The sequence below is a fragment of the Hippichthys cyanospilos genome, chromosome 13, assembly GCF_059441005.1.
Source record: "Hippichthys cyanospilos isolate Australia breed blue-spotted pipefish chromosome 13, RoL_Hcya_1.0, whole genome shotgun sequence".
Taxonomy (NCBI): Eukaryota; Metazoa; Chordata; class Actinopteri; order Syngnathiformes; family Syngnathidae; genus Hippichthys; species Hippichthys cyanospilos.
Window position 1 is genome coordinate 12290639 of NC_142381.1, and position 71687 is coordinate 12362325.

The window sequence follows — 71687 nt, forward strand, 5'->3', positions numbered from 1 at the left end:
AGTCGGGTGGGGGGGGCACAAAGGTTACAACTTGAAATACATCTCTGAATTTGAGATCACGTTACCTTTTGGTAAGGCCACTCGTACAAAGGCCACTCACAGGAATATATGATGGCTCTTCCGGTTCTGTTCAATGCTTTGGACATGTTCACATAGCCTGAAGAAAATCAGAGGAGAAGCAAAGTTAAAAGAGAACGCAAAAAAGTGTTCCCGTCTCATGGATTTAAATTAAAAAAATCGCTGATAAATCGGAAACCTTCTAAAAGGACCCCTGATATGTGTTCATGTAACCCCAAGTCTGCTTGTTTCCCAACAGTGAGGGCCTTCAAGGTCTTCTCTGAAGGCATAAACACCCTTTAAAACTTTGTATACATTTGTAAAATATTGTATGAATCTATTACCAACATAGTTTTCTCTTCACCTAATAGCAGTTGTCTGTGTGGCCTACTTATTTTAATAAGTATTTTGTCCAATCACATTTTGGCTTCTTTGTATGGCTATGACTAGCTTAAAATTCAATGGGTCCATTATTTTTTTTTTTATTTCGCCACTATTACAGCTGCCCAGAATAAAACAAAATTGACTAGCAACTATTTTTCTTCTTGTATTTGGCCCCACAAATGTACACAAGACCAAGGAAAATGATGCCGAAAATGGACAAAATGGTCATTTCAAGCGAATAGCAGGACAACATGTTTACTTACCTTCCTCAAGCAAAGCGGCATCCATGGAGCAGCCGTCAAACTTGAGCAGGTCGACTCGCCATTCAGCAAAAGTCTGGGCGTCCGTTTCGTAGTGGCCCAAGCTGCCAGGGTATCCGGCACAGGTGGTCGCACCAACATCTGCGTAAATTCCCAACTTCAAACCCTTGGAGTGCACCTGGAAACAAAGCTTTCATTTTCAGACTTAAGAGTCTCCAGGAGATGGCAGTGTTGCAATAACGATATACGTAGAGGTCTAGCTCTAGTTCATGGCTTTGTCTGAGAGTCTCATCACATCACAGGCCATATACAGTTACAAATGTAACCTACATATGTATGGCTAGAACAGATGCCACTGAACAATTTGAGTGATTGATGGAAAAAAAAAAACATTTATAAATAACTTTAATTGTTACACCTTGAAAAGCATTTACAAAATTAGGAACAACAATGCAATGTGTATAGTTTTCAAAAGGGTTAAAGAGCACTCACGTAGTCGGCCAATTTTTTTATTCCTCCCGGGAACCTGCGGGGGTCCGCTTGCAGGCGACCTTCGGCATCTCGACTCTGATCCATCCAGCAGTCGTCAATGCAGACATACTGGTAGCCGGCCTCCAGCCAACCTTCTGTTGCCATGACGTCTGCCATCTGCATATACAGACGTTCACTAGGAAACACAACGGATGTTTGACTTTAAGTACTGAATGTTCAAGGTTCTGTTTTTTGTTTGTTTGTTTGTTTGTTTGTTTTTTTGGGGGGGGGTCACGAGAGAGACGCTATCGAATCACATAAGTGACCCAAAAAATTAGTAACCACAAATCAAGTAGTCTTGTTTGCTTTGATTGGGATTAGATACCTACCGCAGATCCTTCATAGTCATATAGTTTGTCATGTAGAACCAGTTTCCGTGGTGTAGTGTTACCCCTGATTTCGCTAAATCTTACACACTGCGCATTTTATCAGTATGCAATAGACCCCTCACAGTCATCGATGAGAAAATCAACTTTATATACGTCACCAACCGTTTCCGTAGTGTAGTGGTTATCACGTTCGCCTCACACGCGAAAGGTCCCCGGTTCGAAACCGGGCGGAAACATTCCACTTTTTTTTTTTAGCCTACCACCCAGCACACTTTTTAAACGTGACTCATTTCGGAATTGTCCTTAATTAAATCCACAGATACACTGTTTCCGTAGTGTAGTGGTTATCACGTTCGCCTCACACGCGAAAGGTCCCCGGTTCGAAACCGGGCGGAAACAATTTTCCGTTTTCTTGCTATTACCTGAAGCGTTTAAAAACTTTACCCGACTGAAACAGCATTAGGTGTTTGCTATCTCATCGCCTCACTCTCGAAAATTCTCCGGTTTTAAACCGACCGGAAAGATCTTTAATTTTATGGTTATCGGATGCATTTGGGAAGTATAGGAGTATTAAATCACACGAGTCTAACCCATGTGTCCGAAACGTATACATCAGTTTCCGTAGTGTAGTGGTTATCACGTTCGCCTAACACGCGAAAGGTCCCCGGTTCGAAACCGGGCGGAAACATGTTTAGTTATTTTTTTTAAATTCAATTGTGGTTGCAGATTGTTTTAAATATCTATACATGGTGAGGAAAACACACACACACACACACACACACACACACACAACAAGATGACTTGTGGCTCATACTTCGAGGTGTGAGATTCTAGGTGCAAATGCTGCAGGAGTGCATTTTATTGGTCAAATCAATATTAAATACAAAGGGAGAACTTGTAGAGGTAAGCCGCATCTACTTGTGAACAAATTTCGCTTTTTGCAACTCCACCATCTACTTCAATAACATGCAAAATATAAAATTGGTCTATTAGATCAGACAGCGTAGTGAGAACACGATAAATTGCATCTTACATATTGCGCCTTTAATCACTACTTTATACACCAATAATAATATTAAAAATAAAACACCAAATCCAAACGTAAATTTTGTTGTAAAGTTAAAGATGATATAACAGTTTCCGTAGTGTAGTGGTTATCACGTTCGCCTCACACGCGAAAGGTCCCCGGTTCGAAACCGGGCGGAAACAACTTTTTATTTAGTCGTAGTTGCATGTTTATTTAAATAAACACATAAGTAACTATAAAGGGTGACAATCAATATTCATTTTCTTTGCTCTTTCCAACTGTTTTACCTTATGCAGTTATCCGGATCCGCGTCGCAGTCGATGTTACACATGAACCTCTCCCAGTGCAACCAGCCCATTATAGGAGTCCTTGCAAGGCCATTGTCGAGAGCTCTGGCGCGGCAATACAAACCCACGACAACCAACATCCACGCGCCGGCCGTCAGGGACATATTTAATTTTTATTTCTCCAACAGAGCGTTACATTCACCGACTGTTTCTGTTTTGTTTACTTTATGCTTGATACTTTTCCCGCCTTTCTCGCTTGATTGACATGAACCTTATCCAATGAAATTACTTCTTTTTTTTTTTTTAAATATCCAGTGACGTTTCAGCTACGGTTTCAACCAGGAAGTGTGTAGATCAGTGTTGAGTTCATGGCCCCGGAAATTACCCTCCCAATATTTCACAAACCTGTATTTAAAATGTTGAATGTAATTTCTTTCCATGACCAAGATTAAAATTCAATTCACTTAAACTCATGTATTTCAATGCAGTTATTTCGCGTACGTTTTCTCCATTTAAACGACTACCCCCAGACAAGGAAACGATGGTTTGGTTTATTTCCATTATTTCCATTATTTCCATTACCCGCAAACAAATGACTTTTTCATCACGGACGTTAAATGAAATACACATTGTTTTGTTAATTTGACACCATGCTATGAAAGCAAATGAATAGAAGGTGCTTTTTGTCTAGTGAAACTGCCTCCCCTTTCACAGACTCCCGCGGAGAGATAAACGAGTTATGCGAGTGCAACAGGACAGCTGCTGCTTTGATTATTTGCTAATTGTTGCTGGCGCGTCGGCGTAATTTATTAAACAAAAATGCAGGCTGCGTAAACACTGCCGCCAGGTCGACACTAATTCTCATTCGACATTAGGAAGGGAAAATATATTAAAAAAATAATAAATAAATAAAATCCATGAAGACTGTTCTACTGCAAGACAAGTCTATGAATATGAGTATAATATAATCTGACTGGTAAACTTCCCCACATAATGTTGGTGGAGGTGTTAAGTGAAGGCCCGCGTTCGAAAAGTATCCCTTCTACTTAAAGAAAAGAAAGTAATTGATTCCCCATAAAGGTGCATAAGGTTACCCCAAATTATTTTACACTTACATGGCATCCTTCCTGACTTTATGCAAAAAAAAAAGCACCAAATGTGACATTTCAGCAAAATGTCATGTGACCAGAGGCCTCAGCCAGGGACAGGCCTGATGCAAACAATTTGTCACTTGCCGTAGTTCACAAGAGATCCGGTGAGTGAAGGCGTCCAGGCTCTAAATGTCAGATTTCAATTTGACACACTGGCCTCTTCATGATGGATGGATGCGCCTTTTAGATGTGTTGTTTTGTAAAAAGCAAAACAAGAGTTTTGTTTGTTTTCCCTAACCACGCTGCACTGCTGTTAATTGAGAGCGGTGACAGATTGCTTTGCTTCGTCTGCCCTCAGGACTCCGACAGTCATCCATTGCCTTCCCTTTTCTTGGGCACCGTCCCATAATTGAAAAGGGACGTCACGGCTGGCTTGTCTCGGCAACTTTTACAGGAGGCTTTGCAATTTTGTGATCTATCGTGACAGACGTTAATGTAGCTTTTCTGTAAATACATCAGCCGACATGATAAAGCTTGCGAACCATCCATCCATCTCATTTCTAAACTGCTCTTTTTTCCTCATTAGGTTGGCAGAGTGAGCTGGAAGCCGTCCAGATTCCATTGGAGCAAAATGCTGGGTACACCCTGGAATAGTTGTCAACCAATCACATGTGTATATATATCAATTTTTGTAGATATGCATCTATTATTTCAATAATAACCTGTCAATTATGTTGTGTATGTTTTATAAACAAAGTTTTGATTTCCATCCCTTTATTCTAAATATGTTTTTTTTTTTTACAAATATAGTTCACAAAATGCTATATATATATATATATATATATATATATATATATATATATATATATATATATATATATATATATATATATATATATATATATATATATATGTATAGACTGCAATAGCTTTGGTCATGCAAAAGAACAATTTAGTTCTTTTATTCTCGCATATACAGTAGTATCCGGTTATTTTAGATTAGATTTTTTCTTCTTATTATTTCAGATTACAAGCAATAATGTCGTGCTGCTGCTCATTACTTCATAGCATACATCGTTTTATTGCCGTGTTCGGTGATGAAAATCATCAACGAGCCCAGAAGGGAGCACGTAATCCACTCAGGTTCTTCTCTGATGATGCACAAAGCAGTAAAAGCAAGGAAAACTTCACTTTTCACACCTTCCCCTTGTGGATTTTTAAACTGCAAATTCTCTGTGTTAATATTCGGTGACATCACGTTTGACCTTAATTGAAAAAAAAAAAAGCACACGTGTAAGCAATAAAATGGAACTTCTTTGTGAATTTCAAAAGGCTTCCACACACCCAAAAAAGAAGAAGAAAGCATTCTAAGATGCAGGATTTTATGAACTGCATCACCATGGTAACGAGGCATCTCATATCCCATGATAGCAATTCCATGTTGCTCCACACATACACCCGACTGTTTACAGACCTGAGGGCCCCTGTTCGTTACTCTGTTACATTTGAAGCCAGTGGCAAAGGAATAATTAGGTTGAAGCCATGAAAAGAATCTGGAATTTAGTGCAGCCCTGATTATGTTTTCAGCCCCAAATGAACAACAAATATATCACATCCTTTTTTTCTAAATATATGGTGTGTACACATACATATGTATATGCACAAGAATTAATTAATTCTATTTGTGGCCACATGGGAGCAGTGAAGCACATGCTGTATCCAAAGCTGGCACATTAGCAGTTGAAGTAATTGTGATGAATGTGTGAACAAATGATGCAAGTCAGAGGTATAAGTCATGTTTTGTTGAATACAATATTTGTAGAATTTTGTAGTTGCCAGCGTTTTAACTTTTTACTTCCAAACGTCATCTCCACTTCAAGAAAATTATTTAATATTATCGGCCTTTTAAAATTAATGTTAAGTACAACTAGTACAACTTTATGTAAAAAATACTACTATGATTATAGGGCAAAACGGTTGAAATCACTAACCTGTATGAGGGCTAATGTATGCTAAATATGTAATCACGTGCTGGCGTATTTGGTTAAATGTGTCTAAATTGTATTTGTAAAACAAATTGTTGCTGAGCTCGAACGTACTTAAAAAATGCTTTTAATTCGGGAATTTGAAAACTTCTATCTTGCATTTCCTGGCCAATAGAATCAGGGATAGCTTGTCCATTTACTGTGCACTCAAGAGTGCATGGAAATGCACCCCAGAATGCTTCATTCGCAAGCAATTTCATTACATAAATGATATTTAAAAACAAAAACAAAAACGGAAGAGTAAAATGACTCAGGCAGGATAGACACATTTACTGACGAGACATTTTATATTTCTTTTTTGAGTACTTGGGAGGGAGATAATTTTGAGTTGGTATTAGTAAAAGCTTAGTTACAACCCCCGTAGTGTGAAACTAGCCAGAATTATATAGCGTTTTTTGTTCATTATTTTGTTACGTGATGGAAGCTGAACCAGTGAGAGGGCGTTGGGATTTCAAGGTGGTGAGAGATGAATTTAAAATCTGATCTGATGAATGTTACATTCTGCCATTTTAGAGAGCTCGCATTCGCTCTGTTCTCGACGGTAGTTTACAGAACAGAAATTCCTGCCATCAAAGAAAAGGATGAGTTTGTCATCCTTGAGACTGTTTGCCTCTGGCTGTTTATTCACTCATCTCAGCACAAGAGGGTCAACAACAGGAAGATAAGAAAGTCAACCAAGTTACACATATTGGTCACGCTACAATTCGAGACAAGATTTTGTTTTATTGATGCACTGGTGTCTAAAGTGGAAAGCTGCAATGGGTCGATTCCTATTGATTTCTTTCCAACCTTCATGCAAATTTCAGCATGCTAATACATTAAACAAAAAGGCTGTGAGACAGGAGAGCCAGGGGTCCAAGGACTTCTTTTTAGCAGCTCTTGTATGTGAGAGGTGAAGCGGGTCATTCTGAAACTAATTTAGTGTGAGGAAAAAGCGGAGGAAGCGGACTGACAGGGTCTTGGAGGTTCGGCTTTGTTTTTAACCTGCCTACTACCCAGCATAAAAAAAAACAAAAAAAAACAAGCACCCTGAAGATGGAAAGCCTAACCTTAAGGAGCATCACAATTCATTTTCATGCTGTCTGGCATTCTCGGGAATACGTGGTATTTAAAGGAGTGGCTTTTTATTTATTCATTTTAAATGCAAACCCTGTTTAATTAGTGCCGACTGACCTTTTTGACTGTCACAGCTTGTGTCACCATTTCTTAATAGGAATCAACTCAGATATTTTTGTGCTGAATTAATAGCGTGTCCTCCAATATTGCGAGTTTGACCTCAAACTTTAATGCCTGAACTCCATAGAATGGTGATTCAAAATCGAAACATATATATATATATATATATATATATATATATATATATATATATATATATATATATATATATATATATATATATATATATATATATATATATATATATATATATAAATATATATATATATATATATATATACACAATTGGAAAAAAAGTACAGCAAAAATTAAGTTAGCTCCAAATGTATTTGTGGTTTGTTGGAAGCAGATTTTTCCTCGATATTGTTAATGATCTTTTAAGTATTGAAAATCAATTGAATTGTTTTTCAATGACATATAATATAATATATTTGTCTTCAGCTCAGTAAGCTGCAAAGTTCGATTACGTTAATGATAGCAAAATGTTTTGAACTGATTCATCTTTGTCTCATTATTTTTGCACCCTCCCAAAACTGCATTTTTACATGGAAGTGTCGATCTTTTATATCCACATTAGTTTTTAATCCAGCCATGATTTAAAAAAATTTTTTTGAACTATAAGCTACAACTCTGTGGTCAGAAAACAAAGACACTCCTGGGGTGAGAGGGAGAACAGTTTCCAAGTATCTTCGGAAGTCCTGTTGTGACTGATCCATTCCTCCTTGGTCAACCTGAGAATCAATCAAAAAATCTTTAGACTTTTCTGCAGATTTTGCTGTTTTTAACTCTAGCAAACTCAGCTGGGAGACATCTTGAAGTGTGAGGTGCGCATACACAAGCCAGGCAAGCTGTGCAGGAGGATGTTCTGGAAGTTTTAGCGGAGAATTAGTCATTGTTCAACATCCGGCACACATCGCGCATGCATGCGTACGTGCCGCCATAGTCTCCTGGGGGAACCCATTAATACCCTCTTGGCTCGTCTCTACCAGCCCAACCGCGGCGCTGAGTCGGAGCGTCAAGGCGAGAAGACAGCTCTCGTGGGCATTAGGCTCACTACAACTCGCGTGTGTGATGGACAGGGGAGACTGGCAGGTGGAGAAAAGCCTATGTTTACCGAAATAGCAGCAAGAGCTGATGCTTAGAAACTGGGAGAACAGTGTCAAGGATGTCAAGAAAGAAGCAACACTATGCCGTAATAATAATAATTCCTGATTTATGAATTAACCTGCAGACTTTTTACTTGGTAGCGAGCAAACAATGAGAAAAAAAAAGCATTAAAGTGGTGGCTTGTAACTTGAAAATCTCGAGTTATAGGTCTTGAGTAAAGGTACCACTATATTCATGGACCAGCCTAGGTACCTCTTGTGTTAGCATGAACATATTTATGCTAAATGTGTGTAATGTTTAAACCAATTTGCTACGGAAATACATATACAGTGTTACGATTAATCCGTTCCGCGTTTGGGCTCGTAAGACAAATTCACCGTATGGTGGGCAATTCAAACCTATGTTAAATAGTTAATGCGTTTAGAACCCCAGGTAAAAACAACATGGTACCGAAAATTGGTACCAAAATACTATAGTAAGTGCTACGTATATGTAATATGCATGTATACAATCAGAAAACATAAATAAATAAATCAAAATAAAAAATATAGAAAGGATTTATTCACCTTTGAGTGGCGCTTGTTATGCCCATATTCCCTCGTAAGGGTAGCCTAGGCTAGGCTAGCTTCATATTTCTTCATTATCTCCAGATTCATTTCCACATACATCATCTTCTTATTTCTCTCTTTGAGATCACTAGCAATATTGGCACCCATGGCTAACCCATTCAAGTTTGAATTAAGTACTAAAATGCACTATAAGAACGGTTTTGTAACCGTTCGCAAAAGAACAAAGCTTAGAATGAATATCTAACGAAATGAATGCCAATTCATACGTAGTAGCTACATATGGATTTTGAATCTTGTAATTTTTTGTTTCATCTGTTGGTGCATAGTCCAAAAAGCCTAACTGCGGCCTGACCAGCAATGTAGTGCTTCTCTCAGATGTCCAAATTAGAGAGAACGTTGTAGTACAGAAAGGGTTTAGTGAAAAGGAATCCATGTATGGATTACTTTCTCAATTTATTTAATGGTTGAAACAGGGAATTTGATCTGAAAGCTTTCAGTACATGTTTTTTGTTTGTTTTTTTATTTATTTGTATTTTTTATTTAATTAATTTTTTTGGAGGAGTCATTTAAGACATTATAATCAATGATGTTAATTCTCACTGTCATTTTATGTAACAAATTACAATTTGTGTCATTTTAATTGGTTTGACAATTGACAATGTCCACATTTACATTTGGTTTATCAATGAACTGTTTTTTTAACCATGGTTACAGTGTTTTTTGTGTCAATGGCGTGCTTATCTTGGGGAGGTCTCTTTGGTATTATTCCAGCAAGCGCTGACTAAAAACATACCTTGAATGCCAGGCCGCTGGTTGTTAATGTCTTTCTGCATGGTTGCTTTTCCTTGTGTGTCATAATTGACTTCAATTCCTTTCATTAGCCTAATGCGACTTTGTTGGACACAGTAGGGCTGAGTAGATGTTTCTTTTTAATTAAAAAGCATAATTCTTTTGAGGTTTTTTTTTTGCATTATACAAAACAACAGTTATTTTCTTTGTCTTTGAGATGAAAATAATATTTTTTTTTTAGTATTTGGGATGAAATAAATTATTTTTTTCAATGAAGTTTTGTCCTTCTCATACAGTTTCGATGCACAAATATCAACGTCACTCAAGATACACCAACGTTTAGAATACTAATGTAACCGTATTGTGTAATAAAATATACACCAGGGCATCTGTTATTGCCCTTTGTTAAAATAGCTGAGACATGTTTGCGTCTTCAAAAGGCCACAAAGGGACGAGAGGAGAAACCACAGGGGAGCGGAAATACGCAAGGGCTCTATCAAAGCATGTGACATTGCATTTGAAGATGCCACACGATGAGACAAACCTCGTAAACATGAGCGTGTGATTTTATGTGCTGATGTGCATGGAAGAGCAAGCGTTATTGATCGGGTGGTCTTTAAGGCGGCTTTGGGCTCTGGCACCACATTGATGTTTAGTCGGGAGTCGGAGGGAAGGGGGCTTATGTTGATTGCCCCCCAGGGACGTGAGAAGGACACAGTTTGGACACGATGACCCGCATGCATAAGAAACTCGGCTGAATCTTTTTTCCTTTTTGGACACTTTTTTTTTTTTACTACGAGCATTTATATGTAAAACATTTTTATGACATATCTCCCTGGTTTTTATTCGGTTTGAATATTGCAATGCAAATGACCTCACTGCTCATTAACTTTAGGCCCGAGTGATATATGTCGTCCACATCTGACTTGGGATGTGTCGCACAGGCCTGTTAATATCAAGACTCGGCACAATAATTATTTAATGTTCTCATTTGGTTCCATTGGGGGATCATGGATCAGATGGTATTTATTTAAGTCATCACAGTCTCAGGAGGTTGTGCGTAATTTAGCAAGTGGATGTCAAGGTCCCCGCGTTATTGGAATCCATCACTCAACCGGCAATATATAAGATCTGACAGGATACGCTGATTTCCGGCCAAGGCGATGGCTTGGAAATCAAGTTGCCTGCAAAAGCGGTCATGGTAGGCTGCTGGATTTGGAAAAGCTTCTTATGTTGTCACCAATCTGCTCTTATGGTCATCATGATTGAAGAAGCTCTCGACTCTGAAGGCAGTATGTGATTGTACGAAAGGGATGCTGCGCTCCAAAAACAGTTGGGTCAAAAGTAACCCAAATTGGGTCAAAACAGGAACCAACTCATGTTTTGAGGTATTTGTTTAACCCAAAACGTTGGGTTAAAGGAGTTAAAAAGGGATTGCTATGGGGGGGGGGGGGGGGGGGGTTGTTTTATGAGTTATTTATTTAACCCAAATATTTTAATATTTTTTTGGTCAACCAAAAAATTGGATCGTTCTTGGGGGGGGTTCATTTTAATTATTAATAGTAAATTCACTGATCATGGCCCTACTTATAAAAAAACATATTGCGCCATAAATTAAGCAGAAATTTGTTGAATATGACATCGATCCAATTACTAGTAACACATGACAAGAATGTATGTCTTGATAACTTTATTAATTGATTAATGACCAAAACTACCACAGATCAGCATTGACTTGAAAAAAAAAAAAAAGATCCAGCCCTAATTTTGCGCCAGCGTTAACAAAAAGAATAAGCTATAAGGTTGACAGTCTCTTTTTGACTCATTTTTGGTTATTCTTGACTCAACAGTTTTTAGAGTGTACTGCAGGTACATAAATAGATCAAACCCCATGCAACAAACTAAAAAAAAAAAAAAACAATCCACAAGCAATCAAACAATTGGGTTGTTATTCATTTCAACCAACATTTCATGTTCAAGGATAAAACCCAAAAGTTGTGCTGGGTTAAAATTAGTCAAATTTTGGGTCAGTCCTTTGTCAACCCATAATTGGGTTAGCATTTACCCAACTGTTTTTAGAGTGAGAAAGCCCATGTCCTACAGAGTTAAAAATGTTACCAAATGTAGCACATTTTGCATTTTCTCAGTGTTTGTCAAGTTTGGGAATTGTTCGTCAACATATTCAGGATTAGTCTTGGTTTTGCCATTGTCAAAGGACATTTTACACATGTTCAAAATTTGATTGCGAATCCATTTGTTCGCCATCATGCACATTCTTTGTGTAAACACACCCGGATGATCTTTCCTAGAACCTTCAGATCCTATGAGGTCCGAATGCATGTTTAACAGCGGAAGCTCAGCCGTGATGGGTAATGGTGCTAAGATGAAAATAATTGGTTGACGCTCATTGAAAGGTTATTGCACCCATCGAAGCTGCCAAGAGGAATATTGGACAAATTTACAGAGAAAATTGCATCAAGGTTGCCAATTCTTTTCACAGTAGCTTGGCTGAAATGGCGGGAAAGCTCAAGATGAGGTAGGGAAGGGCTGTGACAAAGGAGTGTTCCCGCAAAGGAACGACAAATGGCTTTTTTAATGGGAAATCAAGAATGTTGTTTTATCAACTAATGACTTTGAAATGGGCTAGACGTTCCCCAGCTAATGAAAATTAATTCAAAAGAGGCATCCTGGCTCCAGTGTCCTTCAATCCTGCACTTCCTCATGTTTGTTTGCATTTCCTTTTATAACCAGATGAAATCACTTTTTTTTTTTTTTTACTTTACTTTTACTTCTCTTAGATGTTGAGGACAAGCTGAAGCTCTAAAAGGATTATTTGCTGACATTATACCTCAAATTTATTACATGGGAAAAGGAAAAAAAAGCAGGAACTTACCTGTGTTCATTGCCAGTATTTACACTTAAAAAATGTAGTTACCGCTGCTAACCAAAACAGCAGCACCTACTGTATGGCAATTGGTATAAATGTACCCTGAGGATTGTTACCCTTGAAAATATGTCTGATGGGCAGTTAGGCGGAGACTTGCAATCAACACCTTTCTAAGGAGGATGTTATTGATCTTCTTATCTTCAAAGAGGCCTAAGAGAGTTGAAATGAACAAAGTAGTGACTTAATCACCGCAATCATCAAAAGTATCGGCGATTAGATCAGCTTATTTCGTTATGTTGTGCACTTTAGTCAATTTCAGGGTGCCTTTGCACAAACACTCCCTGTAAAAACCTGCATTTTTTTTCCCCACTGTTTTGCCTTGACTGTATTGTCTGTCAAGGACACTGACATGAGATTGGAGGACAACAGTGATGTCATGTCAATTACGCAGGTACAGTTCCAGTCAAAAGTTTTGAAACACCTTATACCACGACCCTTTTCTTCATTATTTAAAACAAATCTTGATTTATTTCTTGAGTCATAAGCGTTATGAAGAAATACTGAGGCAATTAAATGGAAAGTACATCAAAAGGGAATGTTTTATCATTGAGATTTTTCAAATAGGCACCTTTTGCCCTGATAACTTTTCTTCATTTTGTTATTTTCTCAGTCAGCTTCATGATGTAGATGTTTAATTTAGACTGACTGACTTTTAATTTTCAGCTGTCCATTATTAACTCCTTTGACCCTGCAATGTGTTTCGGAGCAGTAGAATTTGAAAGTCTTTTCCAATTTTTTGACGAGTACAGTACTGCATTTGAATTTGAAAATCTAGACCCACAAATGCATGGGAGGCTACAGTACATACTTGAAAGCACCCTGATTGTGATGCAGGTATTAATTTATTTGTGTTTTCAATCATCCTGACAGGAAAAAAAAAAACACTTAAAATGAAAACCTATTTGTGCTTTGAGCGGCTTCCTCAACGGCTTTCTTTTTTATTATTATACAATTTGTACACTGGCAACATCTCTACAGCATCTATAATCTCATTAAAAGTATCTAAAGTCACCACTTAACAGAAGACTTGTAAATATCAAAGACCCTTTTCAGACTCCCTTGCCCGTTGAACTAAAAGTGTAGAAAAAGCCATCATTGTTAGAATTTTGTTAAACATTCAGAGACGCAAAGTGTGGAAATTCAAGTCTCATCAGTCCTCACTAGATGACAACACCATCAAGGTTCCAATGGTAGGATCCAACTGGAGGCAAAAAATCCATCCTGAATCCACTTGGCTCATTTTTTATTTTTGGCTTTGAACACTCTCAAGAACTGGAAGATGCTCTCGAACGCAGAGTTCATTTGCACTTTCAAGAGGAACGCTCTTGCTCCTCGCCAAAACGGCGGAAAATCCTGGCAAAATCCATAAAAAGGTGGACGTGCTTTACAAATTGGCGTGGATGTCCTCGTGTCGCAGCACTTTGTAGGTCACCCAGTAGAAGATGTTGAAGATGAGGAAGCTCAATGGGAAGACCGCTCTGGAGATTGTGTCGATGCGCTTGGCCCGGTCCACGAAGCGTTTGTGGAGGAATTCTCCATCGTGTGGCGTCACGGGAGGCGACGGGCCGAAGACGGTTGGCCCCTCCACCACCGTGCCGTCTTTGGACTGCAGGCAGTGGCCCAAACCGTAACCCCGGAAATAGAACCCGCGGCTCTCCCGCAGCATCTCTTCATCCTGTGGAGTCGAGCAGAGAGATCACAGAGTTACACATGACTGCGAGAAAAAGTTCATTTAGATTAGCAAAAGCTACTAAAAACGAAGCTAAATTTTTTGCTAAGTACTTATTTGGATAAAGAGTTGCTGGAGTATGAAGGCGTTGCACAGCTATAGCAACTAAACTGCTAATTTGTAATCAGTGGGGAGAAGATGGTAAAATCATAGCTTTGCACAGCTCCTCTTTTGGGAATTGTGAGCTCTGTATTGTGACCAGACGCCATTTAGAGACTTTTAAACAATGAGTAATGGCGTGCATCAGGCTCTGTCTATAACATCAAATTTGACCTAATTCACATTTTCTCATCTAGCAAAGTGGAATAGGCAAATCCTAAATCAGTTTGGACAGAAACACCCAGGAGATAGTATAATTTGATGATTAATTTTAACAAGTAAAAGTTCAGGTTGTGCTACAAAAGCGCCGAATTTGATGCTTGAGGGCCAGCATACCAAATGAACAAAAACCAAACAGAACCTATGTGAGGATATTGAGTGCTATAATGCTAGCGTGTCCTTGAGTCAGTCTTATTTCTGAATTACAAACCCATATTTTGTACTCTATATACTGTATGTTGGCATATGAAATGTTAGCATGTTAGCATTCAGTTGATTTAATGTTGTTTTTTTTTTTTTTTTACCCTACAGTTAGTGTGTTGCATGTTATTGTTTAGGCAAATGTCATTTAAAATATAATACTTTTTTTTCTAGCACATCTGCCTCACAGTTTAGGGACCCGAGTTCAAATCCACGTGGCTCCAGCCTGCCTGTGTGGAGTTTACATATTCTCCCCGAGCCTGTGTGGGTTCTCACCGGGCACTCGGTCTTCCTCCCGCATTCCAAAAACATGCATGGCAGGTGAATTGGACACTCTAGATTGTCCTTAGGTGTGATTGGGTGCGTGAATGGATGTTTGTCTCTTGTGCGGCGGTGTCTCTCGCCTACTGCCCAAAGACAGCTGGGATAGGCACCAGCAGGCCTGCGACCCTAATAAGGATAAGCGGCTACAGGAAATGGATGAATGAATGAAAAAATAAAGGCCAAAAGTATGGGTGCATTCTATAAACGGTAACTTAAAGATTAGAATTTTCTTCATTCGACACCATTTGAGGAAGATTGACCTGTCTGCCACATAAGTGAATTTTTATTTGAATCTGAATTTTCGTCCGGATTCTTACTGACAATAATTACCATAACAGGATGAGTTAGAAGGCGGATGTCATCTGGCTGTTAGCAGCCAGTGCCTGTTGCAGCTAACAACAGCTCGTGTCAGTGGAGGTTGTAATGGCATTATTAAGAAAAAAAGAAGTGAGCACACTCAACCAATGTCTGAGTCCATCCTTGTTCACACACAGGAATATTACTAAAATAGAGAGGATGACGTAAAGGTTATGATGTTTCCATCTGATTCAATTAAAAGTGTTAGAGAACTCGGAAAGTTACTTCACTTGACTTGTTTAATAATTGTTGTCTTTTGGCATATACACACAATCATTCGCTTGGTGGAACACAGATTGCGCACAACCTCGGATATTTATGGCAAAATGAACTTGAGCTGCATCGCAGCGAAAAGGAAAAACTGCTTCGAGTGCATCCCCCGGTGCATCCTATATTTGTTAGAAATGTTATAGTAGTGCACAATCCCTAAAAACAGGCAAGACAATAGGATAAAGTGAAAAAAAGCTTACATTTATAAAGAAAAGAAACACACAAGGTCAAAAATGGAGGATTGTCACACTAGTGCGGGCTCGACACAAATTACTTGTTAGGGGTAACTTGAACACTCATCACGGTCAGTACGTTAGTGAGGATTCAAAGTTGAAGGTTCACACAGGGTTCACGCTTTACCCTGATACAGGCGCTGCAGTGATCAGTCACATTCCTGCAGGTGGTATCGCTAGCGGGAATGACGTTCACGTTCTGCAACGACTCGACTCTCCCATTCTGACAGGCGAGTTCCTCCAAGACACACAGTTGCAACCATTATTATTATTATTATTATTATTATTATTATTTATTTAAAAAACACTTCCCTTCTCAGGAAAAAAAGTGTCATTTCATGGATCCTATTGTCCACACACGACCATTTGTAAAGCTCTAACCACCTAATTCTGGCTTTGTTTACTGCATGAAGTACGATAACCAAACAGACAAACGTTTTGTAATAAGGCTTCATTTTAACCAGGGATATTCTTCCATATGGCTAAAAAACATTGCTTAAAAGAACATGCAAGAAGCATATTTCCTTGTCTATAAAATCACGGAAAGAACATTCCAATCAGATTAGTACAGTGAGTACAGACTGAGCAACCTGCAGAGGGACGGTTGGGATACTTTAACATGATTTATTACTGTGTATTCTCTGTTGCTTCCATGCAGGACACGCTCAACGGGGGAGAAAATAAATAAGTTGATTTTACACACCTCACATGCACCTCTTCAGAGTTCAGCATTACAGGGATCAGCTTGTAATAACAGCCGCTGGGGTTTTGATTAGGTTTGCCAGCAAAGTCAATAAAACGTGATCAAAACACACAGTTGGAAATAAATGAGGTTTTGAGTGAAGGCTGAAAGGTTTTTAACATGATATTTTTTGTTTATGAGTGTATGTGTGTGTTTTGTAGCTGCTGAACTAATTTAAAACCAGCTTCTTTCTGTTTAAAGCTAAGTTATGTATTTATGAGAAAACGACCACTTAAAATTTATGCTTGTGAATCCTCACATTGTATCCCATCATGATTTTCAAATTGTGTGTTTATAAGGTTGAAAGTCAGGTTCTGTTAAAGATGGCAGGTCAAAAAAGTCATTTCTAAGTCTGTGTTCTGCGTGTCCCCACTTGTCTAACGGTGTCAGATAGATATATTATTTGTGATCAACTAAAAAGTCACAGTTAACACATTATGATTTCTAATCGCGTTAATCATATTTTTCATCTCAAGCTTTCTGTTCTTTGCATGCTGATTCGACCCGATTCTCTAAAGGAAAACGAAAACTCTGGTTGAGGGTTTTTCTCAAAAATGTTTAGGTGGGATTAAAAAGAGATTCTTAGACCAGTTAATTACGTATATTAGTTTCAACTGTTTTAATATGCTTGAGAGCACGAAGTAACTCAGTATTCTGATTACAATTGCATTTGTTGATAATGAATTAAGAAGAAAAATCCCCCCATTTTTATCCATCTCGGGGCGGCCATTTTGCCACTCATTGTCAACTGAAAAGGACATCGCAATGCCTATCGGGTTCAGCTTGTGAATGTCACATGACCAAATCTAGAAAACAGTTGAGCTGTGACGGTGCTTTTTAAATATTATTTCTAATTAAGAAGTATGAAATTCCTTTGAATGATATTAAATCAAATAATAAGTCATAATGTCTTACTCTATCAAATGTTGTTTAAAGAGGATGGTTCTACAAATATAAGCATCTTATACACAATCGTAAAGACTTAGTGCTTCTCAATTCTGCAAAGCCCCTCACAGGAAAAAGAACCCGCACCACACACACACGCACACACACACACTTGCCAACCTGACTATAAATATGATCATTATCTATATAAATTGAATAAGTATACATAAAACTGTATCAAATATTGATAAATGTTAAGTACTTTTGTACAGCATTTATACAGGTTACATATTAGTCTAAAACTGAAAAAAAAAAATAATCAAGTGCATCAAAGTGCCTGGAAAAAAATGATACTAATCCTTATTATATTGCAATTACACTTCACATGTTAATAATGAAGCGTTTTACCTGGGGTCATTCACACCCTCCCTGGCATTGCCTTATGCCCCTTGGGGGACCCCACCCCATGATTTGAGAAGGTCCGACTGTGCTCATTTTTTTTGTGAAATTTTACTTAACAGACCAGACAGTGACGCATAAATGTATATTCTACATTTAGGTTATTTAAGCCAGGTTGCATCTTGTCAAACGTTATATCAGAAAGAAAAGGAAGGTAAAAGCACAAAAGCACATCAAGTGTCAGCGGTCACCATGGAAACAAGGTGCAGTTAAAAACTCTTTTCCATGTGATATGACAGCCAGTCGTAGCATATTGATGTTGTCACTTCCTGGAAATATACGGCGGTTCGCCGTAAAGGGAAGCATAAGTCAAAGTTATGGAGCTTTTTTTACATGCGGTCTGCAGCTTGTATTTTTTTTCCTTGCCAAAGTGTTAAGGCCCGCTTGATTTACACTCACGATTCTTTGCTGCCGCTGCTTTTTCCTTAGCCTGATGAACTCCTTGTGCTGCCTGGAGACAAAGTTGACCGCCGCGTACTCCAGCAGGGCGGCGAAGACAAACAGAAGACAAACCGCCATCCAGATGTCAATGGCTTTCACGTAAGACACCTGCGGAAAACACGCGCGCAAGGTCACGGGAGGGTTTGTCAATAGGCGATCAATGAGGTCGGAGGGAGCATCTGCGCCCCGACTCGACACGCTTTTCTCGCTTGGCCTAGAATGGTAATGAGTCAGTGGGATTCTAGGGCAGTTGACACATAGCCATGAGACAGGTCACGCTTAGGGCTCGGGGAGATCCCCCGGACGAGTCGCTCACGAGAGCAAGTGTCACGGCGCATCAGCAACGGCCACTGAATGCGTGTTGCGAGTAGATTTCATCCAATGGAGTGGCACTTTGCTGACTGTTACAGACACGAATACTGAAGTAGCGGAACTAAAAAGAAAAATGACGCACCACCATTGTTTCCCTCATCTGCGGGTAAACAATAAATGCGTGGGAATTAATATTCACATTTTTAACAGAGGCACCATGCTAAAGTACTGTAGTTGGCAGGTATGCCTCAAAGCTCTGAGGCCTGTAGTAAAAAAAAAATCTACTCTAGGCTTCCTGTGTTGAGCTTGCATGATCTGCATGATAAAACAGTTGGGTTCAAATAACCCCAATATGAGTCAAAAAAGAACAAATCCGATATGAGTAGATTTGCCCCCACTTTCTGGATTGTTGAGCACAAGTAAAGCCCAAAACTGTACAAGATAACCTTTTGGGGGAAAAATGTTACATAAAACAACCCAGGTCATTGGGTCCCAAAATTGGATAATTTTGAACCCACCTATTTTTAGAGTGTAGTTTGCTTCAATATTCACCATAGTCAGTGGAGTGTGTCAATGGAGACTCAAAAAAGGCCTTCTCTCATCCAAAGCAGTGATTCTCAAACTTTTTTCAACGTGAAATATATTGTTTTTTAGCAAGTCACTCCTTACTTTGTGCAGCGTTTTGACCATTTTTGGGTCATTTTCTTCCACATCATTCTCACAGTATTTTAACCGAGAGACGGCACACTCGCGGTAGTGTTGCGCCATTTTGAACTTTGACATGTTATCACCATCTGAGTGGAATTTCAGCCCCCAAGTGTCTTCTTTCAATGCTTTCCCTTTGTTGTGAAATGCCCTTGGTTTAAAGATAACAGGATTGGACAAAAACAGCCCATTAGTTTGTTATGATTGTTTCTTCATAAAAAATCCTTATGATACTTGCCGATTTTTAAAAATAATTTACTAGACATAGTCGTTTAAAAAAAATGTCTTACAATAAACAGCACGATTAAAAAGTAACCCTATTCAAACTTCCAACCACTTTTAATCAATCCGAATAGAAAACAACATAGATTTGTTTCCCGTACATCAGGGAACACAAACACAATAAAGAGTAAAAATATGACAAGCTATTAACCATACATAAGTATTTTAAAATAGGGAGTTACTTTTCGGCAACCCTGTGTACATGTTCATTTTTTTAGCGCCTTACTTAAAACTCCAACTCACTTGTAACTCAAATGAAAACAAGTGATATAGAAAATAGACAGGACAAACGTCTTAGGAGATTTACTTAGTGTATTAAGTATACGATAGCTGTTTTATTTTAGATATTCATTTCATGGGTAAAATAAAAGCCTCTCAAACCTCACCGTGCGAGTATAACATTCAAGGGAGTCTTTAAACTCTCTACTCATCTTTATTGATGCCGCATTTTTATTCATGGCATTATTTAAATGTTGTTGGGTTGCTGGGTGATTGTTTTGAAAGCCCATCTCGGAAACATCGCACATCTGCATAAAAAAAACTATAAGCCAAATAACCCAAATCTATTCATAAATCTTATCATAAACTGTTTGTCACTCTTCAGAACAAAGTTTATGGTGCTTTTTGTTTTACGACCAAATGTGATGTTGAAATATAAGAACATGGGCAGACTTCCATTAGTAATGAAATGTATTGGACGTAGTTAAAACATATTGAACGGAACAGGTGTCTCCATCGTGTTTGTGGTCACGAACCCTGATTATAGCCGATGGCGTGGAGAAAATGTTTTTCTCCACCATCTGTCAGGATGCTGGAACATTGCTAGTACTTTATGTGCTGTGAAGCAGGTGACAGTTAGGATTGATTTTGTGAATATGGATAAGAACATGAAATGTACTCAGTGAAAAACGATGTGCAGAAATTTCATGACCTAAAATGTGTGATTTCTTGTAGATCATAACTTGGTTTGTTACATTCATTGGCTATGATTGGCGATTTTCAATTGAGCTCGAATGAAGCTCAGTCTCACAAGATTTGTGAGTGAACCATGTCCCTCCGCCCAAAAAGTTTAAAATTGCCTATAAAGCAATACTTTTGTCTAAATGAAACTCCTCACTTACTCAAGAACGGAATAAGGTAGAAACATACTTCTTTTTATGACTGAAGAATAGAATCTAATCTTTTGTATGGTATTTTGCATCCACGTAGAAAGCTGAGTGAAAACAGCTCAAAATCATCTGGCACTCTAGCAGTTGCCTTTTCCGAAAACCGAAAGAAGCACTGAAAGAGTTAATAGGGCAAATGATTTAAAAATCTGTATAATTTTGTAAACTGTGATGTCATTCAACAACTTAGAGGACATTCAGAGTGCATTGTGTAGCACGACGGTGCATTCAGGGTGATTTTACAATATAGGAACTTTCAAACAATGTACACCACACCATATATTGTTGTTTGTAACAGTACATTTATTTTTAACAGTTCCGAATATTGTCTAGAGATATGACTGTGACTAGAACAGACAGCATGTGACCCAATGCAACCTTACAACGCGGTCATAATTTCACGTTATGTGTCTTCGTCTTCAGTTGTCAGTGTAGTCGTTAAATCCCATGAGGCGGAAATTCAGTTGCCATGGTTACATGCTGCAGTCTCACACCCTAAAAAAACATTGATCCCCTGGCCAATCAGGCGGAACATGTTTGCTTTTTCAGATGACAACAAAACAGTCTGACATTGTTGTCACGCAGAGTACAATATGACCTCATCATCTTGCTGTCCTCACCTCACTCGGGACATCTTGTCCTCTCATATTTTTTGTCCTGAGCCTTGTCCTACATTCATGCAAAGTCACAATTTCATCATTGAACCTCGCTACACACACACTTCACAGTGCCCACTTTCCATTGTCTTTGGAAGACTTTAGAGGGTGAGGCCAGTCAATCCCTTTCTTGATCCGCACTTAATCAAATGTGAACTTTTGACATTGAGCATCTGGGTTGGCCTTTTCCAGGCTGCATAAATCGGTTATGAAACAAAATCATGGATCATTCTTTGGCAGATGAAAGGTGAGAACAGCCTCCAAAGACACCCTGAGTGAAGCTGGTGCAAGACGGCAACCGTCTGAATATATTTCCCCGTTCAGGTTGCCCACTTGTGGAAATGATGCGGAATGAGGTCCACATCCTTTTTTCTCTCAGATAATTGGCCATGACTGGGCATGTTGATGATGACTCCATTATCAGACTGTCAAAGATGACAGACATTGAACCTACAAATGTCAGTGTGAGGTCGAACCTAAAATACCTTATTTGAAATCCGTTTTGGTTTAACAGTATTCTGCTTGTTTGCAATTTCAGAAACACACATTTCAACTCAGACTTTTTGATGTGTGATATCAAAGGAAAAGCATACAAAAAAACACTTGGAGGCTAAAATATTGCATGGATTGTCAAAATGTGACAACTTTCAATATGCCATGCTGCCGTCCCTTCTAAATGCTTGCAAACGGGAGGTCGAGAGGTACACCCTATAGGTATAAAATTTAGCCCATGTCGGGCTCATTTACTGCCATTCAAAATTGGAAATATTGTCAATTTTGGACATATTGAAAACCTGATATTTTATCATGCATTTCTGGCTGATAGCTAGCGGCCAATTTATGCTAGATACAGCTATAACGGAGCCTGCATCACTGGTAAAAACAGGCAACAAGTGCCGTGTGTCAACTGAAGTCGTTTGTTAGAACCCTGCATTGGCAGTTGAATGTGATTTTGGGGCACTGTTATCTTGTTTTTAACGAGAATCCGGTTGTTACACTGCGGTACTCTGATGAGAACAACTTCAAAATAAAAGTGTAGCAAAGCATTCGTGTCCAATTATTATTTGGTAAACTAAGTATTATTTTGATGTTGGCCTTCTCATCACAATTTTCCTTCTTTGCAACGCATTAACTATAGTTGCTGCAAATGGTTTGACTCAGTTGTCCCGACCTTTTTTTTTTTTTTTTAATCAAGGTACAGTACTTAAATTATTCACTCACTGCTTCATAACCTGACTGATGAATTTCAACCAGATAAATAAATTGGCTGTGTAAATTATACTTGAACCGTTATTTTCCCGCATTTCCCATTGTTAGCTCACCTTTGGCAAGGAGGCCCGAGAGCCGGAGCTTTGGGTGGTCATGGTGAGCACAGTTGTAATGCCCAGGCCCACCCTGGCGGGGGCAGCATCCATGTTGATCCAGAAGGACACCCACGAAAGGATGACGATGAGGAGCGAAGGAATGTACATCTGAATCAAGTAGTAGCCCATCTGGCGCTCCAGGTGGAACTTCACTTCGATGCAGGTGAATTTACCTGCATTTTACACCGCACAGTTGTGACATCGCTCATTTTGACGGCTGAAACAATCACAGAGATCTGTTGTGACTTACCTGTGTTGTAATACTTCGTGCAGTAACCCAAATCCATCTCATCTTTAAGCACAAACTGGGGCAAAGTAAGGTCGTCGGCTACTTGGACGGGACCGTTAGAAAGCCACTCGAAGATCAAATCGTTCATAGTGTAGCCGACTGTGGGAGGAGCGAGAGAGAAAGGATTAAATGAGTGGGTAGAAATGATGATCTTTTTTATCCGCAAAGTTGTTCGACTCAGTGCACTTCTACACCACTGCAGACTACAACAACTGTATTAAAAAATTAAAAGTATACTGAACTATTACTACCTCTGTGTGTTCAACATTTCCAACTAAAAATTGATGTAATTGGGAAATTACTTTTGATTTAAAAGATGTGTTCAAGTTTAAAAAATAGAGTTCCCACATTTCGGGGGTCACGTTTCAAATATATCAGCAGTAAGTAAAGTGAAGGAGAGTCTCTTTTATTGTTGTTGTTTTTTATTATATATTTTTTCTATAACAGTATGTTGCCATTGCCTTTTTGTTACTTATTTATGCCTTTTTGTTAGTGGTTTGTTTTTTGTAAATGCTTCTTTGTTTACCATTAAAGATTTTTTCATCATGGATTTTTTTCATTATAATGTATATGTTTTTGCTATTTTTGATATTATTTTTCATTTGTGATGTATTTTTTCCATTTATTATTAATATTATTACATTATTACAATAGTTTTAAAGCTGTAAAAACCGTCATTCGTTCATTTGAAAACAAAAAATTGCTTGATCAATGCTGGTACAGTATTAACATTTTCCTATTTAAAAAGAAAACATTAAAAAAATCAGGCCACATTTGGACATAAAGCAAGGGTGCTGAAAGCACGTGACGTAACCCAAAAAAATCTACTGAAATGTCAACAATCCCATTTAGTTTTAAAAGAACCTACTGTAACTATGTGATTGAATGAAAATGTACTGTACATGATAGCCTTGTTTAACTCATTGACTGCAATTGATGAGTATTATGGTCACTTATGTTTTTCAATGAGGATGCGAGGTAGAGTGTTTGATACTACCCCACTGTAAATTTAAAACTTGGGAGCAACTTTACTTCTGCGCAATCACCAGTAGATGGCATCAATGCCCCATTTTATTTTGAAGAGATTGAACACAATATCTTGTGAGTCTTGAACACTGCACAAGGGTTAAACATTGTATGAGTGACATTTTGACTAATTAGACACAGGGAGGAGGAAAAAAAATAAAGACTGTTGCGCTGGCCTCCTGATGACCTGTCCTGTCTGTGCCAAGAAGCTTGTCACAGTAAAGGTCACATGAAAAAGCAACTACAGAAATTGTGGGAACAGCGAGAAGCCACATGACGAGCATATCGTCTTGTGTGTAATTGTAAATGAAAATATGCTTGGAGTAATTTAGCGTATGTACCTCTAAGTAATTGATGAAAAACATTTTTCTAAAGCCTTTGAAGTGTCTTGCCAAGTACGTGTATAATGATAAAGCTCACACATGCTCTGTTTTGTATGTGCTCTGCACTTCCTTCTCTCAGCTGCCTGATTATACAGTAGATGTATTAAAAATGCATGCCACATGCAACAACAATGCAGAATTCCGAACAGATTTGAATAATACTGATGTCTACCCGGACCCATAAGGCCTCACATAAATTATTCAAGTTGTTCTAGCCTTGCCAGCAGCAACTGGCTGGAAAAACAACTCCCCTAAAATCCACTTTATCTTGTTCATGTGGGGAATTCTATGTCGTTCACAAGTGAAGAGAATGGCAATGCCTTCTTGAGATAATCAATGATTTTTTTTCACCCCCGTCTTTCTCTCCGAACACTCTCTACCTCTGCAGATGAGAAGCACCGGACGTAATTGATGTTATCATTCAAGGTGCAATAAAAACACTATCTGTGAATGACAGGAATACAGATGATAAAGTAACAGCTGTTTGTCAAAGCAGCTTCTCTTTGCATGTTAAAACGCCCCTAGGTAATAAAACTTATGCACCTTTGTTACAAAACAGAGCAGACTTATGAGCACTAATATATATATATATATATATATATATATATATATATATATATATATATATATATATATATATATATATATATATATATATATATATTTGTATGTGTTGCAATCAAGTGTTAAGTTCCTTTTTCACCATCCAGCGTGAAAGTGGCGAGAAGAAAAACCTTGGCATTGGATTTGGCAACCCCCTCATGCTCCCAAAGGTAACGTCTGTTGTTATTGTTTTACCCCCAGCCCTCTCTTTCATGTTGCCATGGCGACAGTAGTAGCAGTAAAACGTTAACGTCCTCTCGACGTCCGGCACTAGCCAAGGTGATCGGTCCCTTGGGTGGTGCAGTATTGCTCGTCAATAACCCCCGTTGTTGGTTCAATCACATGTAAAAGCAACAAGTGCAAATTTTTTTTCTGTTTTACTTTTTGTTTGGATGCCAAAGGGAACCTCAAAAGTCAAAGGTTTTGTTGAGATTTGGAAATAATTTTCCCCTTATCATTCCAGTTGGGTTGCATTAAAAAATAACCCAATGATAGGTCATAAAAGGATCAACCCAACATTTGGTTTGATTTGACCCAATTTTATACATTGAGATATTGATATACAAACATACTGTGACCCGTCTATAACATGTCATATAACAAGCTTACCCTAACCCAGTGCTTCTCAAATATATTTTGCCAAGCCCCCCCAGAAAAGAGAAAAACTTTCACGCTCGGTGAGCTGACTATAAATAAGATTATTAATTATAAAATTTTATAAGTATGCCTAAACATGTATCCTTTCTAACAACAGAAAAAAAACAATATCAATCAAATGTTAATTATTTTTTACAGTGTTTATACGGGTTACAGCTTAGTCTAAAACAGAAAAAAATAACCAAGCGCATCAAAGCGCCTGAAAGTAAAAAGAAAAAAAAAAGATGAAAATTCCTATTATTACAATTATACTTCACATGAAAAACCAAAACCTTTCCTCTGGGGTCATCCGCGCCCCTCCTGGCATCACCTCGTACAATGCAATTTCCGTAGATAACAGTGGAATTTTTGACGTCACATTTGAACTAAATCATATTCTCGAGCGCAAAGACGGTGCTACTAGCTAACTAGCTTGGAGCAAAACAATACCATTTGTTTGTTTGCCATCAGATAAGCACACAGCCAAAAGATAGCAGCGTCCAGCTTGAATTGTTTGAGTGTGTGTGTTCTTGTGTGTGGAGAAACAAGCACCTTTTGTCCTTGTGACAAAGGGACGGGTCACTACCAGGCACCAAGAGAGGGGTCATGTTTCATAACAGCCGCCAAAAAAATTCAAGCGCTATTATTTATATGCTGGAAATTGGTTCCACGGGGGCAGATTCTATCTGTTCTGAGGGCAAGGGGACCCCATTATTTCTCCCATTGACTTTATCGGTGAAACAGAAAATAGGGTTTTAAAGTTGTTTAATAGACCTAATTCAAAGGAAAAGCTTTTTCTCGCATTCTCCAAACTTGCAGAAATAGCCAAGGCGCAGGGGATGCAATTAGGAAAAGATCAACAAGCCCTCCGTAAATGAATTTATGAATGCAACATCAATAACATAATACATTTACTCTTCAGTGGAGGTACAGTGTATTCCCAATGTCTCCTAATTGGACACTTTATAGTGCATATGAGGCAAAGAGGGAAAAACTGAGGAAAGGCAGGCGAGAATGAGGGCGAGGGGAAGACGAGAAGAAGACTCACAGCTCTCAAGCTGCATGGTGCACGTCTGAATGTCCATGGGGAAATTCTTCAAGTCCATTGGGCAAGACAGGGTGAGAGTCAGCCTGAGATGGAGAAGCAGGTTGGAAAGACAGGAAAAAGGATTGCAACAGGTCGCAACGGAATGCACGCGAGAACGTTCAGAAGACGTAACGCTGGGAAAAGATCAATCAGCGCATGCTTGCAGTAATACATTTTTTCATAAGTTGGTGAAAAAAAAAAAGAAACAAAGGAATTAAGTACTACTGACCTGAAGAGAAATAGACGAAATTGAAAATGATCATGTGGTTTAACAGTTCAACACCAGATTTAGATTCTTTAATAGCCGTTTTTGTCAAAAACATAAAGGAAAGTGTTTTCGCGTTACCACAAAACAAAACAAAACAAAACAAAACACAGAATCGAATGGGATGAAAAGTGCAATAGACGTGCTGTACATGTACCCTAAAAAGTTTATTTTAGTATTCGATTGACTTCAAAAGAAAAACCAACTGATTCCACCTGAAGCTATGAATTAAGAAATTAAACCATGTGGAATGTGGATGCTGTAAACAGTTACAAAATATGTCTGCTAGGCCAAGGTAATCCACAAGCAAATTCAAGCATCGATTTCAGGCCCCTTTGTTCCAAATATGTCACAAGTCGGGAAACTTTTCAATTAAGTTCATTTCTACAGTAAATTTAGACATTTGCAAATGCTTTTTTTGATGCAACACAAAGATGATGAGTCTACTCACAAACTAAATGATACCTACTGTTGAGATGCAGAAAATTCAAGGATTTGGGCAATTTTAAGTTAAAGTACTTCTGGTATAATTTAAATAACCAATCATCAAAACTGATTCATTTGATAATTGATCAGTTGTCATTAATTATTACAGCTCTCTCTATATTTATAACAGACACTAAAGAAAATAGAGAAAATCAAACAAACTCACTTTAAATACCAATTAAACCTATCTGAAATGTAATATATAAATTTAAAAAAAAGTTTTGATGAAAAATCCCAAACTCTTATAAACCTGGTAGTGTGATTGTGAAATGATCTTTTCTGCAACAATGTGTTTCTTTGTTTGTGTTTAAACCACAATGAAAGCTGGAAAAAAAAAAACCACGCACACACACACACATGGGGCACTTATTGCATTGTGCACCTCCACTTATTTGTTGTGGCATCAATATGGCAGGAATGCAGGGAGGAGAGGGAGCAATTCGGAAGCATGCCGAGAGCAATGTAATTACCTGCCGAGGTGCGCTGGCCAGAGGCGACGCTATTGCTACCACTGGTGAAATGCTGAGAGACGGCCAATTGACACACTGTCTCAGACTCAACTACAAACTATTACATCACCTCACATTGCTGTTTGACATCTATTTGGAGTAGGCAAATTCTTTGTGCTATATCATGAAGCCATCCATTTCCTATGCCGCTCATCCTCACTCGGGTCATAGGGAGCTGGAGTTTATCCCAGCTGACTTTGTGGTCGCCAGGCATTGCAGGGCACCAAGACAAATAACCATTCAGGCTCATATTCACACCTAACATTTATCTTTTTTCATATATATGGCCTCCGTTTTGACTTGAAGTCACCAAATGTAGGTGGTTTATGGAAGTGATATTACAAAAAACAAAACAAAAAAAACACACTTAATGCCGCATATTGCCCGAAGACGGCTGGGATAGGCACAAGCAAGCCAGTGGATAAGAAGGATGGATAGATAAAATAACAACCACATGGGGCAATTTTTGAAGGAATGACATGTGAATGCTGAATGATAAATATTAGAGGAGCAATGATGTGGAATAATTTGGATTAACAGAATATATAAAAATTATTTTGAATTATTTGGAATGTTATTAAACAATGTGGACTCATAGAGGGATTATTATTATGAAAAATCATTCTTTGTTGCATTTATTAAGAAATTTGGGAAATTGTAGTAGAGATAAGATGAACAATAAGTTTTGGAACAGTTTTAATAGGTAAGTAGGTTGAAATGGGAGGGTTAAAATGTTATTGTATTTTGAAATTTTGAAAAATGTGGTAGGGATAAAATGAACTATTTGAAGTTGGAACAGTTGGAATCTGTCAAAAAATGTAGAAATTAGAGGAAAAAGACCTGCAACATTTCAATTTTAGGATTTTTTTACATTAGGAAAATGGATTGGTAAAGATAAGCTGAACAATTTAAAATGGAACATGAAAATCCACTAAAAAATATTAATATTACATTTGAAAGTAAGAAAAATCAATTTTTGTAGATTTTATCTAGAAATGTGAAAAAAACGATTGTATTTGGTATGAGCCAAAAAATTTAAAGTTGGAATGGTTGGAATCTGTCAAAGAAAAAAAATAAACAGAAGCTATTTTACTTTCAAAAAACACATGTTGAATTTGTCAAAAAAAAAGTAGAAAACAAAAAATGAGAAAAGAAAAAATGAGAATGAGAAAAAAAATTCTGGAAGCCGTGAATTATTGGAATGTGTTGACGGTGAGACTCGGGTGAGAAAAGTACAAGTCGCTAAAGGACAGAAAACTGGAATAGGAAACATGATAATGTTGAAATAATGGACAAATCGTTTGTGAAAAAAGTGGAATTTTTGCTATGGAGGGATGGAGGCAATAATGTTGTTGGGGAAATATTTGTCTGAAAAAAATATTGGCCACAAATATAATATTCTTACAATAGATGCAATAAGTGCAATGGGAGCCATGGTGGAACCAGTTTCCATCTGAAAATGCGGAAAAGGGAAAACATCGGCAAACTGACTTTACCTGATGCTGTACAGAACGCTGCCATCTTGGAAAATCCTCAGTAGCTTGTTGTCAGTGGTGACCTCGTGGAAGTTGGCGCCCTTCTCGTTGGCAAAAAACAAATCGGGCTTCCAGATGGAGTCCAGCATAGACGGATCCAGATCAAGCGAGTCATCCGGATATTCACTGTAAGCCAGACGGGGGTCGTTCCATTGCTGACGAAGGAACACGTTCAGCCTGTAGTCCTGTGTGGTAGATGGGGTGCGGGGGAGTTAGTACACCCCGTTTCTTTAAATGGACGGCAATTTGCAATTAGCTGCCTGGCGCTTCTTACATTCTATAAAATCAAACAAAAACTGATAACATTAGCACATGCGGAGTCCCAAAAGAAAGAAAAGCTAGCTTAATTCGCAAGTTTACTCGTGAAATATTGTTGAGGCTTCGCCTTTCAGTGACTTTAAAGATGCTATAACATCTGTAACATACATATGTATTTGTGAACTAATTCCTAAATAATGCTTGGGGACCTTAAATGGTTAGCTAAATGGCTAAAGATGATTGCTAATCGATTAGCGTTAGCAAATTTTAGCATTAGCAAGATTAATGCCGATTAGCAATCATGTTTATATATATATATGGAAAAGATCATTTGGATAATCGATGTCAAATGTAAACCACTTAAACGTATGCATTTCCTTTTTTTTTTGTAAATGTTTTCTTGGAACAGCCTGAGAATTTTGTACTTACACTGACTGGTAATTGGAAGTGTTTACAATTTCCTTCACCTTGATTTAACAGCAAGTTTCTGCTGTAGAGAAACAGCCGCAAAGCATGACCACGCATCACCACGGACGACTGTTCTGCTTGGTCATGAGTATAGTTTTCACCAAATATGCAGTTCTATCTGGAATTATGATCAAAACTTCCACCTTGGTTTTAGCGCATCATAAAAACAAGCTCAAACCTCCCAAACACATGCAAAACTGGAAAAACTGTAATAATCAGAAAACCCAAAACTCCAATAATCTCACCTCACCATAGTTTCACCAGCTAAACAAAGTAGGTAGGGGCATAGAAAATGAATGGATTATTCATAAATGCATACAAATGAAAGCGTTTCCCCATCTGCAGTACGAAAATAAGATTTAGAGCTGAGGTGAACCGTCTACCGTATTCTGATATTTACTTTGAATTCTTTGTTTGTGCCCATTTCGGTATGACATGCATTGCCTGTGTGACTGCGCAATGATATCATTGGCATTGTTGTGATGCCGTGACAGAAAATCCAGGGGTCCAGGCCTCCTGTCAGACTCGTTTATACAGTAATCTCTAATGCTGACCTAGCAGCTACTGTACATCACGGCGGATGAAAGCCCCGGGGGCAGTCGTTTTATCATGTAGCCCCTTGCCCCACCCCCACTTCTTCATTTTCCCAGAGTTTCATTTTAATTGCAGACTGGACACTTCATTATTCACACTCCAGTGATGCGTTGGTTTCGGAACGTTGCACAGCTATGCTCAAGGAAGCGCAGAAACGAGGCAACCGGCTTTAATTGTTGGAAAGCAAGCGAGCGTTTTTGTAATAAGAAAACATACAACCACAAACAATGGTGGGCCGCGATCCAAAATGGATCCCAGCGAGATTTAATGATTTGGTGCCGTGTTTCCCCAATGAAATGAAGGATGCTCTTCTCACCATGGTGGTTTCCGTGATGGAGCCAAAGCTGTTGATGAAAATATTGCAGGTCACGTTGACAGGCGGGCCTGGAGGAGGAAACGCATATTTTTACAAAAACTCGCTTTTTGATCCTTCAAATGTACATCATAATAGCCTCAGTACCGGTAATCTAATTCTACACCCTTGAAAATTATATGAATCATCATTATCCTATATCACTGATTAATCAATAGAATTAGAGGCACATAAAAGTAATTAGTTGCAGTTCTCATTCATGTTTAGTAAAAGCAGAGGTGCAAATTTGTGGTGTCACATGTAATAGTACAATAAACATAAATAAATAAATCATAAAATATAATAAATAAGGCCTGTAAAATCATTTACTCTGGAAATTCATTTTAATTTTACTAAGCACTGGGAAAAAATTAATTTCCCGTGACAGCTCAACCCTACTAATTTTGCAACCAAACTTAGAGGAAATTTAATGAAACGCAGACAGATAAAAATGGGCGTTGAGGCAGTTTTACTTTAAAAACCTTGCTCAACAGATCACTGCAAAAATAAAATGAATACATTTCACTTTTTGCAAAGCCGATTTAGTTGTATATTTTTGCTGTACCATTTCAATGCAAAACAGCCTGCTCAGGTTGTTTTTTAATTTTTTTTATGGTGAATACATTACAAGCTTTTTAGAAGATAGCTGTTGAAAAATACAATTAATCACAGTGAATTATGGAACATTTTGCAATTAATTAGTTGAATTGTAGTTGCTGAGTCATACATTCAAGCCTTGTTACATTCATTGATTGCTGTGCAGATCGAGGCAGCTGTAGTTTACAATTGGACCGTTTGGAAGACTTTGTAAAACTTGTAAGATATTTGTTTTTTCTTTGACTTTTTGCTGCACTTAAGACAACAGGATGGACTGCCATTTTGGATAACACATCATGTTCACCTATGACCCCAACTAGGACTGCTATAGAAAATAGATGGATAAATCACAGGTCACTTTAGCTTTATGTTTTCTATATTGGAGCCAGCGCCTGAACCTTCGAAGAGTGCATGCTTGAGTCTTCTCCACTTTCTGGCCCTTACATCACACATTTGCTCCGCTTTGTTTCCGCCTGTCTGGGGAATGGACTGGGATTTTTTATTTTATTTTTTTTTCAGGCTTCCTGGCATGTCTGTCCTTGGCTCCCTTGCTTACCTTTGAAGTTGGGTCTGATGCGGGCATCGTATCCTGACGTTCGTCCCATAAGCTTGTCCAGGAAGTCGGAAGGCGACAGCTGCGGTGCCCTGCCGGGGGGCTTTATCTCCTCCTTACAGGAGCTCAGTCTGACAGGTTGATGGAACCAAAGACAAAATGGAGGAGAAGGAGTGTTAATTGACATGATGTAAATTGGCTCTCCAACCACCTCTGTTTTGATTCATCTCAGAGTTTTATTCATTTGAATTTGTTTCAAAGGAGAATATTAGCCACAAGAATGGCCATGTTATATGAAAAAATTTGCCTGCATAAAGGTTGTATGAGCAAAAAATTAATTCACTTGACATTATTTCCTTTTGAAAAACCATTTTTTTTTTTTTGCTAAATTTTATTCATCCATTCTGTACAATAACAATTTTAACTGACTTTTTTAATGGAAGACATCAACCCGAGAAACTTTTTTTTAACAGTTTGGTTTATTTAAAAGAAATCATGTGGAAAATATTCAGACATAATGGAATAGCTTCTTGTTGTCATTGTAACGCGTACCATGTACAATAAAATTGAAGAAAGTGTGAGACATTCAGTGCAATTAAAAAATACATAAATAGTAATAGTAAATAGTAAAATGCAATGAACGAACACACCCATTCATACAGTACATTCTGCTTGTCACTATTGCTTGACCGCATAGTGTTACTGTACATCAGTATTATGATAATGATTATTTAGACACAATTTTATGAGTCCAGACATTCAATATGGGGGACTTATAAATATTTTCAAACATTTTCAAATGTTAGTCTACTGAAGTGTCGACAATTAGTACGAGTCAATTATTTGTAGACAAGTTTATTATACACCAACCATTATTTTTATACTATTACCAATGGGTAAATAATTGGGCTATCTTGTTAAATGAAGCAATGGAGTTGTCAGTACTTGAATCGTAAACATGTCTGGTAAACCACACATCCAGCATTCTGCCACTTCTGCAAAATCTCAATTTCAGGACTCAACTAATTTTCAAATTTTCAATATTTAAAATGACAAATTGATATAACACCCAGCCCTAACAATCAATCAATAATAATAATAACAATAATAACAATTTAAGAAATAGCTACAGTTACATGCCTAGACTCATGAAAGATAAGTAAAAATACGTCTTTCGGATCAATTGAGCAAATTGTGAACTTTAACCAAGTTAAGCACAAGCTACTAAGCTCGCTAAAATTGATCTCAAATCTGCATTCATTATTGTTGTCTAAAATGTTAATAAATCAAACCTTTGAAAACATTTGTGTTGGATTTACGACTTCAGGTAAACTTGACTTGAATTGTAATCATCCAGAACAATTAGTGAAAAATCAAGGTTTTATTTTTTATGACTTAAATGCTTAGCAATGAGCGCAACTTGAAAGTTAACCGATGTCACAGAGTAAACAACAAACAATATTAGGTAGTACTTGTAGTTGCTATTCAAATAACAAAAAAACAACACAAAATTAAGTCCTCTCCTGCCTGGCCCACGCTTGTTTTTTTTTGTTTGTTTTTTGACAGATCGACCGCTCAATCGCAGCTCTGCGAATGTCACGGAACAGAGAGAGGAAGGCGGGTAAGGCGAGGGTCAGGGCGGGAGTAATCAACAGCAAAGAGAAAGGGGGAAGGAGGGGAAGGCGAAAGTCGTAAAGAAGCAGCAAAGTAGCAAGCGCTAAGGCTTTGGCACTAAATTTGATTTCTTAGCTGGAGGATGCATGCAGACCGTTTACATGAGTGTACCGTAATGTAAAATGATAGTGGCTCTAGTCTCCTCTTGGGTACACTTTCGCTCAATCTATGTTTTGTCCACTTCAGCAGGGTTCACACATAAGTGACATTCTGGTCACATTTTCACTCCCTTGCGATCGCAGTCAGCAAAGGCTCGATTATCAGATATCTCGGGTGCAAATCCTTATGTCACGGATTTGGACCGTGTGACCTAAAAGAAGGAGATGTTTCCAAGTTACCAGATAAGCTAACAGTTAGCCTAACTTCTACTATTCTTCTTCCACTAGAGTCTTCTTCCCCTTTGTCAAATTTAGTTTATTATTCACACTGGCTTTATTTTTAAGTGATCATTTTAAAAGAGGCTTTACAGTACACCAGCGAATTTAGCACGGCGCGACTTCAGTATTGTAAAATATGCTGCCACATTCTAGGCAGCACTGAGGGCTACTGGAATAGATGCAGTGTAATTAAAGAGCAAGAGGAAGAGGCAGATAATGTGTATGCTCTATTTGGATGTGTTGCTGTGCTGTATGTGTTAAAGTCGCAGTTGTTTGAAGGTTTAGAAGTATGCTCACTTTTGCAAGCCCGTCTATGATGTTTCACAGATGTTAGCATCAAACCTGCATGCTTTAATGAGGCAATTTTTTTCCCATGTTGAAATTAATTTGCTCTTAATTTGAAACTATGAACTGTTCCTTTAAATTGGATTTGCTCATGACTGCAGAGACACTGTTAAAATCTCAAGTACCCCAAGAAGTGTCTTCACATCCCCTGAGGTGTACTTATACTCATACTATTTGAACACAAAGGGTGCAGCAACACAGATAGACAAATAATGTAACAATTTTTAAAAGCATATATTCTTGATTCGTTGCATAAAACCACAAAAAATCTTCTTGTAAGAACACTAAAATTCATCAAATTAGATTTGCAGCTTGTACAGTACTATTATCCCTTTCCCCCCCTAATTCACTAAAGCAACTAGCTGCTTCTCATAAGTCAATCTTGAATCTACAGCAGAAATAGTTAATTGTGTAATGTGCTTTTTTGATAACACCAACAACAACATATATTTTAAAAAGGAATCAGTAAACTGAGATATGGGAAATGCTGTACTTCCTTGTGAAATACAGTAAATAAATAAGTAAAAAAAATACATTACGGTAATAAAAAATACTTTTTTGTGTAACCTTTGCCTTTTGACTCATGCTGATAGCAGCTCCGGGACACTCTGAAGAGAGTTTGTTTTGGGTGGAATTTGGAGAGCCATCAGCTAATAACACACAATAAGGCTCTAGGGGGAGGTGGGCAGTCACCCTTGCAAAAAAAAAATAAAATAAAATAATGCTTCCACTCTCTGGACCAATTAGGCTGAAACTTTCTTTCATTGTTACTCAGGCTTGTGTGCAAGCTTTCTGAGCAGCTCCTCACACACACCAGGAAGCATCGACAGTCATTTCCAAAGTGGCTTTGGGATTTAATGAATGCCGATTTGTTGGTTTTACGCTATAACACTGTAGTCACTTTTAATTGAACACTGGTGTCAATCAGGTCTCCCCCTGGTGAGGTTCATCTTTCCAGTTGATCAGATCCATCTGGGAACTGTATAAATTGTGGCAACTATAGATAATAAACCAGAGAGAAAAATCAGTGAGTTACAGACCATATTCTTCTTTTGTTATATAGAGTGTGCGTGATTATCATATCGTAATACATACACTCTTTGGCAGTACATCACAGTCTGAATGAGGACAATTTGCTCGTAATTTGCTGCCCAATTAGACGACCGATAGATCAGCAATTCTGTGGGGACTGGCTAATCTTTGTTAACTCGATAGGGCAATTTTGGGGCAGTTTTCCAATCTTAGAGGACCCATAGAAAATAAATGACCTCAAAGCTGTATGTTCCTGCAGCCGTGCAAATGGGAACTCAAGCAATACATTATTGTTTTCAAAAATTATTCTAATGCCTTGAATGCCGAACAAAACTTCAGAGTTTAACTGTTGTCAGGCCAGATAATCACTGAATCTTGCTTTTTCTGTATTTTCTTTATTATTTGTTTTATATAGCTAGTAGATGTCACTTGTTCCAATACTGCATTATCGTCATTTGAAACAAAGTTTGCATTTTGTTTACCGACTTTTTTTGCGCCCTTAAAGTTACTCAGCTTTTTGTTTTTTTTTTACATTTTGAAACCGTTACCTTAAAGCAATGACTGCACAGGTAAAGGGGTGTTAAAAAAAATACTTTTCTTAGAAAAAGTCTGTATGACCCAACATGATCTGTAAAAAATACAAAATCAACTCGACCTGGCCCCATTTTATGCCTCAAATTTGATTTGCCACAATCCACCACTCCTGAAAAACAACCTGAGAAAAAGGTACAAGGTATATTTTAACAGAGCAAGCAGACAAGCAAAATACGGCCGACTGAAATAACCTTAAATTAAAAAGTAGAAACCAACATGTCTAATAGGGCTGAAGCAGTTGATTATTTGAATTTTATTCCTCTTTTTTTCTTAAATTTAAACTGGGTATTCTCTTGATCCACCAAATCTATTTCCATAATTTGGTCTGAAACAAATTTTCCGGTACATTTGAGCCAGCATTGTTAGTTAAAAGGTGATCACTAGGAACGCAAAGCAACGAGTGCAGAGTCATTTACATCTATCATGCCAGCCTATATGGAGCACTAGAGCACTGCCAGCGAGCGGCTAATTTATGCTTGACACAGTTATAAATCGGCTCACATAAATGGTAAACACTTGCAACAGGTGCCTTGTGTCATTGACTGATTATCAGCGTAATAAGTCATTTGTACATTGTATATTATTTGGTAAAGTGTTTTTTTCAGAACCTGTGTATGAACATATATCAGGGGGAAAGAACAAATATTTATTTATTTATTTTTTTTTTTTAATTCCCGAAAGACTTGTTTCAGCCTGACTCTCAAGCTGTTTGGCTGCTTGGTAGATTCTTTTATTAGTTTACCGAGTACTCAAATTGATCAGAAAATAACCCTCCATACTGCTAACACTAGCTGGACATTTTTAGGACGTCTCAAAACAAGTATATCATATTACTTTGCTGAAGTGACAAGCTTGAAGTCAAAGAGCCGATAGTGCCGATATCTATTTTCAAATGTGAGGTGTAAGAGGAAACAAATACCCTATTAAAGTCGCGATCGCTATATGAAATTTTTTCCCAAGTACTGCAAATATCTTTTTTTCCCATCACTCTCTCTCACACTCCCTCCTAGAAACAATCAGTAGTCAACACAAAGGTACACCGAAAAGGATTGATGGTTAGCCACGTGTAGTTGCAGGAAGACATTGATTACGGACGGTCTCTCGGCTTGTGCCAAAACAAAGCTATAAAGCATTATCCCTTTTGGTTTCAAGTGCAATTTTTCTCATGACGGGCGGTCACAAAGCTGCACAAACAAATGGCTGCGGTCATAAAGTCCTCAGTTTTCAGTTCAAACATATCGATGGGACAACAGAGGCCACAGATGGAAGATGGACTTCATCCCAAAACAAAGCCATTTGTGTCTTGAATCACGATTCATAAGACAAGGTCGACTTTGTGAAACTACGAGGGCTAAATGTATCAGTTGGTGCATGGCTAATAACTTTGTTCTCCCTCTAAGGACAACAAAACAAACTGAGCGTTGCAGTGTGCATTCATCGTGTTGATGGTACAAACGTGCAACTTTCTGATTCGCTCATACTTTTTTTTTTTTTTTTTAATGCAGGGTTTTATGGTCACATGACACGTCAGCACACTTTGCGAAACAGAAATTGAAGCTCGACCGAGGACTTAAATAGTCTGGAATGGGGACAAAGCAGCATGTGTCAAGCTTTATCTTGCTCACTTTTCACAAAAAGTCCTGATGAGGGACAGCTCTATTTGTTGTGGTCTGTTCACATTACCGGTGCCATGCATTTGGTACCTTGGCATTCAGTGTAGACTTACTTCACTTAATACTCTCCTTAATGCCTATGCTATTATAGGGCAGATATCAAAACCATAACTACCACACAAAAATAAAACATCACACGAACCTACTAAAAATATTATACACCAGAGAAGATTAAAGGTATTAATGTGACCACTTTTTGTTTGTTCCTGTTCGTTTGTTATTAACCAACAGAAGTCGGCTGTAACACGTTTTGTTCTTACCAACCAGTTAGAGGGGAAAAAAAAAGGCAAATGTCATCAAATTAAAGTGGCTAAAAATTTGAAAATGAGCAAAATTGTCAAATTGAGGTTTTGGAAGGGGCTGAATGCTGGATGGAGTTTGACTAAGTATTAACTACCTAACTGAGGGACATTTAAGCAAGTTATGTGGGGACTGTTAATAGCTTTTTATTTTTTTTAGTTTCTCTTAAAATATTTAAAATCCTTATGCATTATTTTTGCTTGAACACGTTGCACAGGATTTTTAGGAAAGAATAACCTTCATTAAACATTTTTTCACTTTGATTAAAATTTTAATCATCCAGAATGAGTGGGGAGATTTTATTTTTATTATTATTATTATTATTATTATTATTATTGTTTAAATTAACTATTAACTGTTATTAAATTAACTAAATTTATTTTTTGGGATTTAGATTTTATTTTATGGCCATCTTACCATGTATTTTCTAACTAACAAATATGCTCAAATTGTAGTATTGTAATAGTTTATTATAATTATTGATATCAATCTTTTTGAAGACACTGATTTCTTACCAAAGTCAATGATTTAGGAAAAGACTGATAAATATCAATACGCAACAATTTATTTCTCTACTTCTGCAAGCCTTTACATTTTCAAATCAAAAAAGAAAAAAAAATCACTGTCATATGACTTGTACCTTTTTAAGATCAGACTCGAGAGATTAATGGGGTACTTAAACTGTATGCGTACACTGTTGGTACACTCCATGTTTAACAGAAATAGCCCAATTGCTGATAGATGAATTTACACCGGCCAGCTTTGATTATTCTGAGGGTCCTGGGCAGAATAGATGGTAGCTCATGAATGCTGAAATCTAAATGGACAAAATAAATAAATAAATAAATCGTCTCATATTCATTGACACATACTGGAAGCGGTGCATGCAGGAAATACACAATGAAACAAAAACTATAGGCTATTAAGAATACATGAATACCATTTCATGTAAAAAAAAAAAAAAAAAAAGAAAAAGTTGTGAATGTAGGCCAGTACTTGTAGAAACACAAAATCCATGGCAATGTCGACACGAAGCCTTCGATAAGGAGCCTCATATTTGGCAGTGAACGATCAAAGTTGCCATCTAATCAGACGGGACGGCCGTCAGCCCATAAAGGGAACATATTCTCTTAATTGCCTTTTCATTAACGAGGCTGCCGATCAGGCAAGCACATCGTCGAGCGTGCGCGGCGGAGGCTGCGTACTAGGAAGCGTTCTGAACCATTAGACAGCCAAGTGTTTGCGCGCTAACTTTTAGTGCTATTAGCGTAATGGAGACACAGAAAATTGGACTTCCTCCATGTTGGAACACATTGCTCCAGTTTGCTGCTCGCCAAATTGGCCTTGACTTCCACATCATAGGGAGGGTCAACTTTCCGCCACTGCACAAGAATTGACTCGCGGGCTTTATTTACACATCCTAGTGCAGCATGTTTTATGGCTACGCCGTAATGTTTCATTATTTTGGCTTCAATGATTCGTGCAGCCCCTCTCTTCACGCTGCCGCCGTATGTAATGACCTATTAGCTTCTGCTGCCTCCTCCGCGATCAATAGGCTCGATGGGGGAAAGGGATTTGAAATACGATGCAATTTAGTCTCACTCATTTGTCTTCGGACAATCGCCACTGACACCGACTGCTTCTTTTGACGTCCGTTATCCGTGACAACTAGGGAACCCTGTTCACAAATCCGAAGTCCACTCACTCATTTTCCAGTCAGGAGTATGTCTTATTTGACCTGGTATTCTAACTAATATTGTGTTTGTGGAATAATAATTAAGAAGATGAATACATTTCCAGTGATGCGATATGATTCAAGGAGGGGTCAATTAGAAAGAGAAACAAACTGATTTATTCTGACCGACTGGGTTTACGATTTGATGGGGTACCGCTCCGTTGCAAGAGGTTATGAGGCATTGACTTTGTTGTTGAGATTTTACATACACTTGAAAGATCTTGTCAGTACCGTAAATGACATTTCGTTCTAAGATATATCTTTTCAAAATAAAGACATTTTAATATGTAGCTCAATATATTTCAAAATAAACAGACTTTAACAGATGGAGTAATAACCTTATGCTGTTTTTAAAACTAGTCCCAAGTGCTGGCTGCAACTTTTTTTTTCGGCTAACAAAAATGGTGCTGTTTTCTTTTTTCAATCGATAAAATGTTTTCTTTTTACAATCAAGAAATGATTAGAAAAATAACATCAACTCATTCAATGCCACGGGCGTAATTTCATGTTTTCTAAGGGTCAGGACCTTAAATCCCAGATACTTAAGTATTAAATCAATCATTAGGACATTACATTTAAGATAAGGACATTCATTTCCAAATACATAAGTATTAAATCAATACTTAAATATCTGGGATTTAATGTCTGGATTCAACGTGAAAATACGTCCCTGGCATTGAATGAGTTAAAACAAAATATCCTGTTTGTCACAGCCTTGCTCAAACGTAGGGTGTTTTAGAGTTTCATTTGGCAAAGAGCTTTGCTATGCCTCACTACATTAGCTTCTTTGTTGCGATCCTTAGCTGTAGCTGCAGTCAAAGCTGGGTGCTTTGCATTTATGTAGTAGGCTGAACTTGGAAGGACTCCTTGCAAATAATGCATATCTCCCTGCATATCCCTGTAAAAAGTGTCTGGTTGTTTTTAAACAGTAAATTCATCAGACAAACAGCTTTGTTTTTAAAGATTTTTTTTTCTTTATTAGACATGACAGTATGGCTGATACAAGCCCTATTGGGCTCAGGGCTAACCCTAACCCTGAAATTGAAATATTTTCCTCTCAAAATTTTATAACCAGTATCTGTGAGTGATCAGAGACAGTCATACAATACGTGTTCAAATTTTGTTTGCTTGAAGTACATTGCTTTTGTTCATCAAGTGGAAAGACAATCTCAGAAAAGAGTGAGCCATGACTTCAGGACAAATGGGAGCTGCTGGCAGTGATTTAGATGTCTGGAACCAGTCAAGGAAAATGACAGGTGAAGGAAAATGATAGCGATTTGAGTTGAAAGAATACAATCGAGGAAAAAAATAAGTGGGAGGATTAAGTACTTTCAGCTCTGGCACAGGCGGGTATTCTCTATGGATAAAACAGTGTTTACTGGGCTTGCTGTTAGTCCTTCATCTGTGAATCATTTCTATTGTTCTCTTTATCAATTCTGATCTTTTTGTTTTGTTGCAGAACCTAATTAGCTGCCGTTGGAGCCAATAGAAAATGACGAAAGTATCTCTTGTCAAAGTTTATTAAGCCGTCTCTATGCAAAGCCCGGCGTTTAATGATTTCGATCAATCTGAGCTAACCCTGAGTAAATTGCAAGTCCGTGCCAGGCATACTAATACATGCGTGAGGGATACGTGTCAGTCTTGTGGGAGCTTGACATCTGCCCGGCGCAAGTAATGTTTCCGGGCTCGGTAACCAAAAGCGCGCAATGAAAGCCAAGCCCGATGACAGATTTATGGCCTCGGTGGCTTGTTTCTTACTCTGAATGCCAACTGCCACCTCAGGCTTTCCTATCGCCGCCCTAACTGATCTTCGGCGCCTTTTTTCAGCCTGGTAACTACGGAGATGCATTTCTGCGAAAGGCGATATCCATCTCTTGGTGATTTAAAGCTTTTACCCGCCAGGCCACCGAGCGCTGCATGCTCAGAACCGATCCGAACATGACGAGTTCTTGACTCTCCGACTGCTAATTGCTACGCGAAAAGCTCACGAGGGAATGAGCCGTTCCATTTGCAAATCTTTCTTTTGGAGATCATCCCTGAAAGCGCGCTGATAGAGCGTATCAAAAGATGAGGCAAATAATTTCGGGTTTGAATCGAGATAAATAACCAGGGAATTGAGTTGATTAACCTATCTTGACAAATGTTGTTAGTTCCTATTACGTCAATAAGAAAGCTTCCATTCTTCTGGGAAGACATTCAGGGATAGTGATGGGGTTTAGGCCGCGGCTGTAGTCAAGTCACCTTTTATCGAGCCCAAGGCAAGTTCGATTCGCAAGGGTCCAAGTTCAAGTCAAGGCCAAGTTCACGAATCGGGATCCAAGTGCCGTAAATGTCCGAAATTGTTGTCTTACATTATCTGCAGGTTCTTATTTCATTGATGCTGAGGCTAGCATTAGCTCTTGCTGGTTGGTAAAACTTAATGTTGTTGCCGATCATGACTGTAAGAAAAATAGTGTGTTTTGGTGCGCACAGTCAAGTTAACTTATCAGATGACTATTCTGATCATTGGCAAACGTTGTTTAATTTTTCTTCTGAAGGAGGACGTTAAATTGCAGGAAAAACACATAGCTGGATTCGATCGGGTTGATTAAAAACATCCTGCAAATCTAATAATTGCAAATCTAATAAAAATTGCTCAGACAGTGGATTTGATACAGAAACCCAAATGTATCTTTAAGAATCGCGATTGACTGGTTGGTTCACCTTGGTTCAAGACTGAGTGCTCCAAATGTAAGGACATCATCTATATGTGACTCCATACTCAACCAGGTTCTGTAACCTTTAGAATATATTATGGATGGAGTAGTCAGTAAATAAATGCACTCTAATTCCATAATGGACGTATGGTCGGAGATAGAATAAGGTCAATCATGGGGTTATTGCTTTCCATGAAAACACAGTCCGTTATGGGCATTGTGACATTTGAAACCAGCCCTTTGAACAACATGCCATCAAACATCCATTAGAAACTAAAAATAGGATACGAAATGTTTGTTCCTGGATGGTTAGCATTCGCCCGTAAGCAATGTTTGAGATACACTTGTAGACAGGCCAACAGGCAATGAATCTTGCATAGGGCCTCCTCAGACAAAGTGATCCTCCAGATGTCTCAACAAGCCTATCTGTATTCAGACCACATTTTGCCACAGCCCAACATCTGATATCAGTGCGGACTGCTTCCTGTCAGTCTGAGCCACAAAGAGATTGTAAGATTTCTAAAAACGGGAAAGACACAGCGAAGGACGGTGACAAGCTGAAGCGCCAGAGATAAACAGTCGCTTTATTCTCAAACGGCCCACTGCTCCTAATCACCAAAACCTTTCAGTTTGTTTTCTCATGTTTTTCTCTGTACGGGCAGCTTAAAAGTAATCAACAGTTTTGTTTTTTTTTGTACTCTGGCCACGCCCCAAAACCCAGCACATCTATCATTTCACCCAAGCTTACCTCTTATCTGTTTTTAACTCCACATTCAGCAAGTTAGTGAAAGAACTGAGCATTGCTGAGATCTGCTTGTATACTTATCAGAGCTTTCTGCTGATATGAATCTTGTATGCGCAAAAGTTCGATGACAAGATGCCGTTTAGAGCATAATGTCACTCTCATCACTTTGCACATAATGCAAGTGCACTCGAGAGCTCAAATATCTTTAACATTTCAGTTTAGTACAATATTTGCACAAAAAAAGAAAGGACACGTAATAAAATCTAGAGCAGCTAAAGAAAATAAGATGATTTGGGCTGCATCAAACAATTATTTTAATAATAGATTCATCTGTTGATTGTTATAGATTAATAATCGCATTAAAAACCATATTTAATCACTATGCCTTTATTTAAAATTAGGACACTCTCAAATTGACCGTGGGAAAAAAAAACTATATGTATCAACAGAAAATATGCTAAAATATTGACCGCATTTGTCAAAATAAAAGTGAATGTTTGTTAACGCCTTATTTTAAACACAATTATAATCAGTTTCTAATCTATTTCTAGTCCGATTTGGTACTCTAAACATTTCTTGGATAATCAGGAACAACCAATCGCTTTGATTATCAATTATTATCAAATAATTGAATCTTTGAGTCACCCGATAGAAAAAAAGATTGTTGTTTTTGCTAGTAGAGTTGAATACACAAATTTAAAAGACATTATCAGGTACTGTATGCCCTTGAATTTTTTTTACCCGGCCATATGAAAATAAATAAATAAAAACATGCGGGTTAATTGTAGCCAGAGAAAATCCACAACATAACCTGCCTTGTGGCGGTAAAAAAAATGCAACGAGTCAGAAGGTGATAGATGGTGATTGCATGCTAAAATGAAGCAATATGGAAAGCGTTTTTCACTCCAGATGAGTTTCTGTATGAGAATTCTCCGGACATAAAAAGACAGCGGAGGACGGTCTCCACATGTTCTGCTCTGCATCCACCCCGCTGCATCAATTCCCCTTCTCCCAGCCCCCACATCATTTTCTCATTTTAAGGCCATTGGGAAATCTCTCCCGCTGGCTGAAGAGAAGTAGATTACATTCATTGTACAGTGAACATGTAATTAGAATCAGTGGACTGCTTGACTGTAATGATTAATGCGACATGCGGCAACGTTGACGCGGATGGAGATGTCCGCTTCCATCAGTCTCAGCGTGAATCAAATCCTCCGACAGCATGCGTGCTCTTCTCCCTTTCACACAAATCGCTTTCCAGCTGCCACAATCTTGTACTTCGATTAGCCACATACTAACCTTAAGCTACTTATGGGATGGTCTTTTCCCCCCCTTAATATGGCATTATCCTTGGGTTGGTCTTACGCAGCCACGACCTCCCATTAATTGCTTGTGGTTGCAGCTTATGGAGGGAGCTAGGTTAGACAGATGGCGTTGTAGTTTTGCCCACGGCACATACAACATGTGAGAAGCCGAAGGAGCAACAAGTGAGTGTTCAACTGCAGTTATTGCACCTGTGCCTTTAACCAAAGAAAGAGACACTCAGGTTCTGTAGAGTTATGTTAGGTTTCAACCCTAAGGGCAGATCAGCTGTCCAGTGATTTATACATTTACTTCGTGAGAAAATATTTAAATGACTACAGAAAGAAGTCCTCTGTTCTGAGTGCAACACAATTGAATTGAAATGAGGATCTTGTTGCTGTGAGGAAACAGAGTTCTGTTTTATATTTGTGATATGCATTCATTTTACACATGAACTGTCCCTAACGGCAACCGTGTTCACTCTAAAAACAGTTCACGCTACAACAGTTGGGTTAAAAATAACCCACAAATGGGTCAAAAAAGGACCCAAATTCCAGTGTTGTCCTAGCACAAAAGAATTCCAATATATTGAACAATATAACTTTTTCTGTTGTAAGTAATTTCACCCATTTTGGGTGACACATATAACACAAAACGATGGGTCACGTGTAAAACCCACAAAATAATCAAACTTTTGGGGTTGTTTTGTTGTTTGTCGTTTGTTTCAAGGATTATTCTTTTCTCTCAATTTTTGGGGTGAAAAAATTAACCCACATTTGGGTTAAATGAATAAACCCCAAAAATAACTACTTTTGAAGTTGCTTGCAGAAAACACAGCTTTTAGGATTGTTCATGGGTTGGTCATTTCCCCCTTTTTAGTTGGGATCAATAACCCAACATATTGGGTCAAATGTATAACTCACAAAACAAACTTTAGGTGGATATGTTGTACAAAACAGTCCAACATTTTAAGTTTGTTATAGGAGTGATTATTTTCACACATTTTAGGTGAAACTAAGACAAAACTTGGGTCAAACCAATGACCCAAAAAATGACCAATTTTTGGGGGTTGGGTACTTTGTACAAAACACCTGTCTTTACATCATTTGAGTTAGGTTAAGTATTAGGGTATGCGTTCCACTCAAAGTTCTCCATAAGTATGAATGAGAGCCCACTCTTAAAAAGGAACCCAATTTGGGCTAAAAAAAAAAAAAAAAAAAAAAAAAAAAAAGTTATATCTGCTACTTGGTACAATTTGACCCAGTGGTCATGGTTGCTGCATATTTTGGGTTGTATTGAAAAAAACAAAAAAACAAAAAACAACCCAAATCGTTTGGCTAAATTGACTCTAATAAGGGATCAATTCTTATTTTTGACCCATAGTGTGTCATTTTTGACCCAATTTTTTTTTTTTTTTAAGCATCTCTTCAAGCTATATTTTGACTCGTGAGATCATTTTTTTTAACCTTACAAATGTAAGCACAGTATAAATCTGCCTGCGGCTGTGAATGCCTGTCTATGTGTCAGCCTATGATTGACTGATGATTTTCCATTGGATGGAGAGGATAAGCATTATAGAAAATAGATGGATGGATGCTTTCTGCCCAGAAGCTAAGGAGTCACCCAGACAACAGTTGATGCATTCCACAAGAACCAATTTTTAACCTTGACCCTGGAGTTGGAAGCAAAGATGCCGGCTGGAGGTGACATCATCATCATGGGCTTTTTCAATCTCACCTACAAGAAGGCGGTCGAGTATCTGTCATCTAGCTAATGTGGAAGAAACAAATGTACAAAATATCCTTGGTCAAGGTTTATGTATTAGTATTCCGGTAAATTGAGAAACATGATCAGCATTTCAATGAAAGTGGATTGAAGGGCTGAATTGTTCCATGTTGAAAAGAAATGTCAAATTATCTAACCAGCTCATCTCATTGTGTTACAGATGCTATTATTGCAGAAGATAAACAAGAGACAGGCAAACAATAGCAACAGACGTGAGTGAAAACAATAAATTCCTGGCCAAAGAGATCATTGATTTAGTGCCGTTCAAAAAAGGAATCACTTTAACTATTTCTGGTATACTGGGAGAGGAACATAAATCTTGCGTACATCTTTTTAGATAATCAAGGTAAGCAGCAACACAAAACATCACACAAACATGTAGATACATAATGGAAGCAGTAAAATGTATTTCTGAAAGGCTTACAGGTGATGGTTATGATTTCTAACCAAAAAGCAACGACAACAGACAACGACAGCAAACTGCTGAACAGTTATGCCAAACCAAAAAAAAAAAAAAAAACCTCATAACCTAATCCACACAATTTGCAAAATGAGAACAGCTGGTCCACTTGAAACTTCTCTTGGGTCTTGAGGATAATTTATTTTAAGGCAATTAGTGTCCAACTCGCACTGTTCTGGTAAATCGCCCGCAACATGAAGTCAATGTTAACGAAGTGTTCACACTAAGTTTTAGATGTTACTCCACTTTCGTACTGTTAATGTCAGTAAAACGACTTTAAAACTGTCAAAACAAATCAAAAAGAATATATTTCCACCTTCTGTGGACTTGGAATGCTAATAATAAAAATAACTAACGGGAAAGCAATGCGCTACTAGTTCTAGTTTGATCTGATTAGAAATCACAAAAAGTGTGATTTTTAAATGGGACTAAGAGCACCTATGGGAGTACATTAAGACACTTCAGTGGTATGTGACATTTTCACAGGGTTTTTGTAGGTATCAGCCAATCAATTTGAATGCTTTTCAATGTCCTGAAAGGAAGAATACATACTTGTATTTTCATATTTTGAGCAAATCAATTGGAAGGCAAAACGACTTATTACTAAATTGTCGTATGGCTATATTATGGCAAAGTTATGTTAAAGCTGGACACGTTTTCCTCAGGAATAACGATGGACGTATATAAATGTAATCAATTTCAAGCAGCACCCACTGGACTTCTGTTAATGTGTGGTGGCGATTTAGTCCTCGCCCGTCCCCACTTCAAGTTTGTGCTTTTGTTTTGTTGTAGTTTGATCGTGACTGTTCTGGATCTCGCCTACTGGTTAGCTAGCTAACTAAATCCATCGATTATCTATAACGGTCTGTAACTATAAGTAGCTATCTTGCTGTACTTCTCTCTATGTTTCCAGCTTCCAAACTCCAATAAAAAGACACTTTTCGCAGCTAACTTCTTCATTTTTTTTTTCACTTGCACAATACTCTTTAATTGTTATTACTTTAGAATAGTACTCCATTGTATCCAATGAGTTCATTTATATGGGGAAAAACAGGCGTATTTCAGCACAGCTCAAAAAGAAGATGAAATGTATGGACTAATTTACAGGTTCTTGGCATATTTCGACCCAAGTTATTGTTTGCTATTTTAAATTGTGAATGAAACAAAAACACCTCAGCCAATATCTCATATTATCCACAAATCAATCCAATTCAACCATCTGAATGAATGTTAATGGTAAAAACAAAGCTGTAACTGAACATTCTTCTAACATCAGCTGAAGATACTGATGTAAGTACGTGTATACAAAGTGGTGAAAAACAGCCGATGGAGGAGAAAATCCCTATCATGCATTTCCTTTTTTACATATTGCTGTATAGTTAAAACCATCACATGGGCTGTCATAGATCTAAAAGCCACAGTTGAGACATCTGTGAGCTTTCCACTGAGCCAAGTCCTAGTGACAAGTCCTGAAACAGCTCAATTTGCTTTGAGCACTTTTTTTTTTCCCCGGGGGTGATGTCTTTCCCAAGAGCCTCCCGAGGGGCTGGACACGCATTGCATGTCTTGCAGTTTTTCTGGAAAACAAAAGGCCGCTGGCTGCATAAATCCTTGAGCCCGTGCAGGGGAAGGGGGAAAAAAAGGCAAGACAAGCAGACTTTAAACCACAATCCTGTTTGACATACAGTTTTGTGCTTTCTGCCCGTCTCCTTGTGCGGTGGATTCAATTACAGTACAATGATTTAATTCCGGCTCCTGCTTGAATTGGAATGTGTTTGGTTATGTAATTCAACCCCCAAATCTAATATACTTCAGCTACTAGGGAATTTCTTCCTACAAAAATGACTATACGTTTACACTTGAGAACCAATTCACAACTCCGTTATTTTATGCCCAAAACTACAGCTTCTTTGTCCACTGCTTTTTTTTTTTCCCCAATTTTTATATAATTACACTTTAATACTGTGCCCCAACTGTCAAGGACAACCAGTCATCTCACTAATGTGTGGACAAAAGACTCTGCCAGAAAACTGGAGGTCGAAGCACAAGGGGATTTATGGAAGTAGATGATCTTCAGAGTTTAATCCTTGAAACAACTTTGCGCTGTGTATAAAAAGGCTGTCGGCAAAATACTCCGGACAAACACAACAAAGCTTCTCGTGCTGTCCAGTAAAGGTTAAGAGACTTCTCTTCTAAGTGGTTTCGTCAGTGTGATTGGCCAGCTTACCAATGGAGCGTCGCTGGATTGCATCAAGAATTTTTATTGTCCCCCTGTGCAAAGGAGGTTATATTTTACCAGCTTTTGGAGGTTATGACTGAAGGGAGAGTTTCTACTTAACGGTTGCCCGGAGAGAGATCGGAACAACAACAACAAAGTGCATCAGCGGTCCTTTTTGTATCAACGTAACACGGAATCGATAACGTTTGGACTGCTAACAACTGCAATTGGGAATCTTTAGACATTTTTCACAAGTGCAATTTTTCAGTCAAAACTAAGGATGATTATGATCTGTTTTTTTTTTTTTGTTCATCTTTTCAAATTTCATGACAGATCGATTACTTGTGTCTTCATGCAAAGGAAGAAAAATGCAGTGCAGTTGGCTCTCTACTAGACAACAAGTCCAGTAACTGACGAATAATTTGGTGACATTGTTTCGTAGTTTTTTTGTTTGTCGTTTGAGCTGTCTAAAAGGCAGACATGATGCATCTGTATTAAGGATGAGGGATTTTAGGAAAAAAAATAGTGGTTTGTCTGACAGGTTTTTCGAGTTGCGATTTTGTTTTACAAATCAAATGTCTGTGCAGAAATTAAGAAAATATATGTATATGTGTTATGTATAATTATGTAACTGAATTTACTATTGACCTCAAGCTTTTCATCATGTAGCAGCATCCAGTAGCATGTTCCATTGTACAATTTTCAATTTTGCAAAATCACATTGTCCTCCCAAAACGATACAATGTTCTAAATTAGTGTTACCGCTTGATATTTCTTTTTATTTAAAAAATAAAAAAATAAAATCTCATTTACTTTGGTTTGGTTCAAAATTAGCTTTGGTTAAACCAACTAATCTATGCCTGATTAGATGAGTAGAATAGAAGAAGCTAATCTTGTGGAGGAAAGATAATAAACAATTGAGTTTTCATATTTTATTAATCCAGGGAATACCGTACAGTATTCGTTGCTACTCAATATTATACTCAAACTTTACACTCCTAGAGCCATATTTTCGGGCAAATAACTGTGAAAACGTAGAATTTTCTATACACAGACAGAGCGGGCACCGTTGTGGGTGTGAACACTTCTAAATTTTCCCTGGCCAATAAAAGCAGCTCCACTTATTCCCTTTAAAATCAGTGTGTGACTCGACCAAAGTCAACTTGCAGCTGAACCACAAGCCAAATGAAGAAAAGCAAACATGAATGTATGAGTTACATTAAAGTTAGCATGATTTGGTGAGCATAAAGTGGCGCATTTCAATTGCCTTTAAGTGACTTGCTCAGTCATGGTCTTGGAAAATAATGTACTGTACAGCGGAAAAACTGAAAAGCCCTCCACTCAGCTTTCCACTTTTTCCACCATGCATTAAGAGTTTTACAGGGGCCAGATGTTCCTCTCATTGTAAGTGAAATTTAATTGGCCCGAACTGCTTGGTCAGACATAATGACATGATGGAGGGCTCCATCATGCGTCCCCTCTTCATTGTCCTAATTGCAGCCGGCACAAAAAGATCGACGGCGCTAAACCCTCGGAGCCATAGAGCGCCTCTCGTCAATAAGTGGACATTTCCACCTGAGAGAGGTGCGCAAATTGCATCGCATTACCATATTGTGTCATATGCGCTGGGGTGCGCGTTGCATTGGCGCTCTTGGATGTTTTATCGCACTCAACATGTCAACACAATGTCACCTTGGGCACCAATGAACACATTCAATGAAGTGTCATAAAACAGAAAAAAAGCCGCCAACAAGAAGCTGATTGTTTCAGCCATTGAAAAAGGGACAATTGGAAAATGTATCATTTTTGTAGTAGCTTTTTTAAGCGACTTAATTAATATTTCATCCAAAAGGGATAAGTCTAGTTTCTAGGCATCGCTGTGTAGTATTTTCACTCGCTTACACTTTGAGCATGAGCCAGCTACTGCAGGTGAAATGTTTACTCTTAAGCTGACGCACACGCGATACACTTCACCACACATTTATTATTCATGGGCTTGGCTTTTCATTCCAGCCGGTGGTGGAGGCATGTCAGGAGCTCATGGTTTAGTGCGTTTGTGAGCGAGTGGGGGGCGTCAAAAGTTCAAATTTAAACATATTAGGAAGCCAAAAAAAAAAAAAAAACAACAAATCAAGGTATTATCTCTTGAAAATGCACAGCTGTAAACTTCAAAAAACATTATTCACATTATAAATCTGGGAAAATTTGAACACTAAAACAATGTTTGCAGCCCGGTCTAGGTTGTTATTTTATTTTATTTTATTTTATTTTTTTAAAAAACAACTCAATCTTTTTGGTTCGCCTGGTCAAAATCTCTCTTTTTTGGGTGTTTTGTGCAAAAAAAACAAAAAACAACAAAATAAAAAAAACAGAAAGTTGGGTCAAATTGATCCAAATTTTGGGTCAGGTTTTATTCTGTTTTTACAGTCAAGAATCTAAATTATATTCTATTTTGATAGTTATTCTACTTTCATCAATATTTCTTTGTAATGTCAATGGCATAAGTATGAATCTACATGTTTTTAAACAATGAAAAAACACTGAATTAGATGTCGTGTCAAACTTTTGACTGGTCCTATACAATTAAAACAATGTTAATATCCCCCAAACACTTTACATTTTCTTAAAGTTGGTAAATTCATCAACTTTTCTTTTGATGTACAGTATAGAATGATAATTAAACATAATCACCTCTTGATTAATTGTCTGCCTCGCGCTCCTTTACATTGTGCTTGTGTTGGCATTGTTGTGACTCAACCGTTTCTTCAGTTATTACCAGCTTGGCTTTTATTTAATTGCATTTTTATTTGAAGTCATAAGCTCGGCTAAACATCCCATCTGTGCTCCTTTCGAACTTCCCATTAATCATAGCTTCTTGCAAAGATAGCTGGAAGAGGAAAAAGTGGGAATTTTGTGTATGTGTGTGTTTGTTTTTGCTATATGGTGGTGCTCATATTCTGGGGTTTTATTGTTTTTGTAAGGGACCTCTTGTTATTGTGGGGCCATTTTCGTGGGACCCACTCATCCAGACTTCTTTTTTAGGGTGAAGTTTTAGGGTTCAGGTTAGAATTGGATGATGATGGTTAGAAGCTAGGAAACACAATATATCAGTTGGATGGCACCACTAAGCAAGCAAGACAAAAACGTGTGTGTGTTTGTTTTCGTGAGCAGATAGGGCTTTATGTCAACTGCCTATTGTGTTTGTTGAATGTTATGCATAGCATTATTTTTTTTCACCAGATTTCCTTCCTGAGGTTGGGAATCCGCAAAGGTATAAAGCCAACTAATTGCACAAACATTTTCTGAGAATGTTACATTAAATTTAGTTGAACTTAAGTCCAGAACAAAAATGTGCAAATTGATGACCAACTTTTCAGCCCTCATTAATTTAACTGGGCCAAAACATCTGACCCATCCTGGAGTTAACGGAGCCTAATTTGGTCACGTTTTACAGATGGATTTGAATGGAACAATCCAGCATATTATGCATGTGTTGAATTTCAGTACACAACAAAGACGTGCAAATTGGAGACCACCTTCAACTTTTCAACTCTCCCCATTCTAACTTTCAACCAGATTTACTGCGCAAAAACATTTGACCCATCCTTGAGTTAACGCAGCCCAATTTAGTCAAAATTTACAGATCGATAGAATCAAGCATTTTGTGCGAATGCGTGTTTTAAGTCTTCAATTAACAGAACATGCAAGTTTTTAGAAGAAATCAACTTGTGCGAGTGATCCATCCCTCTCCACCGAATGTATCCATTAATGTTACAGTTCAGGTTTTTTTTTCCCTGTAAGAACAGAAGTTAGGCGTACCACAGTGTGGCATATGTCATCTTAATTGGAGCGGGCATCTGCGGGGATCCGACAAAAGTGACATAAAACAATAAAGTGAGGGCAGTCATGCAAACTCAAATGATGAAATGTCTCCAGGCTTGATTATTTCCTGTGAGCCCACTGACATGACGATGGAACAATTCAATTCAACTCATTTTAAACCAAGCAATGAAACAATTAAATCGACTTTGCAGTGTGCTTGGACGTTTTATTAACCTATTCGCTGTGGTGGAAAGCAACACACGTCCAATAAATCAATAAGAAGCAAAAATGGCAAGATAATAGGACTTATTTCCAGATATTTCTCCATATCGTCAACTGCAGGCACATAATAACCTTGCTGGTCTCCTTTGACCTTTACGTCAATGCATCTCACTTCACCGCTGTCACTTTGTCATGGGTCTGATACACATCACATGACCAGAGGGTGGAGTATGTTTATAGGAGAGCATGTTTACAACTCTGCTTTCTAAAAGAGCCTCCATGAGAACATTCCATTTCTGTCACTTGGCTGTAAACTGGTGGCCAGTGCTGGCTACGCCTCCATTACTAGGACACTCAGAGGGACATGTTCTTGGGTGTTAGAGAAAGATCCCCCAAATATCTATCTATCTATCTATATATATATATATATATATATATATATATATATATATATATATATATATACTGTATATATTACTCTGAAATGGGTGAAAAAAGTTGGGTTGTATAGCCTAGGTTAGCGGGCGTCCTTTATTCGCAACAATAAATACAATAACCGTGGGCAGATGATATGATGGTTATGTTCTTTATCACTCACATCTAATAACAATCTTTATCAATATATAAATGATATGATTTACAGTATAATATGTAAAATGGGGAAAACCCCTGAAAAAATAATATTTTTGGTGCGTGTGTCATCAAGGGATACCCACGATGACACACACACCAAAAATATTATTTTTACAGGTTCCGTTTCCCAGTCCTCTGCTACCATTGACCTGAACCAGCAGGAAGTGCTCCTGTTTTGCCGCAAGTATATGTTAGTTGCGCTTAACCCTATTGTTATGCTCGAAACTATAACACCCCCATACACACACACACTTCCTTGGTTAGTGATACCAACTTCATATCTCACTCCTCATTCCGCATTCTCATTTCCTCTTGTCAGTGACCATCCCCGCTTATCAATCAGGCTCCATGACAATCTTTTTTTTTTTTCCTAATCTATGACATTTCCCATCTTCAACCCCCATACCCCAGCCGTCTTCTCTTTTCTATCGGAACCTTTTTCTCCCAGTGCCTCCAGCCAAAGCACCCTCTTCATTCCTTTGCTGGCATTTTTCTTCGCAATGCCATTCTGCTCCATCCCGCTGTATCAGATTCTGCCTGTCTTCCGTCCCTCGCCCCTACACGGGTTGAGCTGCATCTAATTTCTCTGAGGAGATGCTGTCACTTGACAGCACTCGGGGGATAAGTGGGCCCAACTCCTCTTTCTCCCCTCTTCTCCTCCTCGACCCTCTGGGCCCCCTCCCCGCTGTTCTTCGGCGGGATTATGTGATTCTTAATTCCTTTTCCGCTCTCACCTGAAGAGCTTGGCAGGGCATGAAATAGGGAGAGTGCTTCAATGCAAATACAAGTTTGGAGACTGGGGTGGAGAAGACATGGGAGGCAGGGGGTTGTATCGTATGTGCATGAACATTGCATCAGCCTGGTTCGAGGGGGTGGTCATGTCTCATAAAAATCTATCAAATGCTAAGTGAAAAACCGTGAAAAATTTCAGTTGAAGCAGTATTGTTTTTTCATCCATAGAGGCAGCGCTTCATCACTAAGTCACTGTATTTCACTTGTGACATTAATCTGTATCTTCCAGCAGCAAAAATTTAATCGTAACTAAAAGTAATTGTTCAAGGTCAAATCTGCATCACTTTTGTAAACATATACATCGATGTATCCTGAATGCTGTTTGGCCACATAGCCAGGAATGGTATTGCATTCAATGTCCTTCCTTGACAATAAACAGATTTTCATTTTCCAGTTATTAATCTTTACAAGGATGTTTGAAATACTAACATTTTTTCAGCTCTAAAAATCCTGCCCTATTGAATTTATTTAGCTGATTATTGCAATTATATTCTTTCTCATTGGTTGCTGACTTGTCAAGAATGGCTCAAGAGTGCCTCCGCTGGCTGCTGTCAATTAGTGCGCTCTGTTTTGACTCAATTGCTTCAGTATACACAATGACATTCTTAACAATTGATGATTTGGTACATAAGGGTTGTTTAATAAGTGCCATCATTGTCCACTGAGTGAAGGTGTGCAAAGATTGAAACGTTTAAAGATTGAGACTGTAAATTTGCCCTGTCAAATAATCTTTTATTTTGTTTTGTTTTTTTTTTGTAAAGAAAACTTTCTTGGTAAGTTCTTAACTATGTCATAGTTAAGAACTATGTCATAGTTGTCACTAAACTTCTACAATTAGCATTATTAAAAATAAATAACTGAATATGGAGAGGCAGACATAGAGAATAGAATCAAATGCAGAACAATAATTCAGGTAAACCTGAAACTAAAATTAAAAATGTTTTTTTAAAAAAAATCGATAAACTGCGCTCCATGAGGAAAATACAAATGATTGAAGCTATAGTGTGGCAGGCAGCAAGTGTCTCCCATGCACATGCACAAAAAGGCTACAGATTCAATAGCAACTAAATAAATAAGTGCTCAGGATCGATACTAATCCCCAGGTACTGATATGATACTTAAGTATTGATTATATCAATGCTTGGCTCAAGCTGCGTATCCCTACTCTACTGCTATACTAATGACAGCGATTTCAGTCAACATTAAACAATGTTATTCAACTCATGCAACACACTGTGCTACCTTTTGTTAATCTTCTCATAAATCAACCAGGCATGTGGAATTGTGTTCAAAAATTAGGAAAGGGTATGCATACACTCCATTCACCTGTAGCCATTGTGAATTGTTATAATGGAATGTAAGAGACAGCCAGAATTCCACAGGTAGCTTCATTTGCAATTCAGTTCATCCATTTTCTATGACACTTGTCCTCATTAGGTCGCAGCGGACATAAATAATGAATGATTTATTATTCTCCGTTAAAGTTTAGAGTTAAGTGATTATTCTCAATTGCAGGCATTGCACAAGAACGCGGAGAATAGGGACGCAAGTTAAAAAAAAAAAACTAATTTCGGAAAATGCTAGGACATTTAAAAAGAAAAACTTGATGAGACGCACAAACAAACAATGACAATATGACATGATCGCTCCTCACCTGATAAAGCCTCCTTGGAAAAAACAGAACGACAAGATATAAAGGATCCGGATGACCTGTGGGAGCATCCTCCGAATCGAAAATCTTCCTACCACCACGCTGAAGAATCAAAGTAAAATAATATCGCCAATCAGCAAATCCAGTGTGCGCACTGCGAGCGAGGGTCGCCAGGCATGGTCTTTTTCTTTCTTTTTTTTTTTTTTTTGCTTCCTTGTATCAACGCGTCTGAGAATGAGCGTTCCTTTTGGGGGGTGGGAGAAACTTCTTCCTCCTCCCACACGCACTCCGGGGGGACTGAACGCATTCAAGCCGACTCGGCGGGCAAGCAGGCGGTTGTCAAGTCACTCGCCGGCTCGGTGGTCCAAATGTGCGCTGGTGCTTGGTGCTGGTGACTACCGAGAGTTTATTTATTTATTTAAGTCAATACCCTATGGTCTGATGAGCCATCTTGAACATCAAAACACAGGGTATGGAGTGAAAGGGGGACCGGTTTTAGGGCGTTCTTGGGGGGAAATTGTTAATTACGAGGTGTGGCCACGTTATGGGCAGCACTGATACATGTGCAAATGTACTTCTAGATCATACATTTATTTGTATCTTGGTGCGAATACAAAATTTCTGAAATTACCTCGCCAACTTCGATTTCTCGTTTGAGCAAAAAAAAAAATAAAAAATACAAGTGATAGTGTTCTTGCAATCCTAATTTTTTTTTAAAAGTATAACAAAGGTAAAATCTGATCGCAACTAAGGTTTGATGCTTTTTGTTTACGAACATTTTGATTATTTTGGTGATCTTTTAGCCATATACCTGTATAAAAATGCATAATTTAGTTGTTCAAATGGAGTTGCCATAGAACATAAACTTATTGGTTAGGAGAGAGAGAGAGAGAGGTAGGTAGGTAGATAGGTAGAGATAGATAGATAGATAGATAGATAGATAGATAGATAGATAGATAGATAGATAGATAGATAGATAGATAGATAGATAGATAGATAGATAGATAGATAGATAGATAGATAGATAGATAGATAGATAGATAGTACTTCACTTGTACTGTATGTGACAGATGAAGTGTTTGCACCCACCTGTGAATTTTGGAGCATTTTCTTAAGGTTCATTCAAAATAAGGCATCTTTCTTTGACATAAATTAAAAATAGTTTATCGAATGATACAAAATGAGACCTGCCATGAATCAAAAACAAATCTGGGGGGTTGAGAACACTCATTTTCTACTGTATAGAAATACAAAGACCCAAAAGATGTCAGGAACGTGTGCTTCCTTAAGGTATTTCAGGAATTCTAAAATTAAACATAGCCTACAGGTTAATATTAAACCAATGTTATTTTATTCCTTTCTCCATCTGAGAATGGGCCTTTGTACTTACCTAATCAGTCAACTCTTGGTGAGCTATAAGTGGGAGCCATAAATAAGTAAACTGAAACAATATTTAACCAGCTACTTGCGAGAAATGAACAATGTTGTGACTCGAGTTAAAATGTTCTGCTTTATATTTGGCACACAAGCCCTTTTCTCGTAAACAAATGGAGGCTTTCAGACATGTCAGACAAGACAGGTCAGGATATAGATCAGTCAATGCACACTTTCAAAATCCATGAAATCCAATTGTGTGTATGTTGTAGATGAGCACTATACAGGATATCACTCACACACTAGGGCCATCAAATTGCTTCCGTGTCACTCATCCGTCTTTCCTCCGATGACTCCACCTAAGCTTAGGAAAGGAGATACTGTCACCTTTTTCTATTCATCTTGGCAAGACGCAGCGAATTATCCTTTAGCCAGCAACATTTGTCAGTCTTCTTCTTCCCAGAGCCCAGCTTGTTAAAATTGAATTAGATGATTCTCCTTAAATTCAGGTAGTGACATCCTCCCAAAAGTTCCTGGGCCCTCATTGAAAGTTATGATATGTCACAATCCAGCCCAGGTGTCTAATCATTAACAGAAGCGCCAACGTGGCATCCATCCTGCCAATGTAGCATCATGAAGCAGTTTTTAGATATTTATTCCAAGAACAATAAGAATTTGATTTTTATTCTATTATTTAGCAGGTGCCGAAATGTGAAAAGCCAGCTCAGTTGAGCGAGTGAGGATGGGAAGGAAGGAGGACACGAGGAAGCAAAACAGAGCGAGGGAATTAAAAAGGAGATGAGGTGTTGTGCTCCTGGCAGGTCGACGGCTGCAGCTGCTCGTCGACACTGATGACTCGTAGTGTCTTGTAGCTGTAATGCTGTTATGAGGTCTGACATTGGCTTGACATATGGTGCCCGCTCTATGATAGTTTATACACGTACATAGAAAAAACAGGAAAGGAGGAAAGGCATTTTGCACAAATCCTGTTGTCTCACTCTCGCTAAGTACTGCGTATGTCAAAAATAATAATTGATTACTACAAAGACCGCATGAATATGCAAGGGGTTTCAAGAACACAGTTAATCCATCAAGAAAGGTTGGTTGAAATGAGAATGTATTTTCTTAAAATGCAATCATTTATTTGTGATAATGGATTATTTGTCCAGATCCAAATTGTCCAAATCCACAGAATTCCTCAACAATAAACTGATTTTTTTAGTCATCTATAAAAATGATTACCGGTATATTAAAATTGGATTAAAATTACAATCTATTTTATAAATAAAATGTAATAGATCAGGGGTGTCAAACACATTTGAACCATGGGCCAAATTGTACTTCTAGTTTCTGACGTAGGGCCATTATGGCTGTCAAGTCAAATAAATTTGAAGTGTGATCGTCACACAATTACCTATTTTTGAAATCTGAGGAGAGTAAAAACTGTTCAAAAATGTTTGTTGTTACCTAATAAAACCTTTTGAAGTTGAAGAAAACTTGCACAGCTGATATTTTAGTTAGAAACTTGAGGTTATAATTAATTTCCACATAGAATGATGTGACGGGCTAAATTCGGACCCTAGGCCTTGAGTTTGATACCCACATGTTTATAGATTAATAATTCATTAATTTAAAACATTTTAAAAACATGATACATTGATCATTCAACAATGTAATTGACCGATTAGTCAATCAAATGTTCACATCATCACAGACATAGGTTTTCATGGTCACAATTCCTGTTTTCAAATAATAATTAAATAAACATTCAAAATTTATTAATCTCATCCTATGGACTTTAGATTAATGTGTTTACACAAATAAGCTAACAGTTGTTGCTTTTTCATCATGCCGTCAAAATAAGTAGTCAATCAACGTATCTATTAATGACCCTCAGGTGCTGTTTTATCTTGCCCTACCCTCAATGCCTCTAGCAAACTTAAACTCAAACCACTTCAGACTACAAACTCATAATTTACTGCACTTTCATTTAAGTGCATCGGGTTTATTGCAACACAGCACTTTCGATTTGGACTAAGCATCAAAATACACTAACCTGAAAAATACAGGTGGTGGAGAGGACAATGAAGACACACCCATGCAATTGTCAATCCCAATTCTTCTCTGAAGGGAGGGTGTGCGTTCCCTCTTTTTAAAAGAAGCCTGGGCAACATAACCTGATGCCTAAAGGTTCCGCTTCAAAGGTTCCTACCCCCACTATACACGAAAGGAAGTTACTGCCTTACTTTCCCGGGAAAAGAGACACATTAGTGCGATCCTGTGATTGAAATTAAGTACTATGTCATAGGTCCCTCACCAGTACTAATGAACAAAATATTCGTGCCATCCATCCATCGGTCCGCCCATCTATCTATCTATCTATCTATCTATCTATCTATCTATCTATCTATCTATCTATCTATCTATCTATCTATCTATCTATCTATCTATCTATCTATCTATCTATCTATCTATCTATCTATCTATCTATCATATACACACACACACACACACACACACACACACACACACACATACCCTGTTCCCTAGCTCTTGTTGACCTCCAGGTTGCTCTAATCTTTAATAATAACCAAACCAAGTTCCATTCATTCAATATGGAGGATTGCATTTAACATTTTTAGCCATGTGAAATGCTTCGAACCCATTCATGTTTTCTTCAGCCACATGGAAGCATTTTCATATCTAACAGCCTTTTCTGTAATTGACATTCATGCAATGTGGTCATGTTCTGGGAAGGTCAGGACTAGAAAATGCTAATGTTGCCATGGTGACAGCAGATCCCCCCACTACATCCAAATAATATCATGCATTTCGTGCTGTTAGTTGAACAGTCCTTTGCATTTATTTCCAATACTTTTTGCTTTCATTTGGTTTGTGAGTCACCTGGGGTCTATTCCAGATCAATTTATTTGAGACTTATGCTTTGGTCTGGTCACCTATCGATCGCAGGGCACACAGATAAACAACTGCCTACATCTATGAACAGTTTAGTCTTCAATGACCCTAACATGCCCATGCATTGATACAGTACGTATTTTGATACTGTATTCCAGCATGCAAACAGGCTTCTTCATATACAGGTGATGAGCGGGTGTCATATGGCGACCCTGTCTGGAAATCTTCCCCTGTATAAAGGTCACATTCCAGCTATGGCACAACCATCGTAAGCGTCCTCTTGCCCTGCCTTAATATAACCAAGGGTGCGATAGGGGGGTTAAAACTAAAACAAGGAGGGAAAGAGGGTGCCAATTTTGGATTTTTTTTTTGTTTAGTAAATGTTGATATAAGGGCTTCAAATTGATTTGTGTGGGGTGTTGAGAAAAGAAAAAAGACAAAAAAATGTATAGAAAAAGTGGATCATTCTAAGGACTTTTTGTATCCATTGTACACAAACCAATTTTTTTTCAAAACTTGAGTGGTACTTTTCCTACAATGTTTACAAAGGCTCTCAACTGTGGAGGCTTCACTTTAGTATTTGTCATTCTGTCGAGCAAATGTTCTCAAAGTTTGTTTGTGTTCTTCTTTGGACAGCTTAGTTGTCTCTTTGAGGCTTTAGAGCCCCCCCCCCCTAAAAAAAAAAAAAAAAAAAACCACAGTCCCTATTGCCACCCTGAGGGTTTGACCCGTGCCTCCAGCATCTTCGTCCTTATCCTCACTCGCAGTCTCTGCTGTGATACAAAAAGCTTTGTGCAGCGGTCTGTGCTGTTTATCACCTCGACAGACTATCCTTGAAATTTTTAAAAGTAACTTATACTGAGACGAGGAGTGGTGTTGCTGTGTGGGTTCTTTTGATAAGATTCTAGTAACTCTCCTACTCTCCCACCTTAATACCCAAACCCGCGATACATTTGTCATCATGTCTCACGTTGGTAATGTATTTGTGGGGGCTCTAGGCTAAAAAACAATCTGGTCCGGTACCTCCTTGTTGTGTAGTCATTTTGAATATGTAACGGAAAAACAGGTTGACCACTGATGCGCTTTTAAATTAGAACTAATTGGGAACTAATCGGTTTAATTCCTTTTTTTTGCACAAAAGAAAACGCTGGGTCAAATTGACCCAAATGGCACTCACCACAATTTCATTTAAATCTTTTAAATTGCTTTAGTTTACCAATTTACTGACCTAAACTGGCAATAATTTAATATGCTGACACAACAGTTGTTAGGGATGGTCTACAGTAATTAATAACCTTTTTTAGGGTTAATTTTAACCAGTTATTTGTAACCAGTTATTACAAGATTGAGGGTCAGTGAGAGTGGCATTGATATACGAATATAAATCCAGCCACCTGAATAAAATGAAGGGGGGAGGGGGGGGGGGGGGGGTTCAAACAGAGCCAACTATCCGTCCTCATGCGTTACACATCCATTCAATTTGTACGGCCGGCCAGGCTGCCAGGAGCGCCGCCCATCCACAAGAAAATGATCTGACAGGGGGAGACTTGCATTGCTGTAAAGCACAAGTGATGAATCAGTCAGCCAAATCATTGAGAGATTACAACGTCACAAAAGCACAATATTGGCTCGGCATGTTATTCACGTAGCGCAAGATTCTCTTGAGATCCCGGGACACGTACGTCACTGCTGCCAGGCTCGCAAAGAGCCAGAACAATGAGAATAAGTGCATGCTGTCGTCATTACAGCTGTCTTGCATCGCTCGCCTTTTGGCTTTTTTGTTTCATAACTTTACTCTGATTGTTCTCATTGACTATTATAAACCTGTCAATCCTCTCATATGCCAATTAAGATGCAATTTTTGGGAGTAAGTGTATGTCTTTTTTCTCATTTAAATTCCATTGATGTCTATCCTTTCATATTGCAACTTGTGTAAACAACTGACATAATTGAATTGGATATCCAGCGACCCTAGTGAGGATAAGCGACTATTGAAGGCGGATGGATGTTTTACATGCAAGTACATGCATTGCGTAAAAACAAACAAAACAAAACTGTGGTAAGTATGACACACATTCGGCTACTGGCAATACAAACACTTGACAAGGATTACATACTTATAACGTCATTAAATAAAAGTAAAAATATTTAGGTAGGTAGGTAATATATAGATAGGTATTCAGTATTTTATCTCCTTTAATTTGGAACTAAATCGGCCCAAAAATATCCATATTGTTGTTCATTTTGATAAGCCTACATTTGATAAAAGAGTAACCATTTGATAAGCCCGTTTTATTGAACATTTTCCAAACACTTCCAAACAGCTTCTCAACAGTAACTCTGTGATTAATCTATTCCAACAAACATTTCCTTTCACTTTGAAAAACAATTATCACTATTTTTGGCAATTTTCTGACACGTTACGGAGCAAATCAGAAACTGAATCATAATCCGTTCCGGCGTTGGGATCGTAAGGCGAAATCAATAGAAACCTCTGGCAATAGCTAATGCGGGCAAAACCCCAGGAAAAAACATCAACATTTTATACACATATTAAATATGAGTAACAAATAGTATAGCGAGTACTACTATAACTCATTTCAAGCGTTCCTGATCATTTTCAGGCATTTAACGTGTTGAAATGCCCCTTTCAAAAGTCACAATGGGTGAGTTGAGTACTTTCGCTCACTTCGAAGAATCTTCTGAACAGCCAGCGATAAACAATTAGAGAGAGAGGCAGCATCTCTCTCAGACATTGTGGGAGGGATTTCGGCCAATAGCATATCGGTATCTTAGTGCCGCCGACCAATAGCAAATCAGAATTTAGTGCAGTGATGCATATCGTGACATATGAGCGTGGTGTGAGGCGAATGACTCCCACAGTCATACGTACACACACTGACCGCCAAGTTTGATTTTTGGAATTTTTTGGCCACACGAGAGAAATTGTTGTTGATGCCATAAGGCGAGAAAAATGCCGTAAAAAGGAGACGAAAAAAGTTTGTATTCCACTTCGTAAAAAATGTGTAAAATGTGGGGTCCATTGTATTGTCATTTTAAAATAATGCCATACAAATCAGATTGGTCGGCTAATCAACAATTTCTCAAAATAATCATTTGTTGCAAACCTAATATAATGTCACTTTTCATATTACATTTAATCAAAAATAAAAAAAATCAATGACTTCTTGCCTAAACCCCAAATATCATTATTTGTATAACTGATTTGTTTGATTTTACCCCAATAATTGGCGACATTTGAAACCAAACCAAAATACTCTTGATTCCAAGCTAAAAATGTGCAATTACGTAGTGCTCTTAAACGATGACTCTTCAACAGCACCTAAGGAGAGAACAATGCATAAATGGGTTTCATATGAAAATATGACTATAAAATTCAGGATAATTCAAGGACAAGACACTTTAACGCAGTGTGCCTTGTTTTACTGCCCTGGCCTTAACACTACAACACAACTGGCTCCATCAAGAAAGACTAAAAATACATCTGAGTATTTACTTTCCCTCTCTGTTCACTTGTCCTTTTGAAGGTATGGGTAACCCCTGTCTGAGGAAGCAGGACATGCCCTGATCCCTCCAAGCAACTGTGCTACACACTTACACTTAACCTCACGTGTGAGATATTTAAAACGCTGGCACAGATACGTGGACATGCTAACGGTCGCGCAAAGGTCAAACTTTATTGACAAACATGAATATATGTGACACAAGTTAAACGGGCCACTGAGGGAAAGGTCACATGGGAGATATAGTCTGAAGGCCGTCTGGAGCGGCTCATGATTTGTTTCTTCAAGTATCTGCTCCCTGTTCCGGTTCGCACTGCAAGGCTTAATGCTCAAGTCCAATTTTTTTATGTGGAATTGATTTTTTTTGTGAGGTCGTTCACATTTCCAAATACATGTTACCAATATGCGACCTTTGCTTGAATGCTAAACAGCCCAAAACTGTCTCGCGTGTGCAATGAGGACACTATGACGTCACACACAGTGGGCACGCTGAACGTGTTCAACTCTGGGGGAAATTTTGACCCAACTTAGGCTTTTAATGTTTTGATGTGTGATAAGATTGTCAAAACGTGACGACTTTCAATATGCCATGCTGCCGTCCCTTTTAAATGCTTGCAAACGGGTGGTTGAGAGGTACATTAATAACAATAATATTGAGTTTGCGCAATATGAATGAAGCCACACTTCAGTGGTCAGCTTTTTTTTTTGCAGGTGCTCAGGTAACAACCAATCACGGCTCACAAGTTTTTTGATTTCGGTCATGTGACATTGACAAGTGGTGTCTTGCACGAAGCAATGGGAAAATAACAAAGATTACCAAAAGTATGCGCATTAGCATGTTTGTATCTTCTGATACAGACCAAACCAAATGCTGCTTCATCATTTCTAAAGCCATCATTACTTTGATCACATGTAAGCATCCTGCTCTGGAAAACTCAATTTTTTTTAATTGGGATACTTTTTTTAAATGAGCATGGAGTTGCGATGGGAAAAGCAACCGCAGCCTCGTTGACTTGAATGCACATCTTTATGGCAACAAGCTGCGGCACGGCGCCTCGGCATTGCCTTCCCGCAACGCCTAATTGGCTGTGGAAGCCTTTTAATCTCCTCACAAACACAAATGAGAAACTACATTGTAGTTTGTGTGATTCTATGTCTGAAGTTGTTTTCAGCACTTGTCCTGTTTTCCAAGCCTGAAACGCTCACCGCTACAAACAACAATAACGTACCCCCTGGCTTTCTTTTTATGTGTGGTGGAAATGCATGGGATATAATACATTACAGTTTAATTGGATACCAGAAGCAGCAAAGAGTTAAGAAATCTTCCTGATTGTATTTTTTTCCCCAAGGATGGAGTCTACTGTTGGCTCTTTTTTTTATTTGTCTCTGAGTGCCCTTTAGAATTAATTGTGCTTCAGATTAATCATGTATGCTTCGACCCTGACATATGATTCATAAACAGCTTGAAACAAAGGCAGAGTTATTTTTAATTTGGCGAATCCTCCAAATTTGCTGTCTGTTTGTTATTACCCAGAAGACAATTTTTCTTACTCTTTCTCTCTTTTCTCGCTCTTTCTCTCCGACTAGATGACATTTACAATAAACAAGATGGGCTGGAGTTCACGAGTTTCTTCATGTTCCAATTAACTTGCTCTTGATTTGAAAAGAAACCTCTACCTTTCATTTGTACATTACATGCAATTAGACATGTTTTGAGTTTCATTCCGAAAAACATTGAATTATATTTGCCAATACAGTACCTACAAAAAGCTAGTAAAATCTAACGTACCCCCAAAGTTCCTTCATCTACCCCTAGGGGTGCTTATACAACTGTTTGAGAACGTTTGCCTTCTTTAGGAATATGTTTCAAATCCACAGGTGCCTCTGCTAGACTTTTACACTCAAAACACTTTAAACCCATTTAAACCTATTAAAACACTAAACCTTATACCATTCTCGTATCAGTTTAGAATAAAAAGAGTCAAAGCATATTCACATTTAACTTTATTTGTCACTAGGGGTTTCAATTTCCAGTAAAACTAACACACAAAGCAAAAGCAATCTTAATGGTGTGATTTGCCTGGTGTGTGTGTTTTCCACTGCTATTGTACCGGTAATTTGAAATATTGCTGTTGATACTTTACTTTGAGAAATGTAAATGTCCTACACATTTTCATTTCTCATGGTATATAACTCAAAAGCATAGAACGTTTTCTTCATCTTATCCTTATAGCAAATGTTGCCTCGAGTCAAAGTGGCACTTCAAATGGGCCTCAGAGTCTGTCAGGCTGAAACAAACAGAGCCCATTTACATTGGGTTGATTGGCCCCTGTGAGGCGTAGATGCTTGAATCTTAACATGTTTGTTTGTTTTGCTCGCAATCGCTATTGATGCATCTGGGATCCACATCTCACTGAGCTAACACCTCTGCTTTTCTCAACTGTCGGATGCGTAAAACAGAAAACCTGACTCCTGCCAGCCAAGCTATGACGAAACCGTGTGCAACTGTGTCTTAGCCTTCCCTTTCTCCTGTGCATTTTTTTTTTATTGCAAGAAGGTTTGTACATTTTTATAGCATTTTTACATTTATAGGGATGTTCAGTCTAATTTCCACATCCAATAACACTGCTTGTGTGTGTGTGTGTGTGTGTGTGTGTGTGTGTGTGTGTGTGTGTTTGGCAAACATAGCAACATTTAGTCTGTAGTTTGCCACATTAATTATATATCAGTGTTAGAATTACAGGTTAAGTTTACACTAAGATAAATGCAAGTGAGTCTTGAATTAATCTGACAGACAGTTTGTGTAGCTACTTAAATTTTAGTCAACTTACAAAACACTTGACATGAAGCATTTTAAGCTATCACATTGTCAACTTCACAACATCAAAGGGTGGTCTAAATCATAATTCAGATTAGAACAACAACGCAAACACATTTGTGGCATTACTTTTTTTTCAATGTTGATGACATGAAAACACATGGATTACATTTCTTCAGCATTTAACTTACTGTATCAAAGCACAACATATTATTAGTAAAATATACATATATACAGAAGCATGGACACACCCCAAATCAGCGACCATTTTTTTCCGCTTACCATTTACTCACTGATTCCCAAATCCATTCGAATCAGAGTTCTTTATCCAAACCATATTTTGTGGAAAGCTCCTTACCAAGCTGCCATGTTCACTTTTTGGAAACGTTCTCGGAGTACCAACACCAGCTAATGTAGCTTGTCAATCTTTTAGAAAACCTTTCAATCATTTTGTATCGCCTCTGTTTCCTAGCTTATTGCTAAGCTAACAAATGAGTCCGGTGTCGTATTTTGCAACCTCCCTTCGTGATTACTTAACAGTTTAATATAACAGATGTAGTTTACTTCAAATTATAGATCAGTGCATTAGCTTCTTGTAAAAGATAAACAATTATATGAGGCTCTTCTTACGTTGAGCTCCAGAGCTGGAGGGATGTGGATGTTAATTGGTCTGAGGTTGAGTTATTAGAGGAGTGGGGGTTTTATCAGGAGTACAAACTGCAGTTATTCTCTTGTGTCTTCATATGCCGCTGAATCTAATTAGAATAACTCATCAAAATGTTGCCACTTTGTTTGTCAAATTGCACATACATGTGCTGGAAGACTGGAAGTGGCTTTAGGGTTGGTACTACCAACCTTGGTACTACCACTTTTTTTGCATCCTGATTTAATTGGGGTGTAATTGCACGCTGGGTATTTAAATGACCAGTGCTCATTTCTATAATTCATTGCAGTATCATGTTCTTATTTGCAGGTACTTGGTGCTGTAATTTTATTGCAATCTAGAAATCTTGTGAGTCTAGTAAGTTGTTGCAGTTACATCTAGCCAATTCTTGAATGCGTTCTAGAGGTCATAGATGTTTTTACCTCCGGTGTGTCTCTGTCAGTTTTGGGCATGGTAAATATTGTCAAACCATGGCCAAAATGCGTTTATTGGATACATATTTAAAAGGTATTTTTTGATACTCTATGAACAAAATACAAATACATAAAAGTGAATAAACAAGTTATTTGAATTGGTGATGGGTTATTTTTTTAACTCGCTGAATGACGATCATGATTGGACCCAAAAGTCCTGATCCTAAGTTGACTTAGAATTGGTTTAGCTTCATACACTCTTCAATATGCCTCTTTTTTACTCAAGCTACTGCCTTTTATGATCAATGTTCTGCTTTGAAGTATCGCTTCAGTGCTTTTGCTGCCTCTAAAACAAGCTTCTGTGTCCATTTTCTTTTTTTACAAAGCACAAAAATGGCAGCTATCCTTTGGGACCTGTCTTGCGATTATAATTTTATCAAATGTGTACACTCTCAAATAGAAACCTTGATCTTTCCAATCAGGAAGATAAAAATATCTGAAACTATTTTATGCTGTTGCCTTTATAGTTCTTTTAATGTTCACATCTGTTTGGCAGAGTCCAAACACTGCTCAACACACCTTACCCACATTCCTAATACAAATCACACAGGGCTCAATGCTATTCCCTGTGGGATCTCCTTAAAATTCCGGCTTACACTATCCCTCCGGCTCGCTCAGCCGGCTGGATCTCATGGGGGATTCTCTGAAACAACATGCTCAAGAAACCCGCCGGACTCACATGCTGGGGGAGCACCGACCAAGCTGAGCAAAAAACTTCTGTTTGGGTTTTCTTTTCAGCATCTGGTTGCACAAACTGATTGTGTTCAGTTGGTAGAGTTTGACTCTGGCAAATTACTGTTCTGCCAACTAATATCCATCACCTAATGCCCCCTTCAATGCCTAATGTTGTTTGTGTAATGCCGAGTGCATTATAGGCATGCGGTCTACGCGTAATTTGAGTTATGTTGGATGTCGACCTTGTCTTGTTTGATTGAGTACGCTTCGCAACATTGCGACGATAATGCACACCAGACCGCCGATCAATGCCGAGGCGGAGCACCGAGAACCCCGCTCACCGTTGCTTTATATGCCCCCGACTCTGCCTTTTGCGTCCTAATGAGTACAAGTGCAGTGTAAAATTGAATAAAATCGAAACAGCACAAATGGAAATCCAATAAAAAGAAATAAATGGGGCTTTTCTACACGCCTGGGGGATGTTGGGCTAATCCTTTAATTGAACAAAAGGTCCGCCACATTTTTACCCTTCATTTTGTGATGGCTATATCGTGATAGGAGACAAGCAGCATTCCTTTGGTGGCGAAAATGAGATGTACTGTACCACATTGTTCCAAATGTGCCACTTAGACAAGCCTTTGAGCTGTCTTGTCTTATTACCAAGGAGGCAGCAATGTGAATCCTGTTTTGATAATCATGTAGTAGGATTATACGCAAAGATTAAGGTGCTTTTTAATTAGTGGTAAAATGTGTCATTCGTCATTTTTGAAGGAGACATTGTGCTATATTTTCTCAATTTATAGCAGTTTCCAGTGTCTTCATAAAAAGGGCCCTGGCATTCTCCAGTCAAATTACACAAAGGACAAAGAACTACAGTATGCTTAATATCCACTTGTCACATTCATGTTACTTTGGGGAACGACTCTGTCTCAAGCAAATTCTGTGTATAGCTTCTTCTACCATGACAACCATGACACCGTTTGTTGCATTTGCAGGGAAATTGATGTTGCAAATTTTGGTGACTTTTCCCAAGTTCCGCAAGTGACTTTTTATAAAAGAAAAGAAAAAAAGACAGGATCAACAATGCTACTGTAGTTGCTATATATGGAGGTATTGTATACGTCTGGAGACGGAGATTCACAGAGTAAAAGATCGTTCCTTTGCGTCTAGACGGCAAATGAATGGTGCTTGCATGATTCCATCACTGGCTAACATAATAGGTCCAATTATTTACTATAAACATTCTTTAATCCTGACAGATCCTTCATCATAATGAGTTCATATATATATATATATATATAAGCAGGATTGCTCTTCAGGACTGGTATTGGCCCCCCTGATTTTTAGTGACATCATAAATTCAAATTGGAATATATGCCTACTGTATTCCCTCAGCTAATGGCCCCAATCTCGATAAAATAATTCTAATCAAATTTCTTTAGTTTTAATGTGCTGATGACTAAATACATCTTTGGAGGTCTGTCGATAAGAGAGGCGTGCTCATTTTGCTGTAGATGATCGAAATTAATTGGTTTCAGATAACACAGATTACAGTAATATGCCCCCCCCCCCCCCCCCCCCCCCCCCACACACACACACACACACACACACACACACACATACAGTATATTGAATTACAATGATGAAGAACTCAGTAATGCTTTGCTAATGGCCAATGCATAGTCTGGTTCAAATATAAACCTAGAAAATTCATTGTTTCCAATAGTGCTTGATGATATGGAAATATACATCTATGGCTGTGTTCAAAAATAGCTTTAAAAATATAGTTTTAGAAAAGTGCAAAAGATCATGTATAAACTGAGAAAGGTCCTAGTTAAGTTCAAGTTATGTGTGGAAAATAAGAAATACTGTATGTATGTGTGTGTATGTAGGTATATATACATACAGTATAAGCATAAATATTTATATAGAAATCTGTATATGTGAATAACATTAGGAGCTTAATTGTATTAATGCTGACATCTAATAAGGGGAGTGTGACCTGTTCTGTCTTTGTGATGTGAAACAATATGTTAATATCTGAGTAAATGGAATACAAGGAGTAGGACTAGATATGTTTTATACTTCTTCCTGCTTCTTTTTGAACATATATTGGAAATCTCATTGAACTGAATATCTACTGACAATTTCTTTCATTTGCTTCTTTTTTGTGTGCGTCGTTATTCTCATTTTTTAAAATGTGTTTATTTTATGTTCAGTAAAATCAATAAAAAAAAAAGAAATAGAGGCATGTCTTTGGTATTGAGTGACTTAAACAAATCTGTATCAAATGAGAAATGCATAGCAATGTTAGTTAAGCAATTAGTTTGACTTTTCTGCCCCCCCCCCACCCCTCCCTTTTTATAGCTCTTGTGCTGTTGTGTGCTTTAGTGTTGCTGAGTTTTCTTGTTCTTTCTCCTCCAAGCACAAATTGCATTAGAATGACACGTGCACCGTGCAGATGTTGGTGTTGCCATATCATGGCTTTTTCCTCCATCGGACC

General features: G+C 38.1%; 2 protein-coding genes and 4 non-coding genes across 7 annotated transcripts in view; 4 read left to right on the forward strand and 2 right to left on the reverse strand.

Moving 5' to 3' along the window:
- Window positions 1-3088, reverse strand: part of gla (galactosidase, alpha) — a 7255-nt gene extending 4167 nt beyond the window's left edge. The window contains exons 1-4 of the mRNA XM_088430862.1: window positions 2876-3088; window positions 1194-1368; window positions 705-879; window positions 66-157 (exon numbers count right to left, since the gene is read on the reverse strand). Of these exons, the coding sequence (XP_088286988.1) occupies window positions 66-157; window positions 705-879; window positions 1194-1368; window positions 2876-3039 (606 nt within the window). The 5' untranslated portion in view covers window positions 3040-3088. The remainder of the gene's footprint in view (window positions 1-65; window positions 158-704; window positions 880-1193; window positions 1369-2875) is intronic.
- On the forward strand, window positions 1725-1797 carry trnav-cac (transfer RNA valine (anticodon CAC)). Its single transcript has one exon. It is a non-coding gene; the product is annotated as a tRNA-Val (tRNA).
- On the forward strand, window positions 1888-1960 carry trnav-cac (transfer RNA valine (anticodon CAC)). The gene has a single exon. It is a non-coding gene; the product is annotated as a tRNA-Val (tRNA).
- On the forward strand, window positions 2177-2249 carry trnav-aac (transfer RNA valine (anticodon AAC)). Its single transcript has one exon. It is a non-coding gene; the product is annotated as a tRNA-Val (tRNA).
- Window positions 2698-2770, forward strand: trnav-cac (transfer RNA valine (anticodon CAC)). Its single transcript has one exon. It is a non-coding gene; the product is annotated as a tRNA-Val (tRNA).
- Window positions 3089-11327: 8239 nt separating the features above from the next.
- glra4a (glycine receptor, alpha 4a) lies at window positions 11328-57091 on the reverse strand. Of its 2 annotated transcripts, XM_088430859.1 has the most exons (10): window positions 56744-57091; window positions 32688-32815; window positions 31499-31566; window positions 29824-30047; window positions 27029-27111; window positions 23294-23431; window positions 23002-23216; window positions 18517-18666; window positions 16159-16269; window positions 11328-14274 (listed from the first exon to the last, which is right to left on the reverse strand). In XM_088430859.1, the coding sequence occupies exons 1-10, from the start codon at window positions 56809-56811 to the stop codon at window positions 13984-13986; spliced, it is 1476 nt and encodes a 491-aa protein (XP_088286985.1). In that variant the 5' UTR covers window positions 56812-57091; the 3' UTR covers window positions 11328-13983. The 2 variants fall into 2 exon arrangements, with proteins under 2 accessions (XP_088286985.1, XP_088286987.1); XM_088430861.1 differs by lacking the exon at window positions 16159-16269.
- Window positions 57092-71687: the final 14596 nt, after the last annotated feature.

Excerpts from the sequence above, each read along its gene's own strand:
- glra4a (XM_088430859.1), bottom strand. The coding sequence starts at position 56,811 with ATGCTCCCACAGGTCATCCGGATCCTTTATATCTTGTCGTTCTGTTTT. Across the intron at positions 30,048-31,498 it reads CCATCACGGAAACCACCATG|GACTACAGGCTGAACGTGTT; the intron begins GTGAGAAGAGCA and ends TCTACCACACAG. Across the intron at positions 23,432-27,028 it reads CACCATGCAGCTTGAGAGCT|TCGGCTACACTATGAACGAT; the intron begins GTGAGTCTTCTT and ends CTCCTCCCACAG.